Raw genomic sequence first — 71398 nt, 5'->3', positions numbered from 1 at the left:
TCCCACTCCCACGTTCTTTCTAGGAGGCTCTGCTGCCTAGAGAATTGTCCGCAAAATGATCCGGGCAGCAGAGCCACTGTGACTGCACAATCCCAGGTAAAGCGACTGACAATCTGACTCCAGGCACTGAATAACCATATCCGGATTGGATTGGGGAAGCAGCGTGGCTCAGTGGAAAGAGCCTGGGCTTCAGAGTCAGAGGTCATGGATTCGACTCCCAGCTCTGTCACTTGTCAGCTGTGTGACTGTGGGCAAGTCACTTAACTTCTCTTGTGCCTCAGTTACCTCATTTTAAAATGGGGATTAACTGTGAGCCTCATGTGGGGCAACGTGATTACCCTGTATCTACCCCAGCGCTTAGAACAGTGTTCTGCACATAGTAAATGCTTAACAAATACCAACATTATTAACATTATTCCAATCTCCTTGATTTTATTTGAAGGGAAATGGAGGTGATGGCAGGTCTACCAGCATTAGTTTCAGAATTGCCAACCGTTAGGCAGGCCAAATGATGAAATTCCATAGGGCCACCTAGTGAGAAGAAAAACACCTTCATGGCCAACATCCATCAAACCTTCTAAGAAATGTAATGCAGTCAGGGGTGTTCAGACTTCCCCACTTGGGACTGCATTATACTGGTCTTATCAGTGATGAGCTTGAGAATGGGAGCAGATGGCAGTGGCAGCAAAAACTCAGCAGCATGAGCATCCTTATATGAGAAACAGCCTGACCTAGTGGCAAGAGCCCGGGCTTGGGAGTCAGAGGTCGTGGGTTCTAATGTCCGCTCCGCCACTTGTCTGCTGTGTGACCTTGGGCAAGCCACTTAACTTCTCTGGGCTTCGGTTACCTCATCTGAAAAGTGGCAGTTAAGACTGTGAGCCCCACGTGGGACAACCTGATTACCTTGTATCTACCCTGGGGCTTAGAGCAGTGCTTGGCACATAATAGGCACTTAACAAATACCATCATTATTATAATAGAAGCCCTGAAGCAAAGGCAACCTACCATAATATAATATAAAATATAGTCACAGCAAAATTCTGTAAATTTTGGATACAGAGACTGTATCCAATCTGATTATCTTGTATAGTGGGACAGAGACTATAACCAATCTGATTATCTTGTATCCACCCCAGGTTTTAGCAAAGAGCTTGGCATAATAAGAGCTTACTAAATTCCATAAGAATAATAATCATTATTAGTAATAGTATTTATTATAAGATGCTCTTCTTCATTCCAAGATCTTTTGAGGTCTGAAAAGCAAAACTATGCGGAAGGGATGTCTGGAGCACATTTCTTTTAACCCTGAGCTGTTCCCTGGGGATGAGATTCCCCAGTCAGCAAGTCAATTTCTTGCCAAAACACAGTCCTTTTCTAGCTGCTGCTTCTAACCTGGAAGGACAAAGACAATGCCTTCAGGTTTTAAATTTCGAAAAATCTAGTATACCTGGATAAAAAACCTTCGGCAGGTGCACCCAAGGAGCAAGCTCTGAAGACAAAGGGATCTTAAACTTTGGCCCTGCCCCTGCCCCAGGCTCAGTCCCTCTGGGCTGTGGGCATGCAGGTGCTCTGAGCCACTGCTCAGTGAGAAGAAGGATGGATCTCTGCAGAGATGTGTGCTGGCCTGGCTAAAAGGGACAAACAGCCCAGGGCACTAAGTCACAAAAAGAAAACATGGGTTGCAATCTTGAAGGATAATCTCCCCAGACTGAAAAGTTGGTGTGAGATGGGCCTAGTAAACAGAAACGAGCCTCTGCTCCATTTTCTCCAATCTGAATATATCAGTGCTCCTGCTAGACTGGGGGTGGCCAACAAGGCCCAGCCCAAGATGGGGGTTAATCTTTTATGCCCATCCCTCCCAACTACCCATGGCTACAAGGCTGATGGGTTTCCTTTTCCGTCCACTAGGGACAAGACTGTAAGCTTGTTGTAGGCAGGGAATGCATTCTGTTATACTGTGGTATTGTACTCTCCCAAGAGTACAGTGCTCCTCATGTAGTAAGCACTCAATAGATAGGATTGACTGGCTGAATGAGGTCTAGCCTCTGGTAACCTGGACAGAGACTCCTCTGGGCCCCTGTTCCCACTCCCTGCCCCTACCCCTTGATTAGCTGTAACAAGCTTCACTGACACTCCCACACGCAGTAGAGATCAAAACACAGTTCTCAAAAGCCGGTGATCTCCCTGAAGCTAATAAGGGTCTTGGAAAAGGAGGATTTTCTTTCCAAAAGCTTTGAAATGCAAATCCACATCCATTATCTCTAGCCATCCTACTACCAGTTAGACTCATCCCAGCAGAAAGTACAAATGGGATCAGTAATAAAGGGAAATTAGATGGGTCTTTCTTAAAGCCTCTCAGGGGTAACAAAGCCTCATCATGTGTGAGGAAAGACAGACCCCTGGCCCTTAAAAGAGAAGCTACAAATGCTCTTTTAAGGAATCTTCAGTCATCACCTGAAGATGGGTCATTTGCCTAGGGAATATTCTGAGGTTTATAACCCCAAGAAGTTGTTCCAAAGGGCTGTAAGAATTTGGAAGCAAGCACCACTCAGATGCCCAGAAGGAAGGGTATTCTTCTCAAGGTGTTCCTATTCCTTGGGCTACATTTGTGCTCAAATTCAGCTGCTGCTGCTTCTGTCATGGCCCGCAGCTCTCACTTCCTGCTCGCTGTGGTAAGCAGGTTTGAAGATGACACTTCAACAGTGAGATTTTCATTAGTTTGGGTATTTGCAGTTGACAAGAACAATGTGTGATCAACAATCCCTTCCACAATGCATGCAGGAAAAGATTATCCCTTTCTACACTACAGCATTTGCTACCCACAGAGCCTGCTGCCATTTTTGTTTCTCTCTTATGGTGTCCCCATGACCTACAGCTCATCACACCATCTTCCTCCCAAGCCCCAAATTTAGAAATTTGGGCTGAGGGCCATGGAGGAAGGAGACTGGTTCCTCTAGACTGTAAGCTCACTGTGGGAAGGGAATGTGTCTGCTATATTATACTCTCCCAAGCACTTAGTACAGTGCTCTGCACAAAGTAAGTGTTCAGTATATGCAATTGATTGATATCAGCCATGAGTGTTGAATCACTGATCCAAATGAAGAGAAAAGAATGGTCATTTTATCAGCCCTGTTTTACACAAGGGGAAAATTCCATTCTTTGTACTTATGCCTGGAAATTCTGCAACTGGCATTGACTTTCAGACAAACATATTTCAGGATCAGCTCAAACAGTTACCCCGCTGAGGCTTCAAAATGATATTATAAGTACTAGATTAGCCAAATGCCTAGTGCTAACACTCTTAGCTCTTGGGCAGCAGGTACAGTCAGCAGATAAATATAAAAACCACTAAGAGAGTGGTTTTACAAAATAACACCCTTTCCGACCAAAAATGCACAAGCTATAATCAAGATAATGCACATACAGGTCCAACACACACACACACACACACACACACATAAAATTATTTCACAACATGATTTTCATTTGCCAGGTCCTGACCCCCTTCAGTCACAAGATCCTGCTCTAGAAACACAGAATGGATCCACCTCACAGTAAGCTGCAAAGCCAGAAGCCAGATTCTTGATATTAATGAAACTATTTCCTGCTCCTAGTGGCCCATAGTTTCCCATCATCGTTTTGGTTTGTCCACACTTTTAGCAGACAATGCAAATGATCCAATTTTTAAATGTTTCATTTTTCTTGCAGTGGGTCAAGTCCCCTAGAGAGCCAGCCACTGCAGAAGCACCCAGAGGTATCATTTGAGGCCACCGAACACAGAAGTGAGGCTTTCTCGCCTGGATACACAAGTGATTTTAATGTTAATGCCAATGCCGACAAGATCAAGCCAAGTACAAAAAAATATCTGGGTGACAGTTTATTAATCCACTCAAACTCAACCAGCAGCAACACTCTGCAAAGGCCAGGCTCATTAAGGAAATGGCCCTGTGCCCTGGAAATCATATGCTAAACATGCTAACGTGCTAAGTTAGGTGACCATGTATTTTGCAGCGATAATGCTCTACAGGATAATGAATGAGTCGATTGCACTGATAGGTGTGTTGTTGTGTTACTGCTTTTAAGAATTTGCTTTTAAACCAAGTTGGCTGTTTATGAAGTGTGGGTTAGACCTTCAGGACTGAATTGGGCTTAGCCTGCTGCAGCCTCATCTTTCAACTTAATAACATTAAGTGGCATTGAGATGCTTACTCCATGTAGAACAGATTGTAGGACCCCTCACAAGTGGGCTTGCCAGGTTAGGCAGTAGTAGTAATGGTGTTTTTTTAACATAAGTGCTGGGAAGCACAACAGAAGCACAAGATGTGCTCCCTGTCCACATGGAGCTTACACTCTATTGGGGTAGCACAGAAATATTCACAAACAGTGAAATCAGAATAAAATTGAATGTTCAGTCAAATGTTCAAATACGACTCAGGCATGGACCATAGCGGAATACAAAGTCCAGATGGGAATCTGGGTAATTGAGCCTGGGCAGACACAGTTATCTGCAATGCTTTGATTCATGACAGGTAGTGCTGGGATGGGAATGCCTTGCGGATGTTTTGTAAGTAGGATTTCCAGATGATTAGGAGGAGAAGGATAAACCCATTCATCAGATTAGCCTAATAATGCTGCTGCAATGTCATGGCCAGGCTCACTGATAGAGCTAGGCTGTTATTCACCATTATCCTTTTCATTCCTAATATTTTGATATTATAATGCTAATATCTCCATGTAATTTGGCCACTACCATCTATGATTAACATAAGACTGTCTACTAGCTCTAATGTACTATCCAAAGCATTAAGTACAGAGCTCTGCATGCAATAAGCACTCAAAAAATACTACTAATTGATAAAAAAAATCTTCTGCATATCGAGTACTGAATCAAGGCCAACTAGAATGATTAATATGGTTAACTAACACCTTCAGAACCATTAATTGACTTGCCACTTTTTAAGCTCCACATATATTTCAGCTCTTCTACTGGATAGAGTTATTTATCCTCTTTTTAGAAGTTATTGAAATATATATATTTACACTCAGTAGGTTTCTCTGTTTCACCAAAATATTATTAATAGGAGTAATAATAGTAATAATAAACTACAAGAGCTCCTTGAATAATTGCCATGATAGAGTACTTACACTTGCATATATTCATGGTGGAAAATTCATTTTCAGAATGAAATACACTTAAGACTTATTATGTTTGCTAAATTAGATCAGAGTCTTTGAAGAGGGTGGAGGGAGGGAGGAGGAATGAAGGGAAGGAGGGAGGGCAGGAGAAGGGGAGAGGAAATAAAGGATTGTAAAAATTGTAGTTTTCAATTTCAATATCTTTAACAGTGCCAAGTCCAGTCCACACAGCCGCTGCATATTTTCTCCCAGAAGGCTTGGAGGTTAACCGTGGCTTTCTTAACTACAATATTGAAGAAAAGTTTCCTTTTTTAAAGCAAAATCCTCCTTCCTTTGATAGTAGTAGAGAAGATGATTCAAGGGAGCAGGAGCTAAATACTATGTAATTATCACCGTAATTATCATCATGGCAATTGTTAACCACTTACTAGAGCCTTCAAACACAATACTAACCTCTAGAATAAATACAATCAATACCTGAATAAACAGGAATATTGAATTAATGAGGTTTAATGGTCCCAAAATGACTTGGCTCCATATGGCACCTAAAAGCCTCTCTCATTTTTATTCTCACACCTTTGTGAAGGAGTGGTCAGTATTGGAGTCCTCATTTAACAGATGAGAAAATCAAGGCGTAGTTAAGGGATCTGCCCATTTATAGAATTAGCAACTGAGCTACCACTGGATGACAAATGTCCTGACTCCTGGCTAGCAGATGCTTTCTTCTTCCTGCTATGAATACCTGTAGGCAGGGCAGCTCCTCCATAAAGGCAAACAAGGCCCCAGAAGTGCTCTTCATCCCAATCGCCCCTTTTCTCTTTCTGATTTCTGCTTTTCACTTCCTGGTCCCTTCCTCACTCCTGCTCAAAGGACCAGTTTTCTGCCAAAACATAAATATGACAGGGTTTAACTTTCTTCACTAGCCCCACTTCTTGCTCAGATAAAGGTCCTGGAGAAATCTAGGATATTGGTCTGTGTACTACCTCCCATTTGGAAGTTGTCCTTTAGGAACACTGCCATTGATCTTTAGGGGCTGGATCTTTGGGAATCAGACCATGAGTAAATCACACAGCTAAATGGCACCTAATGAAAGAGGATTCTGATCGGAGAGAAAGAACCTCTGCAACTAGGTGAAATTGGAAGTGTTTGGGGAGCATGTGAGAAAGGCAGGAAAATGACTCTTCAGCTGAATTGAGGGGCAGAAGGGAAAAGATCAGACTTATTACAAGTATAAAATGTCCAGAAGCCAGCTACAGTGCAATGGCCCTTATAAACACAAGCAGTTTGGACAATTAATTTTTGTGCAAAATCAAATATAAGAATACCCAAACCCACAGCTTTGAGGTGATATAAGGACCATGCTTGGCAGTTGGAGTGACATGAAGGCTGAGGTTGCCTTCCTCCACTACTTCACAAGAGCCCTCACCCTCCAGGCTTGAGAGAAACCCCAAGATGGTTTCTAATCACTGAAGCCCCTGCCATGAGGGATAGGCAGTGCCTCAGAAAGGGAAAAGCAAAAGAGAAAACAGAAAAAGGGGCATCACATGTGATTTCTGTAATGGAGAAGCAGCTAGGAAAACTGACAGACTTATCAGATGAAGACAACTTCCATTAGGACTGAGCATCCGCTTCTGGCCAGAGAGATGGCAGGGGGTGATTTATAGAGCTAAGAGGAGACGTAGAGCTGATTTTCATACACTTTGGCTATCCTGGCTGGCCTCTTTCCTCAAGAACCAACAGATTACATGGGTTTTCAAACTGGGTGGCGTGTAGGAATTCATAAATAATTAATGACCCCTCAATAATGACCTCTGTGAAGCAAAGACTGGGAGTTTTGCTTTCAGCCAGGCCTGTAGAAAAAGCTGCAGTCAAGCCAACTTAAGGCTGCGCTACTCACTGAGCTGACTTTGGGGCTGTGCTGGCTTCTGGTCCCAGTTACAGTCCATGGACTCCAGCGCAGGAAACCAAGTTCAGACAGGGATTACTGCCCTGATGCAAATCTTTAAACAAAAACACAAGAGAATTAAGATCGAGAGATGGCTTTTGCTTAGGGAAAGTCTTGGTCTCCTTGCGAGAGAACAGATCAATATTTAGGACTTATGTAGAGAAGCAGCATGGCCTAGGGGGAAAAGCATGGGCCTGGGTGTCAGAGGACCTGAGTTCTAATTCTGGCTCTGCCACTTGTCTGCTGTGTGACCCTGGGAAAGTCACTTAACTTCTCTGTGTCTCAGTTTCCTCATCTGTAAAAATAAGTATTAAATCCTACTCCCCCCACACCTAGACTGTGAGCCTCATGTGGGATAGGGACTGTATCCAAACTAATGACCTTGTACCTACTCCAGCACTTAGAACAGTACTAGTACATAGTAAGAGCTAAAGAATTATCATCATCATTACTTGGCCAAATTCTCTTTTCTGGCTCTCCCCTCCCCAGTCACTCATGTCAAAGATTCAGGCTTCGATCCCTAGGGCTCCGGTCTCTTTTATTGGCCAGCTGAGTGCAAAGGAATAAAAGGTATTCAGACCATAATGCATCATTTCCCAACTCGGTGAAGAATGAGCATGATGCCCTACAATCTTTAGGATAATGGAGAACTAAAGCCTATGGAATCTGAAGACTTGCAATTCTCTTCCCTGATTTTTTGTTGAGACTTTTGGGAGTTTTTTGGAGGCATTTGAGGCATGAGGTCATGTGCATCTCTCCCACTTCCCCACTCACAAGTGCACCAAGTCCCTCTCTCTGAATGGTGTCCAAGACTCCGCGCTCCATCTGATCTCACCACATGACAGCATCTGCAAATGAGATTTCTCCTTCAGAGGGGTATTAAGGAGCGAGGAGTCCCTGCTCTACAAATTTCTAGACTATTCCCTCTTCTCTGAGTGCGGGGTGAGTTACCTCTGTCACAGCCTCCAAGAGTGGGGCCCTGAATGACAGAAAAGGAAGAACGGGCCAAGGCAAAGAGGAGACAAAGAGAACACAAGACTGAGAACTCCCTGAAGTTCAGGGTCCATGACTAATTCCCCCTTGTGTATTCTTTCCCAACACTTATGATAGTGTTCTCCACACGGTAAGCACTTAATAAATACTAAGTAATAAGTACTATTAAGTACTATTATCACTGCTTCTACTATAGAGAGAAAGGGAGGGAGCAAGTCAGAGCCACAAAGAGAACAGAAGCTTACACACTCACACATATTCTTACCCAACCCAACTGCCTCAGTAGCTGTGACTGCTTCAGGTAGTCCTGCCACACAGCAATCAGCAGAAGAGAGTGGCAGCAGGAACAACAAAGCAGCAGTGAGGGGAAGCCTCATTGAGGGTTATTTGTTAAGGCACATAACTATGTGTTAAGCACTGGAGTAAATATAACATAATCAGATTGACACAGTCCCTATCCCATTAGGGGTTCACAGTCTAAGTGGGAGGGAATCTCTCCCACTGTAGACTGTGTCTAGGCAGTCTGTAGACTGTAAGCTCGTTGTGACAGGGAACAGGTCTCCTAACTCTTGATTTGCGCTCTCCCAAGCACTCAGTACAGGACTCTACATGTAGTAAGTGCTCAATACCATTGATGATGAGGGAGAATAGCTATTGAATCCCCATACTACAGATGAGGAAACTGAGGCACAGAAAAGTGACTTCCCCAAGGTCACACAGCAGGCAAGGGGCAGAGCTGGGATTACCAACCCAGGTCTCAGTACTCCCTGTCATGCCCTTTTTCCTTTCTGTTTCCCTTACTACCATCATGTTCCCTATTCCACACCAACTTCTGACGTCAGTTTCTCTACAACTGCAGGCTGCTCCCTCCAGGGCCCAGTAGAATCAACCTCAGAAGATGGAGCATTTCTTCCTCCTTTCTATAAATTATTTTGTGACAGTCTTCCTGGTTAGACTGTAAATTCCATGAGGGCAGGGACCACGTCTCTTGCTTTTCTGTTCTCTCCCAAATACCTAGTACAGTGCTCTGCATTCAGTAGGTGCTAAATAAATACTATCAGTTGATTTATTCATTCAATTGTAATTATTGAGCGCCTACTATTTGCAGAGTAACTGATCTTGCTGTTGGTCCTTTTCACTGCTTGTTAGCACTAACAACTCACACACGGAGGGAAATGAAAGGAGATAAAATTCTAACCTGGCCATTCAGGTTCATAGCAGCAAGTTTGGTGGGGAAATTGAAATTACTTGTTAAAGAGAGGCCTGGGGCTAGACATGCTCTCCCCGTCCATAATGCTCTCCCCGTCCATAATGATCATGAACAATCCTGAACAGTGTCACTCCTTGTGTGGTGTGGTCGGCCAGAGTGCTTCCAGCATTCCACTCTTCAACTAACCTCACCTCCATTTACTGGCTCTCTCTATACCCAATGTTATTACAAATATCTTCCAGATCTGAGCCTGATCATTATGTCTCAGTAAAGCTACTTTATCACATTTTTCTGTCGATGACCTTTGCTTTTCTTGGTGCTGTTTCCTGTGACATAAGAGAATTTTCCTCGCCAAAGACTTTTTTTTTCTTTTAACTTTTCAAAAAGCTGTTCCAAGACCCAAGGGCTCTCGGTTTTTTGACACAATTTTTCAGTGGTTTTAAAAGCTCTCGGTCTCCCGGAGGGGTAGAGAGGCCTACATTTTAGGGGTAAGGAGGACAAGCCCTCTGAAGAGTTGGGGGTGAGAGCAATGACCAGTGGAGAAGAGTCTTGCCTCTTTTCACCCTATAACAGGGTAGAGACCCATGATTAGAGAAGAGCCACTTTGTCTGGCAAGGCTTCCCCAGCGGTTAGTGTGAGTGATAGCCCACCATGTTGTTTCAAGCCCTTTCTTTCTAGCCAGTTTTCACTGTCCCAGTTAGGAATTGTTTCAATGTGGCCTAATGGAAACAGCCCAGGCCTGGGAGTCAAGGGATCTGAGTTTTAAACCCAGCTCCGCCGCTTACCTGATATGTAATCTTGGGCAAATCACTTAACTTTTCTGTGCCTCTCCTCATATGTAAAATGGGGATTAATCATCTGTTCTCTCTCCCCTTTAGCCTGTGGCTCACAGCCCACAGGCCTCCTATCCATGAGGGATAGGAACTGTGTCCATCCTGGTAATCCTGTACCTACCCCAGCACTTAGTATAGTGCTTGGTACATAGAAAGTGCTTAAGAAATACCATGATTATTACTATTAAGTGTCACTTCCCTTAATTCTATCCCATGGTTCCCAGTTACTCAGAGAGCCTTAGAGAGCAGGGACCATGGACCTTGTCTTTGCTGTGGTGGCCTGGGAAGGGGGAATCCAGGACTTGCATCTTAATCATTAAAGTCCTACTTCCAACACCTAAAACCCTCTCTCAGAGGCCCTCAGGAAGACGACATCTCTTTACCCTACAAGGTGTCTCCACTCACTCACATAGGGCATCTCTCATCTCATTCTCTCCTCTCCCCAATCAGCAGAGTAACAACTTTAGTTCCTCAATATCCACGTTACTCCCCTCCTTCTGAAGCATTTTTGGAATACAGGCTCGCATATCCTCCACCCCCCCCCTTCATATTCCCTCCTCACACTTACTCACTCTCACTCACACACACACACACACACACACACACACACACACTAGTCATTCACCCTTTACTCACACAACCTCGCTTTCAACCTGCTACACCCCAGCCACATCCGTCGGAAACACCTGTTTGCCCCAGCTGGCTCCAAGAAATTCCCAGTGGCATATGCTTTGATAAATAGGCTATATTAGAAGAAGAAAAAGAAGAGGAAGAAGAAAAAGAAGAATAAATCTATTACACAGCATAACTGGTATTTGGAATCAGTGTCCCCTGGTACAGTTCCATAACATTTTTCTACTGTTATTATTCAACAGAAATACTGATAAAAGTCAATGGGGCAGTGAAGACAAATAGTGAAAAGCAAACAGAGTATTCATGCATTCTACCATGGACTTGCTCCCAAAGATGTATGGGCATTCTACAGAATACTGAGCTTCATATGTGACCCAGAGGATTAGGGCTGCTATATTTTAGCAAATGCCTGGCCCTGGCTGGAATGTCAAAGAAAGACTAGAGGATTATATAAGGAGGAGACTTATATGCCCCTCGTGAGCCATAGGGAGGTCAGCAAATCACTTCATTCAGCTCTAAATCTATGAGGTGTGACATTTTGGCTGACATGGAGATCTCCCTTATTTTCCTTCTGATAGCAACACTGGACAGATTGCCGCTTGGATTGCTGTATATATTCAGGCTCTGACAGCTCGGTAGAATGACTTTCCCTGCTCAGAAAAGGGCATTTTCAACTCTGCCGTGCAGCCGGAGATTGGACAGTGCTTGCATTCAAGTCTCGTCCTGCAGGCTGGCCGCTCCTCATGCAAGAAGAGTATTCTCACCTTGTTTCCAGGGGGATGATGGAGAGAAGAAACTTGTTTTTCCATTGCCAGGAGGCTGGGGGACCCAGGCGACTAGTGTTTGGCTTTCAGTTCCAGAAAGCTTTCTTTGCCAAAGTTCAGACAACCAGAAAATGAACGATCCCTGTCTGGAAGTCATTCTGGGAAGCGAGCAAGGAGAGGAACGGGGGAAACGCTCAGGGGAGTCCATGCCGACATCAGCCCACAGAACCTTATGCGTCACCTCGACGAGGACCACAGGTCTTCAGCCTCTTGGGTTACTGTTCCAATATCCCAGCATAGCTAGACCTCTAGAGGTGGCAGTTTGCACCAGCCTACTGAACATTCAGATACAGAGAAGGAATTGTCCTATTAGAGGCCCTTACCAGTGCCTCTGCCCATCACTCGAGACCAAAAACCCCACAATGGACTGCTAACTCCCCAAGAAACACAATAGAAGCTGTGCTTTATCAATAATACTAATGGTGGTATTTATGAAGTGCTTCCTACATGTCAAGCACTGAACTAGGCGTCGGGGCAGATACAAGATAATTGGGCGGGACACAGGCTCTGTCCTCCATGGAACTCACATGTAGCTTAAGTGGAAGGGAGAAAAGGTATTTTATCCCCAATTTTACACATAAGGAAACTGAGGCACAGAGAAGTTAAGTGCCCAAAGTCCCACTGCAGGCAGATGCTGGAGATGGGGTTACAACCCAGGTCCTTTGACTCCCAGGCTTAAGCTCTTTCCATCAAACTCTTCCTGGCTGGCATGCAAAAGGAAACCCCTCTTTTATTGCTTTGGATGGTAAGATCCCCAGGGGCCTGGGAGAAAGGGAAGGGAGAGGGAGAGGAGACTGGTGAACAAATTATTCAAAACTGGAGGCTTAAAATAAGAGTTTGTAGCCTCTGTTGGTTCATCTAAGCCTTTTTGGAATGCAGGCCCAAGGAAAACAGACTTCTCATCTCCCAAAATCCTTAAATGCATTTGGGCTGGCAGCCTTTCAGGCATTCTCTTTGACAGAGATAGATTCATGAAAAGTGGCATATCTTGACCATGAGAGGAAAAATAAAGCTTTCATTTTAATGGCCCCAAAACTAAGTTAATTGACTGGTGTTCTGACCTCACTTCTCCTCCTCCTCCACTCTTCTCCCCTCCCCTTCCCTTCTTCCTATCACGCTGTTGTAGGGAATGCATCTTAGGGGGGAGAAGGAGCCTACGCCGGAGGCCACAAACAGACCAGGCTAGCAGGAATCCTCTTTTCTGGCCAAAGCTCAAAAAGGCTTTCTGGGGAGAGTTGTCTCTGGGACAATTAGAGGTGTACACTGGACGAAATTAAATGAGACAGGAGGGGTAGGAGTTAGGCAGAGGCCAAGGAGGAGGCTGCCAGCATTTGACTTTCAGAAGACCTCGGTCCAATGGTATTGCAAGAAACAGGACCTGGGCATGAGTGTGAACGGAGGAGCTGGTGGGTCAGAGGGCCAGGTCCCGGGGGACACAAACCAAGTGGTTGGGATAGAGAGGGGCAAACACCTGGTATGAAAACTTCTCTGTGCCTCAATTTCCTTATCTGTACAATGGGGATTCAATATCTATTTGCCCTCCTTCTTTGGCTGGGAGCCCCATGTGGGATGGGGACATTGTCTGACCTGATTATCTGGCATCTACCCCAGTGTTTGGCACACAGTAAGTGCATAAAAAATGCCACAGTTATTATTAGGATTGACTGTAGGATTGACCCCTTCCATCCCCAGGATTCTGAGAAAAAGATAGGGTAGGGAGCTTGCATGTGGAGTTTCAACAGGATAGCAAGTAGAGGAAGGGTTTCTTTTTTTAATAAGGCATTTGTTAAATGCTTACTATGTACTAGGTACTGTTTTAAGCACTGAAGTAGATACAAGTTACCCAGGTTGGACACAGTCTGTGTCCCATGTAGGACTCACTGTCTTAATCCCCTTTTGACAAATGAGGTACCTGAGGCACAGAGAAGTGAAATAACATGCCCAAGGTCACACACAGCAGACAAATGGAGGAGCTGGGATTAGAACCCAGGTCCGGGATCTGGGGGCTGGCTCACAGGTGCCTGTTGAACTGAAAAGCTGGGCTGAAAACACTATTCAGCAGTCAGTCTTTTCCTGCTGTATCATGTCACAACTCCTATAAATGGATTTCATTTTGGGGGAGGCAGGGAATGAACACGCATTTTCAGAGCTTTTTTTAAATGACCAGTCCTGTATCAAGAATGACTAGAGATACTAATGCCTAATAAGGCCTCACCACGATACTGGCCAAATAGCCTGGTGCTTGAGTTTATGGATTCCAGAGCAATTTATCCCTTCCTGATAACGTGAAAAGTCAGTTCTCGCACCTTCAACATTATTATGCTCTGGCTACAGCAGAGTGTGCAGTCAGCTGGCTAGCTTGACGATACAACTTTCTGAGGGTGGGATGGGGGAGGAGGTTGAAGTTATCCAAAGCCAGTCTCAAAGCCCCTGAATGCAGAGACAAGGACCCACATCCATAATAACAATATCTATGGTATTTGTTAAGTGTTGGGGTAGATACAAGATAATCAAGTCCCACACAGGGCTTACTATTATACTATATTATGTTGTACTCTCCCTAGTGCTTAGGACAGTGCTCTGCACATAGTAAACACTCAGTCAATACGATTGGCTAACTGACTAAATTAGGAGGGAGAACAGGTATTGAATCCCCATTTTGCAGATGAGAGACCTGAGGCACAGAGAAGTTAAGTGGCTTGCCCAAGACCACACAACAGACAAGCGGCAGAGCCAGGATTAGAACCCGAGTCCTCTGACTCCCAAGCCCATCATCTTTCCACCAGGACACACTGTTTCTACCATCTCCTCATTTTCCCTCATGATCCTCCTGTATTTATCTCTCCATTTCTTCCACTGATACCCCACACCCGATCGGAAGTGAGGCAGAGATGTCAAAAGGCCCAAATTCCAAAAGCATGGATGCAGCTGGAGCATGCCAGATCCCAGGATTTTAACTTGTTACCTCTCTATCCATTGAGATGCAGAAACTGTTTCCTGGTTTCCTCAACATTAACCCAACAGGAAATCCCCCTGACAAATCTTGAACTCTCTGCCCAAACCCAAGTCCTTGGGAGGGAGGGAGAAAGAAGGCTAAGGAGAGAAAAGGGGAGAAGGAAACTAAATAAGGACTCACTATACCCAATAAATAGGCACTTAATAAATCGTACTGATATTCTCGAGGATTTCTTCAGGAAACTTTCAATGAAAGATACGTGGGTAATTAGAAGTAATAGTATGAATTTAAATACTGTGTGCAGAGCATTGTACTAAGCACTGGGAAAAAGTACACAGGTGGGAATTAAACATAGTCCATGTCTCTCATGAGACCCACAATCTAATCAGAAAAATATTGGTAATCTGTTACACCTTTTTTTTCCCCAAAGCACTTTCCCATCAGTAATTCTGGAGTGTTTACCAACTCAGTTGTATTGTACTTTCCCAAGTGCTTCCCAAAAAGCAGCATAGCCTAGTGGAAAGAGCATGGGCCTGGGTTCTAATACTGGCTCTGCCAATTGCTTGCTGGGTGACCTTGGGCAAGTCACTTAACTTCTTTGTGCTTCAGTTTCCTCAACTGCAAAAATGCAGATTAAATACCTGTTCTCCCTCCTGTGAGCCCCATGCAGGCCAGGGACTGTGACCCACCTAATTAACTTGTACCTTCCCCAGAATTTAGAACAGTGTTTGACACACAGTAAGTGCTTAACAAATACCACAAAAAAGCACTTAGTACAGTGATCTGCATACAGTGAAAACTCAATAAATATCACTGATTTACTGATTGGTCCTGGTCCTCTTAGACCTATATGATCATTGACAAATAAGCCTCATGAAAAACTGAAAGGGTCCAATGATTTAGCACAGACTTTAAGAGTTAAGAAACTGCAAGGTGTTAAAGGCCATTTTTGCAGGGCCTCAGAAAGGAAATTACAAAACTCCTGCTGAGATTCTGTAACCTACTATTATAAATGGCCACTGAACCAGGAGATTAGAAGTTCGCCTAGATAACGCCCAGCTAAAAGAAGGGTTCCAGGGATGATCTTGAGAATTATAGACCAAGAGCCTTCATGCCTATACCTGGAAAATTGATAGAATCTATAATCGAATTTATGACCCGTGAATGCTCAGAAAAGCACTACCTGATAAGGGAAAGGCACTGTTTTCCTATAAATGAAATTCAGGCCTCACTAATCTGCTGAAGTACTCTGAAGGGGTCAAACTGTGAGGAAAGAAGGGAATCCATCGGCAGAATACAGCTAAGTGTTTCCAAAGTTCCTTCATGACAGAACGTTTTTTCCAATCCTTTGACTACACTGTTTTTTTGTTGTTTTTTTTAAAAGGCCTCTGGTACGAATCCAAGGACTGGAAAAAATGTTCTGTCAAAACAGAAGGAAGGACTAAATGATCACTTTTCTGGATTGGTTAATAGTAATTATTATTATTACGTGCTTCCTATGTGTCAAGCACTGTACTAAACACTGGGCTAGATAGAAGATAATTAGGTTGGTCACAGGCCCCGTCCCACATGGGAATTACAGTCAAAGCAGGAGGGAGAACATGTTTTAAGTTGTATGTAGCTTGTTGTGGGCTAGGTACAAATCTACCAACTCTGTTATATTGTACTCTCCCAAGAGCTTAGTACAGTATTCTGCATACAGTAAGCACTCCATAAATATGACTGATTGAATTCCCATTTTATGGATGAGGAAACTGAGGCACAGAGACTTTCATTCATTCAATCATATTTATTGAGCACGTATTGTGTGCAGAGCGCTTGGAAAGTACAATCAGCAACAAATAGAGACAATCTCTATCCAACAACAGGCTCACCGTCTTGAAAATAGTAAAGATGGTATTTGTTAAGCGCTTACTATATGCCAAGCAGTGTCCTAAGTGCTGGGGTAGATACAAGGTAATCAGGTTGTGACACGTGGGGCTCACAGTCTTCATCCCCATTTTCCAGATGAGGTAACTGAGGCTCAGAGAAGTTAAGTGACTTGCCCAAGGTCACCCAGCAGGCAAGTGGCAGAGCCAGGATTAGAACGCACGACCTCTGATTCCCAAGCCCAGGCTCTTTCCACTAAGCCACACTTTAAGTGACTTGCCCAAGTATGGCAGTGCCAGAGCTGGGATTAGAACCCAGGTCCTCTGATTCCCAGGCCCATGATCCTTCTACTTGGCCATGCTGAGGAGCGGGGAAACATGGACTGAACATTTTTGTAGAAACGTGATTCCAGCAGAAGAATGAAGTATGGACTGGAGTGGGATGTGGGGTCAAGGGAGGGATTTTTTAGGATAGAGGAGACTGGAGCATGTTTGAAAGCAGTAAAGAAGAAGCCATAGGAGAATGAACAGTTGAAGTGGTCAAGGAGGGAAGATGGGAGGGTGGCAGGATGAAAGCATAGGATCAAGAAGGATTTGGAAAATTCACGGATAAGAGGAGCATAATGGGACAGTAGAGAGAAAGATAGGACTATACAGGGAAATTACAAGTGTTAGACAGACCAGCTGTACCCTTGTGAACCGAAATAAGGAAGACTGTTTTTATACTGTTCCTCCAAGTAAACTATTGCCCTCTCAGAGAAAGAATACCTAGGGTGGATGGACTACTGATCTGACCCAGAAATGGCATTTCTCATGTTCTTCTTGGGAAACTTTAACCTTCATCTTCAGAAGAGGGATGGAAAGATGAAGTGAGGAATTGTCCAAGGTCATGGAGGAGTCAGTGAGTGAAGCCATATGTCCAGACTCCCAGACAATTGATCTATTCCCCAGACTAACCCTCCTGCCAATCCATCCACCCCAGCCAAACCATGCATCCCTCAGTCATCGCTGGCAAGAATCTCACCCTAACACAGCTTGGGGAAGAGTCGCTGCAAACGCTCCCAAATAGAAAAGCTGACGACCGCCAACTCTCCATTATCAGTGGACATGAGGGAAGGTTATGTTCGGAATAAATGAATCCCCCAACCTTCTTTTAATTAGTAATTTCAAGCACCTTCTCCCCAACCCCCAGCATACCTTTTATCAGAATTACTAAAAATGACACCGCGTTGGTTTGAGTTCCAACTCTTTGTCTCTAGACTGTAAGCTCAATGTTGTCAGGGAACTTGTCTACCAATTCTGCTGCATTGTACTCTCCCAAAGAGCTTAGGACAATGCTCTGCACACAGTAAGCACTTAATAAATACCACTGATTGACTGTATTTCTTCATTCCACCTTGGAGGTGGTGTTGAGCTGTGAAATAAGAGCAGGAATTGGAAGAGGAGAAACCAAAGGCCTGAATAATCTACAACCTGTATAATGAAGTATAAACTACTCTGCTCCTCGCAAAATTTACCTTGTCACAATTCAAGGGTACAGAACAATGTAATTGACTAATTCTGCTGCAGGCAACTAGATTTCCAAGGGAACATCAGAATCATACCTTGAGATATGCTTAAGTGCTGAAGATGGAGTATGGACAAAGGTACTAAGGTCAGTTGTCAGACTGATGAGAACAGAGAAAGAGGGAATTAATCTGGGAAGGCCTCCTGGAGCAGGTGTTTCCCCAGAAGGGCTTTGAAGATGAGGAATGCTGTGGCCTGGTGGATGTGAAGGGAGAGAAAGTTCCAAGCCGGAGGAAGAGCCTGAAATATGGGTCAAGCACCAGGGGGGAACGTGGCATGGTACAATCTCACCACTGTGGTCTGTCCTGGGGAATTTAGACATTCACTTAAATCCTGTTTCGAACCTTCCCTCCTCTAGGTCTCTCCCTACTCTTCTCCCCTCTTTCAGTGGAAAATATTTGTGTTAAACCCGCAGTAGGAAGGTTCTACAGCCCCAAGGACTTCGGGAAGTAGCATGGCCTAGCGGACCAAATATAGGACTAAGAGTCAGGACACTTGGGTTCTTATCCTGGTTCTTCCACTTGCCTGCTGTGTGACCCTGGGTAAGTCACTTTAACAGAAGTTACGTGTACAGTGGAGATTAGCTATCTGTTCCCCTTCATTTTACACTGTGAGACTCAGAGAAATAAAGGCCTGTGTTTGATCGGATTGCAATGTTTAAACAATCGTTTAAAAAACACCCCATTGCTTGGCACATAGTAGGCATTTACCAACAACCACAACCATTATGATGAGGAAGGTTTGCCAAGCTTCACCCAGTTATCATGCCTGCATCTGGCTGAGGCTAAACCTGGGGCTTTAATGGTGGGGGAAAAGTCTCACATCCCCTCGCCAAGTGGACCTTTCCATGCCCTTTCTCTTGAACCCATTAAGAAAAAGACCCCAGATCCAGGGTCTATGGCATTCTATCCCCTGGAGACCACATAAGTAACTTCATTCTTCCACACCCTCTAGATGCAGCCTTCTAGTGAAAGCTGGAGGGTCACTCTCTCCTCCAGAGAGAACTGCTGCGTCACTCCAGAATAGCCCAGAAGTCACGTCCCACCCAGCAATGCTTGAGTCCTGCAGCTTTTCCTTCCCACTTCACGCTTTCCTTTTTAATTGTGGGTTTATATCATTTGGTCTGCCTCCGGAGGCAGTGAACGTCCTTTTCTATCCGTTTCAGCAAAAAAAAATGTAGCATTTGCTTCACTAGGAGGCTTCAGGAACAAAATCACTGTCCAGATTACCGCTTTTCCTTTACTAAATACTGCTTTGTAGTTAATCTCCACCTAGCATGGCAGTCTAGCGCCACTTAGTGGCACGTAACACTCCAAAAGAAGCCAGAAACTTGTATTTTGTATTGTAATAATAATAATATTCAGTCAGTCGTTCATTCGTATTTATTGAGCCCTGACTTTGTGCAGAGCACTGAACTAAGCGCTTGGAAAGTACAATTCTGAAATAAAGAATAATGCTATTTGTTAAGTGCTTACTATGTCTGGCACTGTACTAAGCATTGTGGTAGATACAAGCAAATTGAGTTGGACACAGACCTTGTTCCATTTGGGGCTCACGGTCTTAATCCCCACTTTACAGGTGAGGGAATTGAGGCCCAGAGAAGTGAAGTGACTTGCCCAAGGTCACACAAGACCAGAATTAGAACATATGACCTTCTGACTCCCAGGCCCGTGCTCTATCCACTACACGATACTGCTTCTATCTAGGGATTATCTAGGCATTTTTCTAAGAGTACCTCCAATGACATCAAGACTCACACAAAAGCCCCACAGAATAAGGAGGAATTTTTACCACGATTTTTCAGAGGCATGAGGCTCGATCACAGGGGCCCAGATTCACAAAAGTGGACAGGGGAGTTCTCAGACAAAGCTCATTTACTCTTCCCAACCCTTGATGTAATACATTATTTAAAATATGGTAGCAGACCAAGCGAGTCCATCTACGGCCCAGCTGACCAAAACATAGCCTTGGGACCATTTATCTATCACTGGTCTTAAGTCCTTATTTACTTCCATTCAACCCAGACCCTCCAAAGCCTTTTAATATTGGTAAACTTTCAAACCTCTGGGATAATATAGAACTGAGAAATATTATTAGGTAACAGATCAAAGGGGGGGGGTACTTATTGATTTGTGTTTACTTTTTCTTTTGGGTAAAAATTGGGTTTAAACTTTAAAAATGTTAAGAATTCTGGGTATATTTTAGCTTTTCTTTTTAGAGTTCACATACAATAGCAGCCGCAAAGGAAGTTTTCTTTTGATAATATGCTCCTTTTCTGCATTTGCAAATGACATAGATGACTAAACCTCATGCCTTCCTGTGGGCAAACAGTTTAATTTGGAGAACTGGATTCTAGCCTCAATCTAGAATTAAACAATAGCCTCCCATCTTGGTTTGGAGGTAACAAGTCTCTACCGGAATGAGAAAAATGGTGGCACTCATAGAACAGTTTAACAAAATCTCCCCGTACCCTTCCCCCACCAGTTATCCCAGATAACTTCAGACTGTCTAGGGAGTGAGGAGAAAGGAAAACACTCCAGAAAAAGAAATATGCATGATTTTTTTTTTTAAGTGAATTGCCTTTTCCAATAGTGGACTGTCTTTCTCCTAAATCACACGGAGACTGAGAATAACTATGGAGGCCTGCCTTAAAGTCTCTTCCATAAGAAAAAGCCAGGTTATGGGACCACTTACACAGTCTCATTTCAGCTGTTCAGTAGTGGACCCTGCTAAACCAGATTTGATTAATTGCATCTCCCTAGGGTATTTGTCTTCCAATGAGATTAGCAGTCACTACAACAGGTTTCCAAGGAATAGACCCTAAAAGGTCAGAGCCATTTTTACTGAATTATTCCTGTTTAGGAGAGTATAACTTTAAGAGGGAAATAATTTAGTCCCTGCCACTTTCTCTTCTAGGATGGAGAAAATACTCTTTCTGAATCGATTTATTCAGTTATTTAAGATTCAAACAATTCATCCTTTTTCTTTTCTAAATTACCACTTTGTAGCTCTGTCTACAGATCCTTGCTTTTCTAATAAGCTCTTCTTTTAATGTGTGTGACCTTGGGCAAGTCACTTCACTTCTCTGTGCCACAGTTACCTCATCTGTAAAGTGGGGATTAAGACTGTGAGCCCCATGTGGGACAGGGGCTGTGTCCAACATGATTAGCTTGTATCTACCTCAGCACTTAGAACAGTGCTTGGCACATAGTAAACACTTAAATACCATCATCATATTTCCCTTACATTTAATGGTTTCTTTCTTTGAAGATGCATTTAGAATTTAATTATCCTTCAAGTCAATTTTGCAGCTACTATGAACCTTCAAATAAACTTTATATAGCATTATTTTTTCCCAAAGATTATAGCAATTAACTCACTTCATCTTCAAAACACCTCTGCTAGGGAGAGGCAGTTGCTATTATCCTAATTCTATAGATAAGAAAATCTGCACCCAGAGCAATTAAGTGACTTATTTAGGGTCATGGTAGGTTATTGGCAGAGCTGGAAATAAAACAAAGTCTCCTGACGCCTAGTCCCAAACTCATTCCATTACACCATACCAACTCCGCAAGAAACCTCTTCAAATCTATCTTCAATATTTACCCTACCTTCCTGGGTCAAGCCATATAGCTATATACTCCTTTGAATGAGCCCGTAGGCTAAATCTGTTTGGAAACCCCAAATCACCTTCATATTCCTCATGCTAACATGCTATGATATACCCTTGGCCAGTGACATGCAAAAAGTTTTAATTCCATTTCCACTGAATATTCAATAGTATTTATTAAGCAGAGCTCTGTACTAAGCACTTGGAATGTACAAATCAGTAACAGATAGAGACAGTCCTTGCCCTTTGACGGGCTTACAGTCTAATCGGGGGAGACGGACAGACAAGAACAATAGCAATAAATAGAATATGAGCTTTAGGACCCAATCTGGTTTGTTTCCATTCACTTTCATATTCCCTAACTTTGTTTTTATAACTACAAGCTTCTTCCTTGCCCACTGAAAATTATTCAAATGTACTGTTGACATTTTTAACCAATTACACCGCTGCTTCCTCTTGGTTTCTGAATTCCTTTTGCTACTGCATGCAACTCATACAGAATTCTTATATCCATTGCAGCAGAAAGATCTTTTTTTTTTCAAATTCAGGATATTCAGGGGGGTTATAATTCCTGACACATATTTTGCAGTTTAATGTTATTTCCAGGATCATCGTGTAGCCATTTCTTAAATTTGTTCCACCTCTTTCGCATTCTGTCTTCCTCCTTAGTCTACTGTTGCTTTCATTAATGTATACATCATGCACTAGCTTTACATGCTTAACATAGCTCAATCACTTTGCTTAATTTCAGTTTACTCACAAGTTTTTTCCAGCATTCCCACTTGCTTCCTTTTTTCCAATCACCATTTGAGCACAAAGGAAAGAATCTGCAAGAGTTCCAAAATTGTTACTTTAGTTTCAATTTAGCACTGTAAGAAATATTGTGAGATTTTCATTTTTAATTGATCTCTTAAATGAAATGTGAATATTTGAACAGTTTTTCTGTCCCTCAATGTAACTAGAAGTAATTAATCCCTGGTTTACAAATTTGAGCTACCTCTTTTCAGGATCTAATAATTACCACTGCTTGCACTACTGAAAAGAACTGCAACATTTAGAAGAACTGCTTTTAGATTTAGTTCATTAGCTCTCAGGAACAAGTCAAATGCCTGTATAAATTGTTTCCACCCAAGAGTGGCATTTACTGTCAGTGTTAAATTGTTGGGTGCTTTCAACTGTTACATGTCTAAATAAATTATTTTATTCCCTCATCAATTTGCAATCTGAATGTAATTCCCTTCTGCTTTTGTGTTATATATTTCCACAGAGGTAAACCAATCTCTGTATGTTTTATTAAGCAACAAATAGCTTCTTCACTTACTAGATTCAACTATTTATATATGAGCTTCTGGCATGCCCAGTTCCTCTGGCACTTTCTGCAGAAACAGAGGCTATGGAGAAATTGACCTTGCCAGATTTAGTCTTCCTAGAGCTTCCCCACTTAAAGATACACTTGCCTAACAATTTCCCTCCTCAGCTCTGACCTTCATTCTCAAAGCCTCAACCTGAACAAACGAAGTTTTTCTATCCACTATTCTGATTTCCTTCACAAAAGGGGGTGTAGGTGTCACTTACTCTGTACAGACTCAGCAAAGAATCTCCCCTCACAAGAGGCGGTACAGAAACCCAGGAGCCATTCCAATATCCCTTAAAAACCCACACAGACCCATTTAAGGGTTTGCTCATCTCTGGCCTCTCTACTGTGGAAGAAACTTTCATTTTCTGCCTGACCTTCCCCCAGACACTCCAGGCTGGGGGTACTCTCTGTCAGTGGGAAGATGACAGAAGACAGCTGGCTAAACAAAAATGGATTCATCTGTCTCGGTCTTGTTGAAAGCTTGCCCACTTGGGTTTAATAAGGTTAATTCTAATCTGTTGTCTTTCTGGAGGTGACAGAAACTGCCCTTTGAGAACATGACTCATGACACCTCTTTCACATCCTGAGAGGCGAATGACGATATTTTACATAGCCAGCTATGCAGGTGCTGAGAGACTAGCTAGCATACTGAAAATGTGCTTTAGGCCTCATAAATCCGCAGGAACTTTAAATGCCTCTCAAAAGTTTGAAAGACATTTCCAGAGTACAGAAAACATCCTTTTAGTATCCTCATAATGCATTACCCAACATACCGCCTTTGGAGAACGATTACCTCAACATTTTTCAGTGAGACTTTGCCCCCTAAAATTCCCCCATAGTTCATTTGGATATTTTCAAGAGTAAAAGATGCTCCTGGGATGAGGTGATCAGGAAGAGAACTGAAAATGTACAAGTATGAGAGGAAGGGGCTAAGAGATACCTTTCTTAAACCTCCAACACTGTATGTCTCTTCATGGAGATGGAACATCCATGAGCAGTCAGGAGACAGTTGTTGAAGCTTCTGGAGAAATCAAGGAATGCCTGGTGTTTATCTGGGTAGTCAGAAAACCAAAGCCCTCTGTCTCCTTATCGTCCCCATTAGTCCCACCACATCTCTCCACCCAATTTACATGCACTGAGTCCCTTTGATCTCTGCAAATTCTGCTGTATGGGCACTGAGGGAGGAACCAGGCAAGAGGGTCCCCAACTCTGAGTCTGATGGCGGTTCAAGCCGTGGCCAGACCAGGGCACAACCAGGTGGGGGTTCTGAAAGTCAGGTCTGGGCCAAAAGCTGCCCTCCCCCCTTTGGGATTGTCCAGGGGTCAGGTCAGTTGGAAACATCAGTGTGTGAGTCCAGAGTCTCAGGCCAATCAACACTTGGCCTGGGCCTTTGGTTTAGTGGATAGAGCACCGGCCTGGGCATCACAAGGATCTGGGTTCTAATCCTACCTCTGCTCCGCATCTGCTGTGTGACCTCGAGCAAGTCACTTCACTTCTCTGAGCCTCAGTTACCTCATCTGTCAAAACGGGGATTAAAAGTGGGAGCCCCACGTGGGACAGGGAATGTGTTCAACGTGACTGACTTGTATCTACTCCAGCACTTAGAACAGTGCTTGCCACATAGGGCTTAACAAGTGCCATAATTACTATTTTGTCCAATTGAACAGACTCACTAGACTGTAAACTCGCTGTGCACAGGGAAAGTGTCTACTAACTCTGTTGTACTCTCCTAAATGCTTAGTACAGTCCTCCGCACAAAGCAAGTGCTCAATAAATGCTACTATTTGTAAATGATGACTACTCCAGCCTAACCCTCCCCGACCTATTAGCTACATTTGATTGACACTGTAGACCACTCCCTTCTCCTGGGAACACTACTGGGGCAATTATTAGAGCAGTTCTCTCCAGCTTAATAATTGTAGTATTCGTTAAGCACTTACTAAGCGCCAAGCACTGTACTACGCGTTGGGGTAGATACAACGTAATTGGTTTGGCCGCAGTCCCTGTCCTATGTACGGCTCATCGTCTTAATTCCCATTTTCCAGATGAGGTAACTGAGGCCCAGAAAAGTGAAGTGACTTACCCAAGCTCACACCGCAGACAGGCGGCAGGGGCGGCATTAGCACCCAGGTCCTTCTGGCTCCCAGGCCCGTGCTCTAACCATTAGGCGGGACTGCTTCCCTGGTTTATTTTGTTAATGAAATGTACATCGCCTTGATTCTATTTAGTTGCCATTGTTCTTACGAGATGTTCTTCCCCTTGACTCTATTTATTGCCATTGTTCTCGTCTGTCTCCCCCGATTAGACTGTAAGCCCGTCAAAGGGCAGGGACTGTATCTGTTGCCGTCTTGTTCATTCCAAGCGCTTAGTACAGTGCTCTGCACATAGTAAGCGCTCAATAAATACTATTGAATGGTTCTCTTCTTACTGGTTCTCTTCTCTTCTTACCTCAGGCCTGGTTCATCGTAGGGTCTGGGTCATCCGCTCCTTCCACTGCCTCTCACCCCCTAACTGTGGGGGTCACCCATGCCTCACTGACTGTTCGCTCATCATGGGCAGGGAACGTATCTTCCAACTCTATTGCACTGTATTCTCCCAATCGCTTACTACAGTGCTCTGCACCTTGCGCTCAATAAATACCACTGATAATCATGACGATCCGCTCCCGTGGCTTCAACTAAAACTGTAATTGTTGCCGAATTGTACTTTCCCAAGCGCTTAGCACAGTGCTCTGCACACAGTAAGGGCTCAATAAATACGCCAGAATGACTGAATGAACCCCTTAGCCATTACCCATCCCCTCACGCTGGGACGGAGAATCCCCCGAGAGATCCTGCGTTACCTGAAAATTGAAGGCCTGGCCCAGCCCGTGACAAAATCCAAGAGTGTGAGGTTGTTCCCAGGACTGAATCCAAGTCCCAAAGGAAGCAGAAAGGGAGAAGGGAGGGGAAGGAAGGTGGCACGTGTATTTGTGCACCTGTTTGATTGCATAGGTGCAAGAAATCTAATTACTCTTCAGCCTTCCCCAAAATTTGTTATAGTCTTCCTTTAATTTCAAAATGGATTTGGTAATACAGTCTAATTCCCGACTTCCTAAATTAAAAACGACCAAACAAAACATAACAACAACAACAAAACCCGTTGGCATAAAGGCAGAATTAAACCGAAAGGCAGGAAGAGGCAGGGGGTAGATCATTATCACTATATTATATGAAGCTTAGCGATAGGTGGCTCCATAGCTCAGTGGTTAGAGCACTGGTCTTGTAAACCAGGGGTCGCGAGTTCGATCCTCGCTGGGGCCTTAGCGTCTTATTTTTTTTAAAAATATATAAATAAAACTCTAAAGATGATTTCTAAATAGGGGAACAATTTTTTCCGATCCGTAGGGACGAAGAAATGTGATCTTTTCACAGGTGGGGAGAGGGAGCCGTTGGAATTTCGTCTTATTTTTTTAAAAAATATATAAATAAAACTCTAAAGATGATTTCTAAATAGGGGAACAATTTTTTCCGATACGTAGGGACGAAGAAATGTGATCTTTTCACAGGTGGGGAGAGGGAGCCGTTGGAATTTGCGGCTCGGCCGAGAAGGGAAACCAAGTCCGGGAAGAGGATATTTGAAGAGTCTTTTTGTCAATAAATAATTTGCAAAAGGTGGAGAGGAGGGAGAGTGAACTACAGTAAAATGCAATTCCGCTGAGCTCCCCTTCGACTACCTTTAATAATAAATAATAAAATGACTGCGCGAGATCTCACTGCCTTTGCAGCAGGGAGAAGCCCGGCCGGGCATTCATTCATTCATTCAATCGTAATAATAATAATAATAGTAATAATAGTAGTTGTTAAGCGCTTACTATGTGCCAAGCATTATTCTAAGTAATAATAATAATGGTATTTGTTAAGCGCTTACTATGTGCCGAGCACTGTTTTAAGTAAAAACAATAATAATAATAATAATGGTATTTGCTAAGCGCTTACTATGTGCCGAGCACTGTTTTAAGTAAAAACAATAATAATAATAATAATGGTATTTGCTAAGCGCTTACTATGTGCCAAGCACTGTTCTAAGTAATAATAATAATGGTATTTGCTAAGTGCTTACTATGTGTCAAGCACTGTTCTAATAATAATAATAATGGTATTTGTTAAGCACTTACTATGTGCCAAGCACTGTTCTAAATAATAATAATAATGGCATTTTTTAAGTGCTTACTATGTGCCAAGCACTGTTCTAATAATAATAATAATAATGGTATTTGTTAAGCACTTACTGTGTGCCAAGCACTGTTCTAAGTAATAATAATAACGGTATTTGTTAAGCACTTACTATGTGCCAATCACTGTTCTAAGTAATAATAATAATAAAAATAATGGTATTTGTTAAGTGCTTACTATGTTCCAAGCACTGTTCTAAGTAATAATTATAATAACGGTATTTGTTAAGCGCTTACTATGTGCCAATCACTGTTCTAAGTAATAATAATAATAAAAATAATGGTATTTGTTAAGCGCTTAATATGTTCCAAGCACTGTTCTAAGTAATACTTATAATGGTATTTGTTAAGCGCTTACTATGTGCCAAGCACTGTTCTAAGTAATAATAATAATGGAATTTGTTAAGCCCTTACTACGTTCTAAGCGCTGGGGTGGATACAAGGTAATGAGGTTGTCCCACGTGTGGCTCACAGCCTTCATCCCCATTTCACAGACAAGGCAACTGAGGCACAGCAGTGAAATGACTCACCCAAGGTCACCCAGCAGACAAGGGGCCTAGTGGGCATTAGAACCCACGTCCCACTCCTTCCATTAGGCCACACTGCTGTGCTGACTGTGCTCATAGCACTGTACTGAGCGCTTGGGGAAGTACAGTACAGCACTAAAGAGTGACGATCCCTTCCCACAGTGAGCTCACAGGCTAGGGGAGGGAGAGAGACATCCGTCCAATAAACAGACATCGATATAAATAAATAAAATGACAGATATATGTAGAAGGGATGTGGGGAGAACAAGGGGAGCATGTCAATGCACCCAGAATGACGGACTCCAGTCTGTGTTTGTGTCTGCCCAAGGCCTCTCCAGGCGACCATATGCGGGTCCAGTGCCACGTGGAGCTCGTGCTCTGGTTTTAGGGTGGGCACTTGGCGCCCAACGACTTGGGCATCTGGGCATGAGCAATAGTTCTCCCGCGTGGATCCCCCTCCTACTCTCCCGAGTTTGAACGAGCCGGAGGGTAAAGGCTCCGGAAGCCTGACTCCCCTGCCCCCAGATTCAATTGTATTTATTGAGCGCTCACTGTGTGCCAAGCACTGTACTAAGGCTTGTGTCAATCCCCTCACATGCTTACTGTGTGTAGAGCACCGTACTAGACGCTTGTACCAATCCCCTCACACGCTTCCAATCCTTTGAAGACCACCACATCCAGGACATATGATCTTCTGGACGTTTGCCCTGTGGCAACTACCAGCCCTGACAAAGGCCACCCTATCATTGGAAATCAAGATGAGAAAATAGTAATAATAATGAAATTTTTAAGCACTTACTATGTGCCACTGTACAAAGCGCTGGGGTAAAACTAGAGGCTTTCAATCAATCTGTGGTAGTTATTGAGCTAACTCTGGCCTCACCCCTAGTTGATGTGGGTCATTTAAATGTCTTTCACTTCTCTGCACTTCAATTTCCCCATCTGTAAAATGCAACTCATTTGTGCTCTTGACCCAAATCACTTAGTGGTTGTGAAGGTTATGGGGCACACTAAGCTCTTGGGAACAGTGAACTGTAAAAATAGCAAGTTATGCTAGATCATGAGAGCATACCTTTTGCCTCTGTGCCTCAGTTTCTTAGCCTGTGAAATGGGAAGAATAAATAAACCACCAGACCCTAACAAAGTTAGGAGTGCAGAGGGAGCAAGGTCAGGTATAGAGACAGACTTCCCGCAGCCCTGCCCTCCCCATCTTGACTGTGGGCTCCATTCAAGGAACGGAGGGAACTAAAGGTGCAGCATAAGTCCTGTTTGGAGCTTTGAGTGAGGTGAGTTTCCTCGATTCAAACAACTGAAGAGACCAAATGTGTGAGCTTTGAACAATGCTGATTTATTTGGGGTGGTGGTTGATTTGGAAAAAAAAAAAAATGAAACTGTGACGCCATGTGGTTATAGTACATAGCACTTCGTTCCCAGACAGAGCCTCGTGGGCCTTGGTTCTGCCAGCATACTGTGTGACAAAGTTTATTAACAACTCAGATGGATTCATGGGAAAAAGAACTACATCAAGCCTCCATTTCAGCCCCACCTACCCTGCATGATCCCCCGGGGCTGGCCCCATTTCTGAAAAGCAGGAATAGCATTCAGCTGGAGTTTCCCGGTGGGACCCAGTTCTCTTCAGCCCTTCCTTCTGGTTGGCCACCTTGGCTCAGGGAACATTGAAGACAGACAGCATCTCTGGCTTTTCTCTGCTGTGGGGGCCTCTTGGTTGGGCTAGCCCCACGGGCTCTGGGGCTCTTGGGTCTCTTCCCTCGAGGACCAGGGGCCACCCTGGGAGACCATTTTTTGGGCAACGAAGGCCAAGTGCCTAAGGTGGGTGGCGCCTTCTTGCTAGGTCTTTTCTTCGGGGAGAGTTTCCCGGTACTTTCGAGGGCCACATGCTTCTTGGAGGAGCCTTTCCGAGCAGAATGCACATGCCTAGTGGGAACTGAGGAAGCTGAGGTTGCATTAGATGATTTCTTAAGAGCTGCTTCTGCCTTCTCTCGAAGCAGTCCCAGAATGGTTTCTAGGAAACAATCATTTACTTTTTGAAAAGGTACATCCTGAGAAAGCAGAAAGAATAGAAATGCCGTAATCGACAACTGGCAAAAAGACTCCTCTTTCCCATGGATGAGAGAGAAGGGGTTGTACGCTAGAGGAATATGCAAGAGTGGAGGCACAGATAGACATGATGGGGAACTGGGGATACAGAGGGAGAATTTGGGGGTGAGGGGAGACTCTGAAGGGTAGGGTTGTTTGCCCAGAAAGTGACCCTTTCAAACTTACATGTGCAGTAAAAGTTATGTTATCCTACCCCTTACAAAGGGCCAGCATGAGGGGAAGGTAAAGCAGGCGGCTGCCGAAATCCTCACTTTAAAGGGGCCACTGTTCCCGAGACCCAACCTGTCTCGCCCCGTCACAGCCCCTGCAAGGATCTCCCAGACTCTCTCCCCGCAGCCCTGGGCAAGCTGCCCTTACATGGCCTCAGGCCTTGTGGTAGATGTGTGACGTTGGGCTAGTCACTTAGCTTCTCTGGGCCTGTTTCCTTTTCTGTAAAATGGGAAATCAAAACCTGTTCTCCCTCCTTCTTAGACCATGAGCTCCATGTGGGAAAGGAACAGGGTCTGCTTTAGCAGAGTGCTTGGCACATAGTAAGTACTTAACAAACACCACAATTATAATTATTATGGAATTTAAAGAGTGGCACTCCATGCCCCTTCCATAGTTCTGTTTCTTAACGCACCCTCCACCCAGGCCTGAGCCCAGGGTTGTATCAGACCCTAGGACCAATCGTTTCCAGGCTTGGACCTGGGAGAGGAAGTTTGAGAAATGGACTAGCCTTCCGTTCTTCAAACCTCTCCCTGTTATGCTTTTTTTCCCCCCAAATATCTGAAGTTTGTTTCCTTAAGGTATTCTGTGCAAGCAGATCTGTATTCAGTACTGCATGCTGACTTTGTAGAGCAGGCCAATCGAAGATGGTACAGGGTGTCTGTCTCATGTCGATGAAAGGGAGGGTAGCAGGGCCCAGTCCTCACAACACAGGATGCCGCAGAGATGAGCTGGCTTCCAGGGGAACCGGCATGGCCATTCTGAGATGGACCAAGTCGTCCTCGGAGGAGTGTCAGCCGGGGTCCGCCCACTCCCTGGTTTGTATCGCCAGATGCAGACCCCCAAAACGTGAAACCCAGGAGACTTACTGGCGAGTGGTGTGAATGGGATCCGCTTACTCTTGACTTTGACGGGCAACGGCCTGTGTTTGCACTTGCCTGGAGGTGCTCGCCTAGAAAACCCAGATGGGGAGTGTGAGAACGTGTGACTGGAAAGTCAGGGCTTAAGTGTCCTCACACCCAAAATCCTGTTTCCTGCCACCTCCTCCTCCTCTTTCCCCCACCCCCGACTATTCCTACATCCCAACCCCCAACAAAGATTGTTAGAGTTGTTTCACCATTTCAGGAGCTTTGGCAAAGGGGTTTACAGTTGGTTTGGGAGATTATGTTTCACGCTGCCCGGTGACAGCAAGTCTATCCTTATTCAGCCAGAGACGACACTAAGGCCCAGAGAAGGGACTTTGAGAGACAAAGCTGGCATAAAGGCTGATAGTCCTAGGCTCCCTCACTGAGATCCAGTGCCCTAAACAGAGCCAGAAATAAGTGTGCAAGCAAAGTGGTGGGGGAAAGAGTATTGGGACCCAAGGGCCTGAGAGCGGAACATCTTCACCTTCATTAGTATTTATTGAGCACCTGTGTGCAGACCACTGTACTAGGTGTTTGGGAACCTCCCACAGAAGTAAAAGATGTAGTCCCTGTCTGCCAGGCATTAACGGTCAAATGGGGAGGGCAAATGGACAGAAATGCCAGACATTCAATAGGTAAAAGAGCATACATAAGTGATAAACACAAAAGTAGATAAGTCCATTTTTTCTAAAATGGTTAACAAATATACATATGAGCGGCAGGAGGTGGTTAGGATGACATGACCAGGAGAGTGGGTTTTAATCCAAGGAGGCTTCTTGGAGGAGGTATTTAAGGAGGATTTTGAAGGTGCGAATGGATGTACCTTGGTAGATTTAACTTGGTAGATTTGAGGAAGAAGGGAATAACTTGACCTTGCAGGAGAAAAGGCCCTCAAGGAGAAAAGGGAGGTAACCTTGGTTCCAAAGAAAAAAGCTGCCTTGGGGGGGGGGGGGGGGGCGCATGGCATGTGGGATTGAACAAGACCCCGGGGATCCCAGATCTGCATTTTTTTTCAAGGACTCCAGAAGCCAATGATTCCCAAGGGCCTGGGTAGGGTTGGCATAAAGCTGGACTGAGCAGGGTTCGAAGAGTGTGGCAGCCAGTGGCATATTTCAAACCAAACCAGAAATGGTCAGAATAAATTCATGACTATCAAGTCCAACAACACAGACTATTTCCTCTTGGGCACCACTGTTGCGTGGGGACTGGGGCTGGATCAGGCCAGTCCTACTGTGGATAACCTATGGATCACTGTCCATTTCCCCAGCTCCTTGGGTCTGGGAGCCTGCTCTGGGCCCAGGGATTTCAAGCCACGCTGAACCTAAATCCCGTGGAGAGAACTAGGAGGCTGACAGTCTGTCTCCATGAGAAGGAGCTATCTGGCTGAGAAGCAGTGTGGCCTAACGGGAGAGCGCGGGACTGGGAGTAAGAAGAAATTGTGTTCTATTCTCAGCTCTGCCACTTATCTGCTGTGTGATCTTGGGCAAATCACTTCACTTCCCTGTGCTTCAACTGCCTCAACTGTAAAATGGGGAGTAAGTGTGAGCCCCATGTGGAACATGGACGGGGTCCAAATTGATTAGCTTATACCTACCACAGCACTTAGTACAGTGCCTGCTATATAGTAAGCGATTAACAAATACCATTTTTAAAAATACCATTTAAAAAAAACAAATACAAAAAACCTGCTGGGTCACCTGCTCGATTCCCATGAGGTATCAAATGCAGATTAATTCCTGCCCTGTTGGGGTGAGGAGGCTGGTTAATAGCATAGGAGACAACACAAGTTGTTAGAGCCTGGTTGTTCCTTAGCAATCCCTGGCCCCAACTATGACAGTGGGATGTCCTAAAACAGAGCTGAAAGATGCTGCTTTCTTCTGAGCCAGCCATTGACAGCTGCCCAGCCATGTGGCCTTCCATGAACTACTCGGAAAACATAAACCTGAGTCCCACTGTTGCCAAACAGAAGCCGGTGAGTAAGGCTCCAAGCCCAGCCAGCCCTAAAGGAAGCCTTTTGGGGGGACCCAGGCCACTGTCCTCCAATTCACTGAGGGCCTCCCCAGGCAGCCCAATAGAAGAAAACACTCCCTTTTCAAAAGGTTCAACACTCAAAGCCACCTGCCATGAGAGACAATTGCAAATTAAACAGTCCCTGGGGAAACATCTTGGTCCTTCCTCTCCAGACAGATCCTCAAATGTCAGGCCACAGTAGAAAATGTGACTCTCGCTTTCCCATACTCTCAGTGGTCATGCCGACACGGGCCAGGCCTAAAGATACTGACTGCCCACCAGCATTCCCTCCTTAATTTTGGGGAGGGTGGTGTTGAGGTGAAGATTTTGATTCTCAATGAAGAATCAGAGTAAATCCTGGGGACCAGATCCCTCACAATTTCATCCATGGAGATGAGGAAGGATTCAGACACCCACGAGAAATGAAAACACGTACCTTGCAGGATCAACAAATTTGTAGATCGATCCGTGGGGAGTGTAGGCACTTGGATAAGATGTGGACAAAAAATACAGCTCCCCTAAGAATCCAGGGACAGAGGAGAGATCAGGATTTCACCTAAAAATAATCAGCATCCTTCGAGCAAGTGACAACTTTTTACAACAACTAGACTTCACACTTCTTACCTCTCTAACATACCCTCATAGCCACAGCAGGTAAGTGACATGAGTGAAGGGTTTGCATACCTCTAAGGTTCTTTTCCTAGCTGAAACGAGAGGTTTTAGGTGAAATCACCCTCCCTCTCTGGTTGGAGCAAGACTAGACCCCTAAACTGTAATCTCCTGTGTGCAAAGAAAATGTGTTTGGCTTCTATTGGCCTTTCCCAAGCGCTTACTACAGTGCTCCACACATGGCACTCCATAAACATCAATTCTGCTAACATTCGATTCCCAGGCCAAGTCATGCCTGCCTAGCCCACGCCACCTCTGAGTCTGCAGGGTCTGTGTCTGAGCTTCTTTCGCTATGTCTCTAAATTGTATTCATTAATTTGTGATGCTTCTTTGGGATCAGTATGAGTGCTCTGGATTGTCTTTTCCTCTTTGATGCCTTTAAAAAAAAATATGCTATTTGTTAAGCACTTATAGTAGGCCAGACACTGTACTAAGTACTGGGGTAGATACAAGCTAATCAGGGTAGGCAGAATCCATGTCCTATATGGGTCTCACAGTTTTAATCCCCATTTTATAGATGAGAACTGAGGCACAGAGAAGTTAAGTGACTTGCCCAAGACCTCACAGCAGACAAGTGGTGGAGCTAGGATAAGAACCCAGGTCTTCCTGACTCTCAGGCCCAAGCACTATCCACAAGACTATGCTGCTTCACCACCATCACCCCCGTATTCTCCCTTTTCCTTGATTCCTTCCTCCTTCCCTTTTCTGCCTCCCTCCCCTTCACTTCCTCTTTGCCTTTCTACTTTTTCTCCTACCCAACTTTAACAACTCCCCTCTCCTCTCAGGATCTGATTAACTCTTCTGTTTCCCCCACCTTACTTCCTCACTCCTCTTTCCACTCCAGAAATACTAACAAAAATGCCCCCAAAACAGCAGAATGTGAAGGTTTGACGATGCATGTGAAAAACCCTCCTCCAGCCCCCCTTATTTTTTGGAGACTTTGGAGAGTTAAATGAGTCCAGCCCCCAGAATGCCACAATGCACTGGTGGCAGCCAGGTCAGTGCCGTTCAGATTTGGGTTTGGTAACTGGATGATTTATTTCCTTCCTTCCTGTGGTGGGCCTAGGATTTTTAGACAGCTATTTCCCCAAATCCGGTCTCAACTCTCCCCTGGGTGGAAATCGCCAGGGCCCACCCTGGCTTTGTAAACACTTCTCTGTATCCTCTCCACGAATCCCCAGCCTAAGAGGCATCAGTTTCTTTGCCAGATATGCTCCCCAATCTTCAAAGACAGCTTTCTCCTTCTTGGGATGACAGTGTGCAAGTACCACAGGCCACAGTCACCTAACCACAGTGCGGCTGTCCTGCAAGCTGCTGCCCAGGACACACTGGTGCCGGGATACACAGGCAAGCTCTTGTTCCTGCTTGGTCCAGAACGAGCAGAGTCCCCAGAGTGGTCAAGACGGCCTTTTATCATCCCCCTTGCTCCACCTCAGGACTCATCAGGCAGCCAAAACTCTTCAGGTGGTGTATGCTATTTGGAACGTGGAGTAACCTTGTTCTCTTCCCAGTACTTACATTTCCAAAACATCCCCTTACATCATAAGGTGTTCAATTTAACTAACCCCCTTCAGGCTTCATATGTTAACTGAGAGTACAGAACCCGAAAATTTGTTGAGTGCCTTTTCTGCGTGGGTTGGACTCCTTTTAACATTTGCCCCCTTGTTTATGATGTCAGGAACTAGGGTCCTAATGGTGGCTCAGCCACTTCAATCAATGATATTTACTTGGCCCTTACTGTGTGTGTGCAGAGCATTGCCTTGGGCAAGTCCTTTCACAGCTCTGAGCCTCAGTTTCCTCACATAAAATGGGGATGAAATATTCTCCCTCCATTAAACTGTGAGCCCCATTTAGAATAGGGACTGTATGTAACCTATTTTTCTTGTATCTACCCCACTGCTTAGTTCAGTGCTTGGCACAGAGTGATAAACTATCACAATTATTTTTATCATTATTTAGGGAAGAGACACCAAAATATATAGGTGGTTCTAATTAGCCCTTCCCTGTCACCCATTCCCAGATCTTCAACTTTGTGGAACGCCCTCCCTCCTCACCTCCGCCAAATCGATTCTCTTTCCCTCTTCAAAACCCTACTTAAAAATCACCTCCTCCAAGAGGCGTTCCCAGACTGAGCTCCTCGTCCCCCTCTACTCCCTCTGCCATCCCCCCTTTACCTCTCCGCAGCTAAAGCCTCATTTTCCCCTTTTCCCTCTGCTCCTCCACCTCTCCCTTCCCATCCCCACAGCACTGTACTTGTCCGCTCAACTGTATATATTTTCGTTACCCTATTTATTTTGTTAATGAATTGTACATCGCCTTGATTCTATTTAGTTGCCATTGTTTTTACGAGATGTTCTTCCCCTTGAAGTTGTTTAGTGCCATTGTTCTTGTCTGTCCGTCTCCCCCGATTAGACTGTAAGCCCGTCAAACGGCAGGGACCGTCTCTATCTGTTGCCGACTTGTTCATCCCAAGCGCTTAGTACAGTGCTCTGCACATAGTAAGTGCTCAATAAATACTATTGAATGAATGAATGAATGAACTTTGAAGAGGCAGAGACTATGGAATCCTAGGACTAGAAGGAAACGCAAGAGGTCAATCTCGCCCATCCTCCTGCCTCCGGGCAAGACCTAACCTAAATCATCTCAGATAGCTATATATGAAAATATCCAGAAAATCACCTTCCAAAGTGCTCTGGTCACAGGGCTCCTCAGTAAATACTATTGACTGATTCCAGAAAGTCCTTCCTCTGACAGACATTTTAAGTCTCTCAGTCCCAACCTGTGCAGGGTATAATGCAGTGTTTTGCACTAAGGAGGAAATGTTAATACTGTATTTAAACATTGTAAGTGGTGATCACTACCGGGGTTCCTTCAGAACACCTTGCTGACACTATTCACTACTACTGTTGTTTCTCTCCCATGTCCCCAAAGGAAGACCATGCCTATCCCCAACTCGGGACCTCAAGGCCCCAGTGGTTTATTCTGACCGACTGCCTGCCTGAATGGCCATGGCCAGATCTGGGAATGGAGAACGCTGAGGACCTTGGGCAATGTTGAAGCTTAACTGGATGGGGAGAGGGCAGCAAACGGTGAATACACACTAAATTACCATCCACAGAGAGGGTCCCTGTACTCCCTAACTCACTGGTGCACAGCTCGGGTGAACCAATAGCAGCTGCTTCTGATAATTACCTGCTTCATCTTCGGCAAAGGAGATGATAAATTTGCTGTAAGTGCTGATTAGCCCTGGGAAGGCACAAGCCTGAGTGTTTCCGATGCAGATATCTTGTTTCTTCCATCTATTCGTCCTCCCATCTTCCTGCAAAGCCATAAGTCGACTAGATGAAAAGTAAAACCTTATGTTTTAGGATTCCATAAATCCTCTGAAAGGAACAGAGACCCCTTGAATCCTATAACTAGGATGGCAGGGACCTCTTCCTAGATTCTTCTTAGGTTCAAACAAAACTTTTTTCCTCATGCCATCTCAGTGTATGCCCCTGATTACAGGAGCTCTGGGAAAGGCCAAAACAGGGACCTTAGAATGTGAATGCTGGACTGTTTTAAGTCCCTGACTGACAAGACTCAGTTTCCCCACCCCCAACCCCCAAAGGTAACTGTCCAAGGGAGGAAACCAGAAAAGGAAATGCTGAGCTCTCCTTACCCACTCATGAAGTCCCCGAAGATGTAAAGGCCATTAAGGTTAGGGGACTCACAGCCCCTGTAGACATATCCGCCAGTAACTGACTTCCCTATGGCATGATCATACGCATAGATTGGCAACACATCATCTGTGCGGAGAAAGGGAGAGCATGTCATTGGAGGTCTGGAAGGGCAGAGCATCCCATCATGGTGCCTAATTCAACGGGAAAGTCTTCTGCTTGAGTGTGTTTTTGTCAGGTGCAGAAAGCTCTGGTTCTTCATTCGATCATATTTACTGAGCACTTATGTGCAGAGCACCAATGCAGTGTGTATAGCCTGGCCCACAGCTTCCCATTTCTGACATCATCAGGAAAAGAGACAGCTGGAAAGTCCCCATCAGATGAGGCAGAGGCCTGGGAATTAGAGGACCTGAGTTTATCTTCCCGGCCGAACTTTCCAGGTGCTCAGTTTGCTTTATCAGGTCAAACAAAACTGCTTGTGACTCCCACCTCAATGGGCTTTTTCTGCTCAGGTCTAGGAGAGAGAAATAGATGGGCCCACCATACTGCTTACCTAAAGAGGCATTATGGCAGAGCTTTTTGTCGTAGCACTCGAACCCCTCCTTGGCCCTCCATCCGTAGTTCCCTCCTTTAACGATGAGGTCGACTTCTTCGAACCGGTTCTGGCCCACATCACCACAGAATATCCTGCCTCTGCCTCGGTGGGTGGCTGGGTCCCCACGGTCCACGGCACATCTCCACATGTTCCTGACTCCATATGCGTAGATGGCAGGATGAGCCCCCGGTTCGGAGACGAAGGGGTTATCTGGGGGGATCCGGTAGTGCTGGCCGTAGGTGTAGGCCCTGGTCACGTCTATCCGTAAAACCTTCCCCAGCAGGGAGCTCCTGAAATAAAGCCAAAAACAGGCCCAGTGTGAGCACGACTGAGAAGGAATCATAACTACTGTATTGACCCAGTTCACAGGGAGACATATGCTGGGTTCCCCCAGACAGCTCTGGTTTGTCTTTAACAATGAGACTAAGTGTCCTTCTAGCCCACAGATATGCCCCAAACCTCGTTCCCTCTCCACGTTTTTCCCAGAGCCGTTGACAAGGTGAAAACGGGACTGATATGAGTCTCATCTCCTCACTCTGCTCCCGTCCAATCTCTGCTGTTGACACCCGAGGTATGAAAAGCAGCTAAATGGTCAAAAAGGCGGCAGTAGGAAAGAGTAGGGAAAAGGATAATGGCGAACTTACTGGGGTCCTGGGCTGAGCAAGGAGGAGAGCAGGGTTCACTAAATTGGCTGAGGGCTGACCGGCAGTTCACTGTTTCTCCCTGGAGTTGGGAGACTGTCAAGGCCACAGAGGGTTGCCACCCCTCCTCCCTACGCCTAAAACTGGGTTTAGGCCTGAGCTACTAGGGCCCCAGTTGTGCTCCCAACACAATGGAACTGAGGCCACCAGGGCAGGGCCACAGCCCCTTGTCTTAACCCTTCTAGGTACTGGACATATTAAAGCAGCATATAATGACTATATTGATTAGGTACTTAAAATACCAAGTATTATGAAAGCATTGGGATAGAACCAAGTTAATCAGATTGGACAGAGTCCCTGTCCCACAAGGGACTCACAGTCCGAGAGGGAGGAGAACAGGTCATTTATCCCCATTTTTCAGATGGGGAAGAGAGAGGTTAAGTGACTTCCCCAATGTCATCCAGCAGGTGAGTGGGGCAGCCAGGATTAGAACAAGTCTCCCCACTCCCCATCCTGGGCTCTTTCCAATAGGCCATGATGATGGGATTTACAGGGAAGCAAATGCCTGAGCCTTTATTATGATGATTATGGTGATAATTATACACGAGAAATCAACTGGACCTCTACCCAATGCAAAAAAACAAAAACCAAAAAAACCCACAGAAAAACAAAACCACCATCTCTCTCTTCTCAAGGACTCAGCTGATGACTCTAATAATAATAACTGTGGTATTGCTAAGCAATTACTATGTGCCAAACGGTGTACTAAGCCCTGGGGTGGATAGAGTATATGCAGATTGGACCCAGTCCCCGTCCCATACAAGGGTCACAGTCTAAGTAGGAGGGAGAACAGATATTTAATTCCCATTGCATAGATGAGGAAATTGAAACCCAGCAAACCTAAGTGACTTTCCCAAGTCATAGGCCCAGGCTGTTTCCACAGGACCCTGCTGCTCCTTTGTAATACTGACTTTCATGTGCCATCCTATCAGTCACTCTTCCTCCCTCGAGAGGCCACATACAAGGCCTCTCCTAATATGGAGAGGCCATGGGGTTAAGTTTTTGTTCTTTGATTTTTTTTTTTATGGTATTTAAGTGCTTACTTATGTGCCAGGCATCTACTAAGCAGTGGAGCATATGAAAGACAATCAGGTTGGACACAGTCCATGTCCCACAGGGGGCTCACAGCTTTAATCCCCATTTTACAGATGAGGTAGCTAAAACACAGAGAAGTTGAGTGACTTGCCCAAGGTCACCCAGCAGGAAAGTGGCAGAGCCAGGGTTACAGCTCAGGTCTTCTAATTCCCAGACCGGGCTCTTTCTACTACGCCACATTCCTTCCCATGGAGCAATAGTATTTAGAACAGGAATTTTGAACCCTAATCTAGCTCCCCTTCCCCTTGCCTCCTGGCCATCAGAGGAACTCATGGTCACAAATGACTCTGGGAAAAGAGCTTTGGCCTCAAGCCTCCTGTATATGAAATCTCTGTTCAGCTGCAGCTCAGACATACCTACAAGCCCCCACCCGGACACAGACACCCAGCCTCCAGCTTACTTGTTCTGAGCATTCCCAAACTTGCCAAAGGGGTCCCCAGCTTGCCCGCCATCCCCAGTGAATATATACATATAACCATCCAGGCCGAAAAGGAGTTGCCCACCGTTGTGATTGGCAGCCGGTTCGTCCAGCTCCAGGATGATCCTACAAGACAGAAACAAGACACGCTGCAACTCAGAGTCTTGATGCCTCACAGAAATGGTCAGTTCTCAAGTTGCCTATAATCTTCCCCCTGCTATGAAGGGTCAATCAAGTTCATCCCATTGACTGATTGTATAACTCAGGAAGCACTTTCTGTGTGCTGAGCATTCTGCCAAGGTTCTGATTCAGATAAACAATTAGAGTTTTCCCACTTCACTCTGCAAGGTAGGGATACGTGCTTGATGGGGATGAGCAGGGTATAGTATGGTAATGGTCATTCCAGTAATTTCAGGGTCCAGGGTGTCCTGCTAAAACAACCTTTTTTCTTTAAGCAGGTGGGATCGCTACATCTCTGTGCCCAGAGGGTTCTTTCCAATCCTACCTTTCTAAAAGACATGGGAGAGGGTGGGAGGCAGAAAAGGGAGGAGGGGAAGGAGCCATCTCTTACCAACTCTTAGGCCCCACACTCTGCAAACCAGCAGAATGTGGACAAGACTTGAAAGCCATGGAGCAATGGAGAATCTCCGGAAGCTCCTTGAGCCAGTGAGGGACATCACTGAGCATCTTGGATAGTCAGCAAAGTGTGCTTTGTAAATGCAACAAGCTAGAGGCTCTGAATCTCTCCCGGGAGCTCTTTCAGCTCACCAGTGAAGACTAAGTCTCACTCATGCTCACAGAGAGGAGGGAGTTTCAACTCCCAAAGAAGCTCTCTCACCTTTCAGAGTTTGGGTCGGCCTTGTTGGCATCAGCTCGAGAAGCCTTCATCTCACTGATGTGGATCTTCTCCACCTTCTTCTTGTCCAGACAGGAGTAATAGATGTAGAACTTGCGGTTTCGGCGGAAGTCGGGGTGGAAAGCCAGCCCCAGGAAGCCCCTCTCGTCGCCAATCCACGGGGTGGTCAAGACCAGGCTCTTGAGATCCAGGAAGGGCTCCTCCAGCCGACTCCAGTTGGGCAGGTAGACCCAGACCACCCCAACCTGCTCAGCCACAAAGAGACGGTGGGTGCCGTCGCCAGCATGCACCATGGCCACCGGGTTCCTCAGCCAGTTGGCCACCTCGGTCAGGCAGAGCTGCAAGCAGCCCCGCGGGTCCTCCCCCACTGCGCCCAAGTTACGATTGAGCTGGGTGTTCCTGAGCACGTTGGGGAAGCAGTAGTCCCGGTCAGGGAGGCTGAGGAGGTGGCAGAAGTGGGCACCACCCCTGTCGCAGGACTCCCTAAGGCGCCGGTCACTGGTCAAGAGGGAGATGGCAGAGCGGCAGTCATGGTGGAAAGCAGAGCAGTAGTCAGAACAGAGGCCCGGAAGGTTCCGGAGGGGTGTCTGAGGGTTCTCGGCATCATAGAGGTGGGCCGCGAAGGGGGAGCATTCCTAGAGAGAAGCAGGGAGACTATCAGGAAGGGAATTCCCTAGGGCCAGACTGACACTGAGGGACCAGTAGAGAGCCATGTGGACTATAAGCTAATCTTAGAACAGGATGGTCAAACTGTGGCTCTTGAGCCAATTACAAATTTACAATTCCCCCAGAGTCAACAAGTGGTCCCCAAATGGGTGCACTGGTGCTCTGGGCGTGGCTCAGTGGAAAGAGCCTGGGCTTCGGAGTCAGAGGTCATGGGTTCGACTCCCGGCTCTGCCACTTGTCAGCTGTGTGACTGTGGGCAAGTCATTTCACTTCGCTGTGCCTCAGTTACCTCATCTGTAAAATGGGGATTAACTGTGAGCCTCACGTGGAACAACCTGATTACCCTCTATCTACCCCAGCGCTTAGAACGGTGCTCTGCACATTGTAAGTGCTTAACAAATACCAACATTATTATCAGATAATGGCTCTTGGATGGGTTCCTCCCCACAACCGCGATATGTGGCCCTGGACATTATTCACCTCTTACTGACCACCCAGAGAGTAAATTTTAAATGATAAAATTTAGAAAATGGGGTGTTGGCAATAAAAAAAGAAGTCAGGAGCTTTGGCAATAGCAACTAGAAGTAGAGATGATGGCACTCTTCACAAGGACGGGGGTCCCCCTGTTTCATGAGAGCTACCTCTTCCCCAGTCACCGCAGCCTTTTTTTTTTTTTAACTGGACCCATCAACAATGTAAGATGTCCTAAATGGTTCTTCAGCCAGAAATTTTTACCACTTTTACAACTGGCCTAAAATGCATCCCCCAACTTCTGACGGTTTCATCCCCTTCTCACAGTAAGAAATAGCTAAACCACTATCTTCTGCATGGACACATAAAGTGCTCAGGGCTTAACGCTGACCCAGGCTAAACAAGGCAGTAGTAAAGTGTTTTGAACATCAATCAGGCAATGGTATTTACTGAGCTCTTACTATATGCAGAGCACTGTACTAAGCGCTTGGCAGAGTCAATGCAACAGAATCAGCAGACACGTTCCCTGCCGATAACAAGCTATCTGTGTATACTCCTATCAGTCAGAAATTGTTTCTGAACGTGAGTTTCTTGAGTGAGGAAACTGTTTTATCTGTTCTCTGAGGCATTCAACACTCCCAGCTCATTTCTCCCCAAGAAGCACAGGCTTGTTAATATACCTCCCGACTAGTGGAGGGGAGGTGTACGGATGAGGCAGTGCTACAGGGGAATCATTTCTGTTGCATATTCCCCATATCCACACTCCCCCCTCCTCAGGACACACTCCCTTCTTGAGCTGGGAAGCTCAGGAAGCAGCAGGCAAATGCCCCCCGTCAGGGTTGTCTACCTAGTGGTCTACCTGAGCCACTCTCTTCTACGCAGAGGGAGTGACAGCCTCGTTGCTATCACTAATGTTGGGATTATCATAGAAATAATGGTATTTATTGAACGCCTAATCAGTGCGAGTGCTGGGTACATACAACAGAAGCAGTGTTGTCTAGGGGATAGAGCACAGGCCTGGGAGTCAGAAGGATCTGGGTTCTCATCTCAGCTCTGCCACCTGCCTGCAGTGAGACCTTGGGCTAGTCACTTAAACTCTGTGCAATGCAGATTAAGATTGAGAGTCCCATTTGGGACATATACTGGGTCCAACCTAACTATTTTATATACCCGACTATCTTATATCTCTCCAGGATTTAATACAGTGCCTGGAACATAGTAAGCGCTTAAATACCAAAAAGAAATTAAAAAACAAACAAAAACAGATGCATGAGAGATATTCCAGTATTTACAGTAAAAACAACACAGGCAACTAGCCAGGGACATTATGATCACATATTGTTGAGGTTAAAGACTTGTAATTATGTGACAGGCAATCAGAAGCCTGAATTAGAGCAAGTTTATTATTTATTCCTATTTCCTTTACTACTATATAGTGTTATGACTAATGATACTATATTTCTGCAGAGTCTGATTAAAATGCATTGCACCCAATGGGTGTTCAAGAAATTGTTACTACTACTCTATTGGAGCTGTATTTATAAAGAAAAGCCCGTTAATATTAACCCCATTAACAGTAATATAGGATCAGAAGAAACAGCTACAGAACAAAATGAAGTCTTGTGGCGAACCAACATGAATTCTTTCAATGGTTTTCGAGGTATTTGTAGACAGGTTTTGCATAAGGCCAACAAATAGTAATGTTAGAAGTATGAAAAGCCCCTAACAGAAAATAATTAAAATAATATTTTGCTGCCTCATTCCAGCCACCTCTCATAATAAGTGTCCAAAGGCTGGTGAACTTAGGGGCTTGAAAAGCCTAATGTTCCTCTGGAAATGATCAACCTTTCCTGGATTTTCACATTTGAAAGCAAAAATCTTGGGCTTCAAGGCTATCCAAATAGCAGCTTCTTCGGGTTACTGAAGTAAATGCTGCAAACATGCTGCCTCTCAGTAGCTGAGCACGTTCTTGATTTAAAATGCTACTCCTGAAAATTGCCAGCCTGTCGGTTTTCTCTGTCTTGGCGATGACCAGTCCACTAGACTGAAAGTTATTTGAGGGCAGGTACCCCATCTTTTGCTACTTGTCATACTTACCCAAGCATTTAGTGCAGTACTCAGCACACGGTACACTCCAGTACATAGAAACTCCAAGGGACTCCTAAAGACCCCAAGGAAACTGGTGGGTCTGCTCTAGGGCTGACCCCATAGTACACGTTTGTTTGGGTTCAGTTCATTCCAAGAACCCCAAAGACAACAGCTGTACATCCTGCTCTCTGAAACTTCTAAGACTCCCAGAAAGTCAGCATCTTACTAGCCCCGGGGACACATTTAGGTTGAGAACCCAGCTAAGAGAAGTTGGTGCTTCTGTGCAGTGCGGATTTTGGCTTCATTAAGGGTGTGAGGGAGGATGGAACCTGCGTGACTCACGCCAACATGCAACCAGCCAGAGATTTCTGTTGAGCCCCCTGGTAGAGAAGCAGGACCCCTCCACCTCTAGGTTCAGAGCACTGCAAGCAGACCCAGGAGAGAACTTCAGAGGAAGCAGCATCTCCACACTATAAGAGGGAAAAAACCAGAAAACTACAGCCTTTCCAACTCCTGAGTAACCTATTATGGGCAGGGAATGTGTCTGTTATATTGTACTCTCCCAAGTGTTTAGTACAGTGCTCTGCACACCAAGAGCACTCAATAAATATGACTGACCGACTGAGAAACTTCCAGGAAGAACATCCTACTTGGAGGCCCTGAGGCTGGATCTTACCCACCTCTACTTAAAAGGCAGGGAGCTCAGAGGGAACTGCTAACTACAGCCTCAAGGGAAGACTTCCCTGATGACTCACCCTGCCGACCTCCCAAGCAGCAGACCTCAGAGCTGGGAAATAATAGTAATAATGATGATGGTGTTTGTTAAGCACTTACTATGGGCTAAGCACTGTTCTAAGCGGTGGGGTAGATACAACGTAATCAGGATGTCCCACTTGGGGCTCACAGCCTTAATCCCCATTTTACAGATGAGGTAATGGAAGCCCAGAGAAGGGAAGTGACTTGCCCAAGGTCACACAGCAGACAGATGCACAGCTGGGAACCCACGTCCTCTGACTCCCAAGCCACGAGGCCATGATGCTTCTCCTCCTGGTCCTGCTGCCTCCGTCTCAGCACCTTGGCTGCCAGGATGGGGGGTCAACGGCTGGAGCCTGTAGACCGCCCCCCACCCCTGCCTGCCCTGCTTACCTGGCAGAGGATGTCCTTGATATAGCCCCCGCAGAGCCTGGAACCCTGCAGGTCAAAGGAATCCATGATTTCCTTGTAGCGAGCAGCAATGCGCTGATCCTTGGTCGGGCTGCAGCAGCCAAAGGTCTGGTAGTCAGAGCAGAACCGCAGGTGCACGGAGGGCCGGAATGGAGGCCCGTAGTCCAGGCACTGGGGGTGGCCCTGCAGCAAGGTGGCCTGGCCTAGCAAGAGCAAGAAGCAGAGGCAGAGACACGAGGAGGTGGAGGAGGTAGAGAGCCAGGAACTTGGGCTCCCTCGAGGAGCCAGCTCCCTCGGCATCCTGGCACGAGGAATGCTCCCGCTGCTGTGAGCGCAGGCTCTCTTCCCGGTTCTCTCCTCCCTCCCCTCTTTCCTCCTCCTCTTCCTTCCCCTCCCTTTTCTCTCTCTCTAGTTCTTGCTAGAGTCCTTCCAGCCTCCAGATGGGCGACTAGGGAATCTTCCCTCTCTTCACCCCACAGATCTCCTGGAAGAACTCCAGAGGGAGCAGGGATTGGAACAGCCCCTAGGCAGCAGTCAGGTGCCAGCCAAATCAAAAATGGATGGATTCTCCCTGGTTCCAATGCTCTGGAATCAGTGAAGTCATCAATGAGCAAAGATGAAACAGAAATAGGAGAGCATGAGATAGAAGCCACACACTCACTTCTAGGATGTGAGAGTGAGAACCTGGGTTAAAGGAAACATACTCTATAGTGCTCGCTGGGTCCAGCACTATTGCTAACACACCTGCTTCTTGTGACACCACACGGCGCTGTATCCAGGGTGTTGCCGGAAGAATTTTCCCTAATTCTGCTGCCTCATGTCCTACCCAAAACACTGAATGTATCTAAAATTTCCCTGTAGCTCTGCAAAGGTCTGTGATGTTGAGAAAATAAACAAGGGAATGAGTCTATTTGTTCTGAGCCAGCCACACACCTTCACACTGAGCCAATAGTTTCTTTCCAGACCAGAGTCCCAGGTTGAAGGGCTTTATGAGACATCTGAATCAGAATACAACAGGCTGGAACACCCTCACACCTCAAGTGTTCCTGCCGTGCTAATCATATTAGCATTAATCACACAGGGTCCAGGGTTGCCTCTGCATCCTTCTCATTCTTGGATCCTTCAGGAGAAATCTAGGGGGGACAGAAGCACCCTAGCCCAGCCCCGAGCTGGCAAGAGCCATATCCAAAGTGTAAGCTCAGGCAAGGTGGGGAGCTATCTTTTCTCCTGCCAACTTTTTCATAGCTTTAGTCAGAACCTGGAATTTTCCTTTGGCCAAATACTGTCCCTTGTAAAGCTGGTGAGTGGTATGAATTCTGCCTGCAGGTGTGTTTCAAGAGATTTCCCCACACGCATATGCACTCACACCACCTCCTCATGCACTTTAGGGTTTCAATAGAAGCATTATGGACTCATCTACACAACCACAATTTTATAGTGCGCACTGGTGGCTCTGCTGGACTTCTAAGTGTATTCCAGCTGGGTGGGCAGTTGCAGTACTCTCATTTTGGGGTGGAACGACATACCCCCCAACCCCCAGCACTTGTCCTATTCTCCTAAAGGAGGCCCATACCCAGCCCCTATGGAAGTGCCAGGTGTCCCTCAGCAACCTCTCTTGTTCCTTCTGCCCCAAAATGGGCAGCCTACTGGAGGAGCCAGCACCAACACTGACAAGCATTCACAACTCATTTCCAGAGAAGTTACATCTTAATAAATTACTTACATTTATTGCAAAAAAAGTCAAAGGCAAAATATTTACAAATGACACTGAGAATAGTTGGGCTTCAGTTATGCTGGGTTAGCAATAGTATTTTTCCCCTCCTAAGGGAAGCTGGTTTTAAAAATAAATTAATAAATAGAAAAATAATTTAGCAAGAATCTCTAACATTAGGGTCCTGCTGTGTTTACGATGCTGTGCTGCTGCACTAATTTCTTCATTTTCTTAACCTTCATTTCAGCTTTACCTCCTCGGTTAGAAATGTAAGTGAAATATTTGCAACCTAAAACAAAAAGCAAAAATAATGATTACATCATCACAACAAAGGATGTCATCTAATCAAAGGACCACCTAATTTGTATAGAAGTAGCGTGACTTAGTGGATAGATCCCAGGCCTAGGAGTCAGATGGACCTGGGTTCTAATTCTGGCTCTGCTACATATCTATGTGACCTTGGGCAAGTCGCTTAACTTCTCTGGGCCTCAGTTACCTCATCTATAAAATGGGGATTAAGAGTGTGAGCCCCATGTGGGACAGGGACTGTGTCCAACCTGATTAATCTGTATCTACCCCAGTGCTTAGAACAGTACTTGGCACATAGTAAGCACATGAGTATCAGAATTATTATATAAACATTTTAGTACTTTTCACAGCCCTGTAAAGCCAAGGCATTTTTATGTTCATCTCCTCATCCACACCAGCCAAACAACTTTTCAGGAAGCACTGTTTAATGTATTAGAGGTCTGTTGCCCCCGCCCCGCATCTCAATAAAACCAAAAGTGACTTGCGAAGGTGACCTCCCCCACCTTCAAGACAAAGATTTTTCACTGTCATGCTGGTTGAGGGGATCATATGAAATGGATATAACTCCATTAAAAAACTGAGTAAGATCACTGGCTCCCTTCACAAAGAATTCATTCACGAATGGTCATTTACACAACAAATATTGCCATTAAGATAAGGTTACTCCAGAGTCCAGTCAATCTTTCATGAGTGTTAGTAGAAGATCTATTTAAGCAAGATGGTTTGCAAAAATAACCTTTACACTATCTCGTCACAAACCAAGGGTCAACTGGATGGAAGTTAACAGCGCCTGGCTCATATTTAACAAATACCAAAATTATTTTTTTTTTTAAAAAGTATCTAAAGAATTTCTGTAATACATTGCAACTCACAGAGACTTTTCTCCTACCCTGCACTGAATTTTGCTCTTGATGTCTAAGAAAGTGCATACTAATTCAGCATAAATTGTGTAGGGCAATATTTATTCGACTTGATTCTCCCTCTTGCATTCAAAGGGAATGCAAGTTCAGCTTTGAGAAACTGTCTGGCCCCAGGGTGTTGTAAGCAAACATGCGAATCACCACCACAACCCAATTTTTGACACATCTGTCTTTACCACCCAATGTGCCCATTTATCATGTCTTTTAGAACAATGGGGATATTGGGCTCTGTTCATTTCCAAATCACCACTCCAAGCCACCCTGCTGTGACCACATTTTATTAATTGAGAAAATGGTTTCTTCCCTTTTCTTGCTGAATTGTGCAAGGTTGGGGTGAGGCTTGTCTAATTTTAGTGTTTAAATATTTTCTAATCCCTGAATAAAAAGAAGTCAGTTCTGTCATACGTGAGTTTTCACTATATGTGTTGGCTAGAAGGTCGAAAGAGAATTAGGGAACGTTTAACAGCCAACATAAAAGTCTGTTTGGATTCAGCCCACTGTGGTGTCAAAAGACACTGCACACAACCTCAGAACAAGTATGTACTAGTGAGTTGAGTACTCCTTAATGTGGGGTTCTGCAAAAAAGTGCAGCCCTTGTGTTACTGGAGAACTCCGTGAATTCTGACTTAAAACATTTTATCGTAAAGCAATTGACGGTATTATTCCTTTTACAGACTCTTAATATTTAAGAAACAACAAGCAGTTCAATTATTTCAATGAGAAACTGGCTTAAAGAATTTCCTGCAGCCTCTAGAGCTGCAGAGTGACTCATTTGCTGGTAGCAACCCGATGTTAAAAGCCTAGGAAACTAAAGCAGGTTCCCAATATGCAAAGTTGTTTTGCAAATGTCTGGAAAGTGGTAGTAATGGAAGAGCTGACTCCTTCAAAAAGGACAATACTGACAAATAAAAGATATTCAATCCAATGATCCCCATCCACTTTATACACCGAAAATTCACCTAAAGAACAACTTCATCCACTCTTATATGTTCCCACTTATACTGGATCCCAAGAAAAATCACAAACCTTCAAAGAGCAAATGGATTCTTTTTTATGTTTTACATAGAAAAAACTTAACATTATAATAGAGAATTCTTAATTGGAAGCAGCATGGCTGGTGACAAGAGCACAGGCTTGGGAGTCAGAGGGCGTGGGTTCTAATCCCATCTTTTCCACTTGTCTGCTGTGTGACCTTGGGCAAGTCACTTACCTTCTCTGTGCTTTATTTACCTCATCTGTAAAATGGGGATTAAGACTGTGAGCCACCAAGTGGGACAACCTGATTAACTTGTATCTACCCCAGTGCTTAGAACAGTGCATGGCACATAGTAAGCACTTAACATTAGTTAAGTAGTATATTAGTTGGTAAAAAAAAATACGCTTTACAAACAAAATACAATTTGTTACTTGGCCTGGAAAAGTCAGTTTACTGACAGAACCTTGCACCACCCATCATCGCTCCTGTACTTGGATTTGCTCCCTTTATAATAATTATTATTATTATGGTATCTGTTAAGCATTTACAGTGTGCCAGGCACATAGCCCTGGAGAGGATACAAGCAAATCGAGTTGTCACCATCCCCGTCACATTCGGGACTCACAGTCTCAATCCCCATTTGATAGATGAGGTAACTGAGGCACAGAGAAGAGAAGCGACTTGCTCAGTGTCACCCAGCAGACAAGTGGTGGAGCCAGAATTAGACCCCATGACCTTCTGACTCCCAGGGCCATGCTCTATCCACTAGGCTATGCTGCTTTATTCATCCCTTCCTCAATCCCACAGCATTTAAGTACACATCCATAATTTATTTAATGTCTGGTGTCCCCAGACTGTAAGGCTCATGGTGGGCAGGGAATGTGTCTAACAACTCTGTTACACTGTATTATTATTATTATTATTGTATTTGCTAAGCGCTTACTATGTGCAGAGCACTGTTCTAAGCGCTGGGGTGGATACAGGGTAATCAGATTGTCCCATGTGGGGCTCACATTTTTTAATCCCCATTTTTACAGATGAGGTAACAGGCAGAGAGAAGTTAAGTGACTGGTCTAAGATCACACAGCAGACAAGTTGGCGGATCCGGGATTAGAACCCACGACCTCTGACTCCCGAACCCGGGCTCTTTCCACTAAGCCACGCAGCTTCTGGCTAGAGCACCAGCCTGGGAGTCAATTTGTTGTAACACTGTACAATCCCAGGCACTTAGTAGAGTGCTCTGCACACAGTTAAGCGTTCAACAAATACCACTGATTGATTAGAAGGAACATGAGAATTCTACAGTGCCCACAAAACTTGGGTGAAGAACAGGAGAAGCTGCTCCAACCCTCCTCCCCACCCCGCAATTACTTTTCCTGCTGCTTCCCCAGCTTGCTGGTCAGAAGAAGATAGATTCCAGTGACCAGGGAGTAGTGATGGGATTAAGAGCCCAGCCTGCCTCTCTGCCGGGCTGTCCCCAGGCCGGAAGATGGAGAGGGTGCTTCTGTGCATCTCCGGAACATATATTCTTAGTAACGCTGTCCAATAAGTAGACTTTACTGAGTCTATACATCCCAGAAACCTTTGGGGCAGGGATACCCAATCAAAAGTACTAACCAATATGTATTTCACTATGTTAGATTGGGTTCCTATATTGGGCTCACCACAGGGCACCTATTCCATAACTGGACGACTCTCAGATGGAAACTTTTGCTGATGTAAGTTTTGTAAGAGCCTACATAGTCTCTAAAGGCCTCCACTAAGATGGCCTCTTAAGGACATATTTGTTTACACAGTGGATTTATTCATTGTTCCAGAGGAAGAGATATTATCCCCTCCAATCTAGAACAGATACATATATAGATTATTGCAGTGATACCAATAATTTTCATTCATCTTCACTGGAGGAGTTACAAACTCACAAAATTCCCAACCTGGATAGATTATAGGTCCCCTAGATCAATGGATGACATTCGATTGAAGGCATGAAAATTAAACACTCTTCCACTTGGAAATTCTTAATATTCAGCCAGAGCTAACCCAAAGGGAGAGAACAAGTAGAATCCCCTGCCCCCAGAGATGCTGTCCTCAGCCCTCCCATCTGACAGCTTTGCTGGGGCAGAGAACGCACATTCACCCAAATCCTTTACACCTCTACCAATCCTACTGAGAAGCAGCTGTGTTTACTGGCCCAGGGTACAGTGGAACAACCTACTAGTTTATTTAAACTCAAACATATGGGCTACTGAACAATCGTAATATGGGAGCTATACAAACACACTAAAAAGTTTATTTCAGCCCCTTACACTCTTGGAGAGGCAGAATTAATGTTAATAGACAATAAAGATGAAAATAAAAGCACGTACCTTTTCCCAACAGGAGTCCTGCCACAAAAGCTTTCTTATAGGCCAGGGTCTTATTTTTCTTCCAATTTCTTTTCACCAGAAAGTAGCTGAAGTGAAAGGTGGGCCACCAGTCTTTCCTGGCATTCCATTCCTCCTCAACCCAGTCAAGATGCTTCCTAGGACAAAAGAGTCAGAGAGGAGGGACTTGAATTGGAATAATTGACAGCCATAAAGGCATAAGTATCTTCGATATGTTGGAATTCTTACTCCTTTATTTTGCTTTTGGAAATATTAGTTGGAAAGAAATTCACTCTACAACCTCAGTTTAGCCTCCAAGAGGACATGCTGGCAGAGACTACGACGTGAATGAAGTATCTAACGCTTCACAAAAGGTGTTAAAAGGAAGCTTTAACACCCAGAGTTTGCAAGCTTCATTCTCTGTCTCTATCCACATAGAGGGGCACCCCAGGTTCAGCCACCTCATAATTTATTCATTTTGGGCATATGATGCTAACTTCACACCATACATTCTCCCCTTTTCTAATTTATGTCCAATCACTGCAAAAATCCAATTGTCACGCCCTCTCACCCCTCACCCTACTCTATCCCCACTGGCTTTCCTGCCTCCCCTTCCTGCACTCCAAGTTGCTGGCTCTTTAGTCACCCCGTAGCTCCAGTGTGTTTCTTAACTAGCCACACTGACAGCCGTGGCTGTGAGCACAATTCCCATCACCATTCCCACCCCCAGCTCCATCCCAATATGGTAACTGACCAGTGAATTTAAAAAAAAAATCCTCTCGTGCAGATAACCAAAATCTCAAAAGCAATGTCACAGTTTGGGACACTGGAAAAAAATATACCAGTGTTTATATAAAGATTAAACCATTGGAATCTTCCTTCTCCCTTCCTCTAAATATCTTTTTGACTGCGGGGGTCTGAGTGCGGGAAGGGTATGGGCTTGGGAGTTAGATGACCTAGATTGTAATCCCAGCTCTGCCACTAGCCTTCTGGGTCACTTTGGACTTCGCCTCTCTGGGATTCAATTTTTTTATAAAATGGGAAAAATACCATCTGCTCTTCCATGGGGATGGATGTTGAGGACAAAAATGAGATTAGGAACATTAAAGTACGCTGGAAAAATGAAAGCATTCTAACAAGTTACGGTATTCTCAAATGAGTTCAGAAGCTCAGAACCAATGCTCCTAAATCCAGGGGCACCAGTCCTGCCCTATGTTTTGCTTTACGAGCAGAGAACAGTCACTGCCTCTCCTTCTAGACCGAGTTACTGAAAACACAAGCCGACTGGACCGATTTATCGCTAGAAGAACCCATTTACAAATATACCATGGAAATCCCTAGTCTCCCAATAAAAGGAAAAAAAATCCTCCTGTTTATGGATTCAGAGGGCCTAGGTTGGAAACTCCAAAAAACAAGCCAATATGAACATCGTTAAAAGAAGCAAATAAGAACATCGTGTTTAAATCAACATCTTGGTTTTCCTAGGCTCTCTCCTGGGACCTAGCTGAAAACCCAGGATACTGATCCAGCAGCACGCTATGTCTCACACTTACCTCTTCAGGGTTTGTTTCAAATGTCTTGCTAAAAACTTCCAGGCAATTACATTCTCTGTGCACCCAGCATAATCCAGGACTCCGAATATAACCTCCAGCCCTAATTTATGGTGTTCTTCTTTCTCTGCAATGATCAGGGATGCTAAAATCAATTACAGCATTCAAAAACCCAGGACTCAAAAATGACCACATGGGTCATTGCTAGCTACTAAATGTCCTGGCCTTTAGGCTCTTTCCCATGCTTTGCCTGGTTGTTCAAAAAAAGCTGTTCAATACCTCCTAAACACCAACTGACTGATTGCTGAGTCCCTGCAGACTGACCTTATTTTCAGCAACTAAACATCGATTCCCATAGACTAGGATATGTTCCATTGAGGAATAAGAGGTATTGACTGGTTGCCTCCCTATCCACCCACCCCAGAGTGAGGCTTCCGATCGATCGGGAACTTCATCAGCTCCCAAGGGACCCCTGACCATCCCCTCTGATGCCTGCAGGGCAGAGCAGCCCACAGGATCCCTGAGAGGCAGGGGTTAAGAAAGATTCCTGGCCAGATAGAGTGAAGTCTTAACTCTGTGTTTTTTTTTTTAAAGTTAACTGATTCTTCAAGACACTTGGTCTTTCGGTATTTTTGATTCTCATTCTGCAGCGGGCTGCTGTGTTCATCCAAGACACTGTGAGTGGAACTGCCCTCGCCTGGCCATCTCTCTGTGAGATGTATGAATACTATGGCACATTGGCATCGAGGGCCTGCCAAGCCTCTGGACCTCAAACTGGGCCAACACTCAGAGCCCGGCTTCTTGGGGAAGAAGAGGTTGGGCAGGGGATAGGAGTGAACGAGACAGGAGAGGAGAAGGGCGAGAAAGGGGAAAGGGACGGCCAGTAGTGAAGATTAGGTTCTGCAGGGAAAAACTGCCTCCTCACCCACCTAGACAAATCCCAGTAAAGTGGGGTTCCCCCATTGTCTGGGCCTGGCACCCAGGGACACCACTGAGTGAATCACTGCTCCATGGGTACAATGTTCTGTAAGTGCTCAATAAATATGATTGATTGGTCAGGCCCCAATTTACCCCTAGGGCAAGGTGGGTGCTTTTTCCCACTGGGCTGAGCCCCAGTGGGGATAGATGTGGGGGGCAACCTGGTAAACTGAAGCTTTCACCAAGAGGTATAAGTATTCCCAGAGGCATTTCAATGGACTGAAGAAAGTACAGCCACTGCAGCAGAGAAGCAGCATGGCTCAGTGGAAAGAGCACGGGCTTGGGAGTCAGAGGTCATGGGTTCTAATCTCAGCTCTGCCACTTATCAGCTGTGTGACTTTGGGCAAGTCACTTAACTTCTCTGCGCCTCAGTTACCTCATCTGTAAAATGGGGATTAAGACTGTGAGCCTCATGTGGGACAACCTGATTATCTTGTATCAGCCCCTGCACTTAGAACAGTGCTTTGCACATAGAAAGCTCTTAACAAATACCATAATTATTATTACTATTAGAAAGAGGCTCTGCCACTGCTGAGGTGAACAAGTGAGAACTCTTGAGGAGCCCCACAAAGAGCGGTATCCAGGACGGGCAATTAGAGAAACTGCTCCAGTGGCAACTGCCCCCCAAGCTGGCTCCCTGCAGTTGGGCCCCCAAAGGAAAAGGGCAAGAAGCCTGAATTATGAACTCCAGGGAGTGAGCAGCCCAGATTGCAGCATTTTCTAGACTGCAAACTCCTGGAGGACAGAGATTGGGTTGACCAACGCTACTGTACCCTCCCAAGTTCTTATTACAGTGTCTTGCACAAAGTAAGTGTTCAATAAATACTACTGATGGACTGATTTCTAACCTGCTACAACTGCTGCTGCTCCAGTGAGTAGTCACACACTTGTGTGGGTGTGTGTGCACGTGTGTGTGATTGGAGCAGGGTTATATCGATCAATCAGTGGTATTTATTGGGCTTTTCCTCTATGCACAACACTGAACGAAGCGCTGAAAGGCCATAAAGGAGGAGTGAGAGGAGGCACTTCAGATGAAACTTTGCACCCCGGCGCAAAAGCAGAAAATGCTTTATAAATTGTAAAATAACTAGGCAGCCACTTCCTCTGCCCCTGGCCTGACCCCATGCACTCATATAGCAGCAATCAGACCAACAGCCTGCAGCTTTATTTCACCAGGGAAAGGAGATGTGGGACTGACACTACTTACTTGACTTTCGAAGTAATGTATGAAACTCTAACATCAGTTTATGAGATGGAACAATCTGGTGCAAAATCTGGAAGACAAAAGAGTTCTGTGTAATTGAGACACGCGAACACCATTTCCAGAACTTGAGCCTACAGCAATGAAAGCTCTCGTTGTCTAAGAAGTGTTCTCAGAAAACAAACGAAAGTGGGTGGTGTGTTCGTTTCCGCTTGTTCCTTCATTATCACTCCCAAAGGGAAAGCGGACGTATTTCTGGAGCTCGAAATTGGGGCGTCCCAGAAGGCAAAGACATACTCCAAGAATAGCGGGGTGGGGAGTGAGTGGGGAGAATGGCAGAAAAGAGAGATGGACACAAACACACGTTAGTGTATCTAATTTCCCAATTAAGTGAATTTTTGGTTTCTCACTTAAGCTTGTAAAAAGGATTCATTTAACAGCACTAATGCCGATACCAGAGGTTCTGATTTCAAATGAATGGAAATTTAAAACAGTTACATTTGCCACAGGGAGGATGAAATCTTAATCAAGAAAGTTAACTGTTTAAAGACTCAATTGAGTACTAAATCTACTCCTTCAGAAAAACTGGACTTACAAGACAGAGTTTCATTCGCTTTTTGGTTTCTGGTGCCACCACGTGGCTACAAAAGCCACATCCTTGGAGAACAGAAAGTAACTGCAACCCAGGGATGATCACCAGAGCCCCACTGTGGTGAGCACCGTACTAACCACTTGGGAGGGTACAAGAGGAGTAAAAGATATAATCCCTGGCCTCAAGGATCTAACAGTTTTATGGGGAGGCAGTTATATAACTATTTTTGTGGAAAAAGAGGATGGAGAGATGCACAGTAAAGAAATAAGGGCCTGTATAGTAGAATTTGAGGGAAGGGAACTCCACAAACAAAAAGGAGGGCATGAGCAGTGGACTGGTACCGGGAGAAGTAACAGCGAGGAATGGTGAGAGGGTTGACTTGAGAGGAGCGAAGAGAGCAAAATGGGGAGGTGGTGGGTGAAGAGGGCAAATAAGGGGGCGGAAAGCACTGGTAGAAAGCAGCGTGGCTCAGTGGAAAGTGCACGGGCTTTGGAGTCAGGGCTCATGAGTTCGAATCCCAGCTCTGCCACTTGTCAGCTGTGTGACTGTGGGCAAGTCACTTAACTTCTCTGTGCCTCAGTTCCCTCATCTGTAAAATGGGGATTAAGACTGTGAGCCCCACGTGGGACGACCTGATTCCCCTGTGTCTACCCCAGCGCTTAGAACAGTGCTCGGCACATAGTAAGCGCTTAACAAATACCAATATTATTATTATTATATTATTAGAAAGGCTTGTTGCAGAAGCAATTGGTAGCCACTTGCTAGCCTTTGAAGTAGGGGAGCGATAAGGGATGGATAACATTTAAAGAGAGTGATCCTGGCTGCAGGGTGTAGTAAAAGCCATAAGAGATATGTAGTAAGAGATGAGAGAGCCGTTGGAGGCAGAGAGTCCAATGAGGACCCTGAAACAATAACCTAACCAGGAAATTCTAAATGACTGAACCTAGCAGTGGGTGCATGTTGGGGTGGAAATGAAGAGGTGGATCAGAGAATTATTGTAGATAGTGAACTAGAACCGGTTGAGGGCTTCTGGGACAGAGGGGACAGTGGTGTCGTCAACATAGATGAAGTAGTTAGGAGAAAGAGTGGGTTGAGGAAGAAAAATGAGCTCTGTTTAAGACGCTCGGTTTAAGGTCTGGGCGAAACTTCCAGGTGGATATATCCTGAGGAAGATTTGGGAGTCATCCATTTAGAGGTGGTGGCTGAAGCTGTGCACGAAGATGAGCTCCCTGAGGGACGACGGATGTGGGGGGAAACAGAGGACGGTGATGTCGGTGGTGTGGGCTTTAAATCGTGACACGGTTGGAGATGGAGTGAATGAGATGGTGTGAAAACGACATGGAGGGTGGGGAGGCATGGGATTAGAGGATGGCGGAAGGGCAGAATGAAATTGAAAATTTAACCAAAGAAAACTAGAATAATCGCCTGTTCTAGAGGAAAGCAAGCATTTGCACTTTGAACAGCTTGACTGTGGCTGTGACTCCTTTGTCCTGCTGCCATACTCCATATCAGCCCAGGGGAATGAGGTACCTGTGTTTCCTGGAACTCATCAACTCTACCCAAGCTGTGGCAGAAGACACTCTACCTTAAGAACACTGATCAGTTTCTCCTCTGGCGCCTGTTGTCTCTTCAGGAACTCGTACAAATACACGTGGGCATTTGGATTACACGGAAATTTGTCGTCATATGCGTAGTTGGTGAGTACCTGCTGGGCTCCATCATTATCCTCATAGAATTCCAACATCTGTGGGGGAAAAAAATCTGAGTATTCAAAAACTTCAAGATGGCTTCATGGTTGCTGCTGCACTAAACATTACAATCTGCTACCCTATTTTCCTCCAAAGAGTGTGGCAGGCACCAGGAAGGTCGGCTGATAAAACACTGCATACCCACCAATTTAGGCAGGAGCTGGAAAAGCTGTTTGCTTCCTACAGGCTTCTATAAACTGTCTCATCTATTCAACCCCGAATTGTCCGGTTAATGCAAAGCTGATGATAATGGAGGGCAAAGACCAAAGGCTGCAACTGGGTGGCTTTGTCCTAGGTAGCATCCCAAAGTAATCATGTCTTCAACCAATTAGTGGTATTTATTAAGTGCTTACTGGGTGCAAAGCACTGTATTAAACGGTGGGAGAGAACAATACAACAGAATTGGGAGATGTGTTCCCTGTCTACCAAGGAGTTTGTGGACCTCACCCTCAATGCCACCAGACAGTCGGCATTAAACCAAACTCTGAATGCCACCCATTTTGGCAAAGTGCAAAATTCCCTGTAAAAGCTGTAAAAATTCCCATTCCCACTTCCCTGGGTGTGCGCACACGCTCCAAACGGCAGCAGACCCTGAATAGCCATCCTCAAGCTGCATAGTCCCTCTGCAGCTGCAGTGTGGAGTGACCATTTCACCCTCTACAGCCTCTAAATACCAAGAAGAATCCCACAATTTAAGTTTCCATGTCCAAGAAGAGATTACATGCCTTGAATCTCCTCAAGACACATAGCTATGCTGAGATTCAGCCAGGCCCCTTTTCCCAACAATTTGGGGATAAAACAACATTACTTAATAGACAAATTAGACCATTTTCAATTTTGCTTTGTTAAACTTCCTTAAAATGGAAGAACTTTAGCCTTCCATTTTTTATGGCATACTTTGGTAATTGTTTTCTAAATGCTACAAATTTAACCAAATCTTGATGGGGGGGAAAAACTTCATTGGGTCTTTTAGCTAACATCAGTAATTATTGATTACTTGACAATTATAATCATGCCACTTTTGTTTGAAGGAATTCATAAGAGATAACTGATCTTCTATAAATTTATGGGCTTTATCAAGCTATTAAGTAGGAAAAACAGGGAATCTTGCAGTAAACAAAAATGATACAGGCACAATAAGCAAACACCAGACAAAATACTTTTACTAACGCCACAGACTTTTTCAACCTAAGAATGTTTAGAATGGCTGTTTTATGTGAGTTTACAACTAAAACAAAAAGCAAAAACAAAAACATAAACTCAAAACAAAATGATCTTTACCTCCACATAACTCTTTACAAAAGGGTCCCAAATACCAGGAATTTTAATTATCTCGTGAAGATTTAATGATGACAGCCTAAAGTAGCTGTGCATGTCCTGGGTTACTGCATCGGAAGTAAAGTGTTTCCCATCTGCACAAAGAGAGATTAAGGATGTTGCCAGTCAATAAACAGCAAGTTTGGAAAGAATTCAGGTTAAAGTGTGCAACCCAAATAATGGAAGCATTTGCAGGCTTTACCAGTTCATAACCTCCCCCTGGAGCAGTGAATCTGCATTACGGGAGTGCTTGTCTGAAAAGGGCAGGCCGAGCCAATGCCCTGAATCATGAGGACACATGACCACTTTCCTTGCCAACCTCTGACCCACCTTGTCATAAACAGAACCCTACATCATTTTTCTAAACAAAAATGTTCAGCTAACATCTCCCCACTCCTCAAAAACCTCCAAGGGTTGCCCTTCCACCTCTGCAAACAGAAACCAACCCCTTCAAAGCATGTAATCAGCTTGCCCCCTCCAATCTTACCTCACTGATTTCCTACTACAACTCAGACCACAGGCTTTGCTCCTTCAATGACAACATACTCACTGAACCTTGATCCTATCTATCTTGCTGCCGACCCCTTGCCCACATCTCTGCTCTGGCCTAGAACTCCCTCCCACTTCATATCCAATAGACCATCACTCTGTCTTCAAAGTCTTACTGAAAAATCACATTTCCTCCAAGACGTCTTCCTCAACTAATTCTTTATTTCTCCTACTCCCTCTCTCTTCTGCGTCGCCTATGCACTTGAATCTGTACCTTTTAAGCACTTGATATTCACCCCATCCTCAGCACTTGTGTTCATATCTATCATTTAAAGTCTGTCTCCCCTTCTAGACTGAATGCTCCCTGTGGGCAGGGACTGTGTCTACTAACTCTGTTCCACTACACTCTCCCAAACACTTAGTACAGTGCTCTGCACACACTAAGTGCTCAAAAATGCTGCTGTTTGATTGATTGGCTTCTGCAGTTGCCTTGGACTCTACCAGGCTACGGTCAATTTACCAAGTGTCCTGTCGACACTTGATATTCTCCCCACCCCTAACCCCATATGTACTTATGTACATATCTTTAAATTATATATTATAAATCTCTCCCCCTCTAGACTGTAAGCTCATTAAGGGCCGGGATCATGTCTGCTAATTCTGTTGCACTGTACTCTCCCAAGTTTGCATTATACTCTCCCGAGTGCTTGGTACAGTGCTCTGCACAGAGTAAGAGCTCAATAAATAACACTGACGGATGACCACCCTCCATTGGAGGCTTTGAGCAACAGAGAAAGGAGGTGATGCCTGGGTCCTCTGAGTATGGATTTGTAATGGTCAGCACAGTAGACTCATTCCTCAGAGGAGCTGTCAGTGGTTAACAGGTAGTGGAAGCAACTGGCAGTTGATACCCTTAATATAACTGTCGGTTTCTTTTCCCGATAGCTTCTCCTCTAAGCCAGTAGGCTGCACTGCAGCCCAGCACAGGACTCTGGGTGCCTCAGCACAACCAAATTTAGAGTCAGTCCTGTGATGAAATCTCAATTTTTTTAATATAACTTGGAAGGGTAATAAGGCAGTGGAGAAGGTCTGATTCTCAAGTCCCCATGTTACGGGGAACGTGTACTATAATTGGTGTTCCAGAGCCAAGAGAAAAGCAAGATGCCCCAATTCTATAGGAGATGAAACCAAAAAAACCCTTTTTCTACAGTGACTTGAGTGCAATCTGCATGGAGGCGAAGGAAAAGAGTAGATAACCTCCCATGGTCCCTTTCCACTCCAGGAGTCTACAAATGTGCCTGATAGAAAAGAAAGTCTGGTATAAGAACTGGGCTAAATCCATCCGGGAATTCCCAGGATCCCAGGCCATCGAAGCCCCAGTATATGGAATTTCTATGGATTGGAGGCATTCTGTGTGGCACCTGTAGGGACAGAGTGTGGTACTTCAGCTCCTGCTTTTCCCTAAAGAAAAAGGCAAAGTGCCTCTTAACAAATGCCCAAATTCACTCTGGGAAACCCCAACCTTGCCCGATACTCACCGAGCGTCGATAAGGTAACCCTCTTTTTAGACCAAGTATAGTAGTCCAGAAGTCCCCTGTAGGCCTGAATGAGTTTTATTAACTTTTCTTGAGACGATGACTTTTCACCATACCTCCAGCTCTCAGCAAGAGTTAGGTTTCTGTGGGCATCCTCAATCATTCCATTACACATAAGATAAAAAGCATGTTGTAAGGATATCTGCAAGTGAAAACCAGCCTTCAGTGCTACTAGTCATTAGGGATCTCGATCTTCAACTGTTACAGTCAGGAATTCATGTCTAACATTTGAAATGTGTATACTTTAAATACTTCACACCGTTTAAATGAAATTATCCGATCAATTATACTCTTCACTGTTGTGGAAAGGTTCACTGCTTTCCACGAACCTTCCAGACAAATGGCTGGGAATGGGTGAAAGGGTAAAGAAAGTGGCAGGAAAGTAGCGTGGCTCAGTGGAAAGAGCCCGGGCTTTGGAGTCAGAGGTCATGGGTTCAAATCCCGGCTCTGCCACCTGTCAGCTGTGTGACTGTGGGCAAGTCACTTCACTTCTCTGTGCCTCAGTTACCTCATCTGTAAAATGGGGATTAAGACTGTGAGCCCCACGTGGGACAGCCTGATTCCCCTGTGTCTACCCCAGCGCTTAGAACAGTGCTCTGCACATAGTAAGCGCTTAACAAATACCATCATCATCATCATCATTAATGGAGGGGGGGAACTGATCTCTCGCTGGGAACCAATCCATTTTTGACATTGTTCCCATGAGAAAACCGGTTCTGACATATTTCCACTTAAAGACAATTTGCAGGAACCCACTGTGTGAACCCCTGTGCTCTTTCCACTAGGCCATGCTACTTCCCAGTAGTCTGGTAAGTGGATATAACCAAAGAATTCACTGTTCTCTTTGTGGAAAAACTTGGGATCCAAGAGTGGGCAGAAAACATGGACAAAAAGTAAAGCACCTAAGAATTCAACAAGAATGGTTCTGCCTGGGAGAATTTTTGGAATAGAACTACTCTTCCTGCTTTCCATGGGGGCCTCATACTCCACAACCATTCCCTTTCATCACTCTTATCTTATTTCTGAGATAAATATGTGCTTCAAACCAGAGCCCATGTCCTCACCTTTAAATAATTCCTGATACCAATATTTTTCATCCGGTCAGCAAAGGTACTGAAAATTTCTATACTGCTCTCGGGATGATGATATAAAATTTCACTTCCCAGTTTCCAAATAATCTGTCAGTGGAAATTTAGAGTGGAAAGAGAAACAGAGGAATAATTATCAGTAAGAAATACTATGCCCCAAACTAATCTCCCAACAAGACCCGTATTGCTATAGCTTGCACGTCATTTTACAGTCTTCATAAGCTACTTAAATATTAAGCCACAGAAAATAAAATTATTCTGGCAATATCCTGCCAAATCAGGTGCATCTGTTGCTCAAGGAAGAATATACAAAGTTGATATTTAGTACATGTTGAGATTGAAGATAAAAATTTATTTTCAGGATTTTTCAGATTTGGAAAAACGACAAGACTAATCAATCAGACAGTCTACCTCTCAACCAACCTTCACCCTAGAGCCTGAATGAGCCCAGGTCTATAAATCCAGAACCTAAAAGGCTTCCAGAACCCAGGCCTCCAGGCACACGTCCTGCAAACTACTCAATGTACAGCCATTTCCGGGCAACCGGTCATGCAAAAGCCCCAGGACCCTAAAGTTTCTCAGCACTAAGCCAGAAAAAGGATGTTAAGTATGGTATGGGAGTCCATACTTAATACCCTCGGCTCGGGCCACCTCTCAGGCTGCAGAATTTTGAAATAGAAATCTTGAAAATATACATGCTTACTCCTCACACTGTACTAAGTTTGGACAATGAAAGTCGGCGGGCCCATTTTATTTCTCCTTGGTCAACCCATGGATCCAACGCCATGAGGGTTAGGAATGCAAATACAGATTGGGAAACACGAATCCCCTTTAAAACACCTTTTGTTGAATACTTTTAAAATCCCACAGAGGCATTTTAAATAATACAGTCTGGTAACATAACCCCTGCCAACTGGAAGAGAATGTAAAGGAATTCTCCATGATCCCTTGACTTTTCCTTAACAGAGCCTTCCTGGTTGGCTCATTTACCTCAGGTGCAACCTGCCGTTGGGAGGAAGTTGTGTCCTCCAGCGTCTGAAAATAATACTGCATGAATTCTGCAGCTTTTTGCCACTGGTGCTTCAAAATAGCTTCCTGGATGTAATTTAAACATGTATTTGTAGAAAGAGCAAAATCCTTCTTTTGACCTTCATTCACTGCATAAATAAAACAAAGAAGGAAGCACGAGATTAAGAAAATTGTTTCAGCCATAAACTGGCAAGTAGAAAGCAGAGAGCCCTAAAACCTTACACCTGTTATTCTAACATTTATTATTCAATTTATTCAATAGTATTTATTGAGCATCTGGGTACCAAAACAATGTCTTTCCTCAACTCCTCTGTCCCCAGGGAGCTCACAACCAAAGAATACGGGGAAGAGTTGAAGGCAGATATATAATAACCAAAAAATAACATGAAAAAACAAGAACGATACATGTGATAAAAGTTGCAAAAGGTTGCAACTAAAGGAGCAGAGTTCAGGTTTCTTGGTCACTGATCAGGTAGGGCTGTTCAGAGTCCCAAAAGTCAACAACCACAGCTCTGCCGCTGCTGCAGGAGTAGCTCCTGATCTGGTGTCTCGGAATTCTGCTGATGGAGAAGCCGGGAATCTCATGCAGTCCCTGCATCTTCCCCCCGCAGTAATGCTGGAACCAAAGCAGGATGGAAGCCCCAGAAGGCATGGGGGGGCTGCAGCCTGTCGGGTGGATTTGAGTAGGCCACTGGGCTGAAATGCTAAGGGTAAAGCCCAGGCCTCACACTGCCATGTGCTTAGTATACGCAGGGCTAGAATAAGCACTGGGGTGGTTATATTCCAGAGTTGTGTGCATACAATATTCTTAAGCATGGTTGGTTATTCTCTGACATTCAGTTCAAGTCAGTACAGACTCACATGAGCACTGGTGAGAGTTGTGGCCTGTTAGTTAACTATGCTGAATTCCTGTTAGTTTGGGGGGCTTATTTTCCTTAATGCACATTTTAAAAAACGCACCAACCACTGACCTTAATCCAGAATAGCAAAACACTGGGGTAAGCAAAAAATTCCGGCAGCCTCAGAAACACATGGAAGTGTCCTAATCACAGGGATGTCATTCCCACATTCTCTGAAAATGTCTTTGGTGTTCCATTTTTTTTTTAATACTATTAGTGAAAATATGGGAAAGCAATGTTCAGATTCCCTTCAAAGTACCAATATTTTTAAAACTACAGAACTGATCAACAACTTGACAACAAACCCATCGAAATCCAAGACAAATATAGCCATTCTATCCTATTTCAAAATGAAACAATCCTGTTACTACTCTAAATCAGATGAATAGAGGAAGCTCCAGTAACCCTCTAGACTGTAAACTGCTTGTGGATTGTGTCTTACTGACACAGTTGTACTTTCTTCTCCAATGTGGTTAGTGTGCATTTCTCTGCACCCAGTAAGCACTCAATAAGTTTCACTGATTGAGGAATCCAGTTTATGAAATCAGAGCAAATAAGGACTAAAATGAATTTGATTTTTAGAAAACAACACATTGTTAAAAAAGAAATTCTGGCTACATATAGCCAGAAAATCCCAAGTTGCACTATAACAGCTATAATGACTTTCTCTAGACTTCTAATTGATCAGTGCAATTCCTTCTGTGTCCTTACTAAAGAATCTAAAAGGTGGCAGGATTGAGATATTCATATTGGGTCATCTCACTTACCGGCATTTTCTAACTGCTTAGGGACTGTTGGTAAACATATTCCCACATGGGATTTTGTTGATGTTTCTCCTTGAACTTTTCCTGTCATGGACTTCATAAATTCTTCACTGAAACTATCCATATTTATTCAAGTGCTGGGTGTCCTGTTGGAACAATTGTGTAATTGTGCAAATTAACATTTAATCCCTCTAGAGTGCCCATAAAGTACATGAAACCCATTCTGAACATGCATTCCTGGAAAACATGGTGTAGTGTTTCTTACTGCTGAGAGGTGTGTGGGAAGGGCAGTGAGTAAAGGAAGCAAATCACCAACTAGAATCAATTAGCATCAACATGGGAAAAGTGGGAGTGACTGGGGTAATTCCCTGGCCTCCTGAATTTGGGAAATGGAAGGACAGCAAAGGTGCCCATTCTGCTCTTGGATCCTGAGGGCCTCGGGGGCAGGGATGGTATCCAATCTGATTATCTCGTCTCTACTCCGGTCCATCCTTGTCCTAGTAAAAAGAGCATAGGACTGGAAGTCAGGAGATCTGGGTTCTATGCCCAGCTCCACCACTTACCTGCTGTGTGACCATGGACACAACTTCTGTGTCTCAGTTTCTCATCTGTAAAATGGGAATATCTGTCTCCCTCCCTTCCCTGTGATCTCTATGTGTTTGATCTGATTGTATCTACCCTCCTGCTCTTAGTACAGCGCCTGGCACATAAGCACTTAAATATGACAGGTATTATTATCCCAGGACTTCACATAGTGCTTGGCACACAGGAAGTGCTTATTAAATACCATTACTCTAGCTCAGTGCAGCCACTTACCAGAGTCACTTAGTAAAGCAGTGTGGTCTAGTGAAGTCAAGTGACCTAGTTTCTAATCCCCTTCCTACACTTGCCCGTGTTATCACTTTGGGTGATAACTTCTCTGTGTTTCTCTTGGGTGATAAATTCGCTTAACTTCTCTGTGTTTAACTTTCCTCAACTACAAAATGGAGATTAAACTCTTGTTCTCAACTTCCCCTGGGATTGTACACCCCTTGGGGGCCAGGGACTGTGTCCAACCTGATTATCTTGAATCTATCCCCAGTACTTAGTAGGTAGTCACATTTAGCAAATTTCAGTTAGTACTGTTAGCTGTCTCAGCTGGGCTTAGTGAAAAAGATAAAGGATGCTGGGCTTTGGGGATAGGGTGATGCGGAATGGGCGACGGACAGTCCCCCCACTGCCTATACACTCTACTACTAATAATAATAGTTATAGTATGTTAAACACTTACTACATGTCAAACATTGTTCTAAGCGCTGGAGGAGATATAAGCTAATTAGGTTGGACACAGTCCATGTTCCATGTGGGGCTCACAACATTAAGCCCCATTTTACAGGTTAGATAACTCAGGCATAGAGAAGTAAAGTGACTTGCCCAGGTCACACAACCAACACGTGGCAAAGGCGGGATTAGAACTCTCTTCCCCTCTTCAAAGCCCTTTTGAGAGCTCACCTCCTCCAGGAGGCCTTGCCAGACTGAGCCCCCCTTTCCCTCTGCTCCTTCTCCTTCCCCTCCCCTCAGCATTGTGCTCATTTGTATATATTATTTATTACCCTATTTGTTTTGTTAATGAGGTATATATTTCCTTGATTCTACTTATCTTGATGACGTTGTCTTGTTTTGGTTTTGTTCTGTTTTGCTTTGCTGTCTCCCCCATTTAGACTGTGAGCCCGTCATTGGACTCTATCTGTTGCCGAACTGTACATTCCAAGCGCTTAGTACAGTGCTCTGCACATAGTAAGCACTCAATGAATACTATTGAATGAATAAATGAAAGAATCCAGGTTTTAGCCCCCAGGTCGGCGGGTAATCTGAGGGGTGCAAAGGCTCAGAGCAGCAGGCCAGCTCCAGCCCAGTCCCCTCTGAGCCGATGTCACAGCCCACCATTCCCGGCATGCTCCAGGGCGGCAGGGGCAATGGTTCTCTGACATTAACGAGACCAAAGTAGGCCCGGGCCCCAAACCCAAGGCTCTTCGGTGAAATCCCCGGGAAAAGGACCAAGTGGAAGACCATGTACTTAAACCGGCCGGCAGCTGGTCATCCCCGAAAGAACACTGAAGCAGCATGGCCTAGTGGAGGGAGTACGCACCTGGGAGTCAGAAGATCTGGGTTCTAATCCCACCTCTGCCACTTGTCTGCTGTGTGACTGCCACTTGGGCAACTCACTTAACTCCTCTGTGCCCCCGTTACCTCATCTGTAAAATGGAGATTAAAGCTGTGAGTTCCCATTTGGGACATGGACTGCATCCAGCCTGCATCTGCCCCAGGTTTTAGTACAATGCGGATCACAAACGCCTAATACCACTTTTAAAAAAAAAAACTATTAAAAAAACTGGGAGCTAATGGAGCAGCCGTCAGAGTCGCTCCTTCAGCGTAGTTGAGGCCTTGAACACTGCCCTGGCTCTAAGGTCGCTTGCTTGTGCCACTGTCTATATATTTTGTTCCAGCTTCTTCCTTTAGGCTGTGCTAAACGCTGCGTTACCGCAGGGTGAGAATGGTGGCAGCTCCTCCTCCCTTCCCCATTGCCCCTTCTCCCTCCCTCTACTCTACCCCCTTCCCTTCCCCACAGCACTTGTGCCTATTTGTACATATTTACTACTCTATTAAATTCCAAGTGCTTAGTACAGTGCTCTGCACATTGTAAGCGCTCACTACTACTAAATGAATGTGTATATCTATGATTCTATTTATCTATTTCGATGCTATTGATGCCTCTCTACTTGTTTTGTTGTGTCTCCCCCTTTTAGACTGTGAGCCCATTGATGGGCAGGGATGATCTCTATCTGTTGCCGCATTGGACATTCCAAGCGCTTAGTACAGTGCTCTGCACATAGTAAGTGCTCAATAAATACTATTAAATGAATGATGTGGGTATATCTATGATTCTATTTATCTAGATGCTATTAATGCCTCTCTACTTGTTTTGTCTGTCTTCCCCCTTTAGACTGTAGGCTCGTTGATGGGCAGTGATCGTCTGTATCTGTTGCTACATTGGACATTCCAATTCGCTGCTTAGAGTAGCAGTGTGACTCAGTGGAAAGAGCCCGGGCTTGGGAGTCAGAGGTCATGGGTTCGAATCCCAGCTCTGCCACTTGTCAGCTGTGTGACTCTGGGCAAGTCACTTCACTTCTCTGGGCCTCAGTGACCTCATCTGTCAAATGAGGATTAACTGTGAGCCTTACATGGGGCAACCTGATTACCCTGTATCTACCCCAGTGCTTAGAACAGTGCTCTGCACATAATAAGCGTTTAACAAATTCCACTTCACTTCTCTGGGCCTCAGTGACCTCAACTGTCAAATGGGGATTAACTGTGAGCCTCACGTGGGGCAACCTGATGACCCTGTATCTACCTCAGCGGTTAGAACAGTGCTCTGCACATAATAAGCATTTAACAAATTCCACTTCACTTCTCTGGGCCTCATTGACCTCATCTGTCAAATGGGGATTAACTGTGGGACACCCTTTTGACCCTGCATCCACCCCAGTACTTAGAACAGTGCTCTGCACATAAGCATTTAACAAATTATTATTCCAAGCGCTTAGAACAATGCCCTGCACATAGTAAGCGCTTAACAAATGCCAACATTATTCCAAGCGCTTAGAACAGTGCTCTGCACATACTAAGCGCTTAACAAATACCAACATTATTCCAAGCGCTTAGTACAGTGCTCTGCACCCAGTAAGCGCTCAATAAATACGATTGTATGAAAGGCTGAAGGCATGGAGAGGCCTCTGGTGCCCATGCGACCCACCCAGAGAAGCACCAACCTGCTGCCCAGGTGGCCTTCTTCATTCATTCACTCAATAGTATTTATTGAGCGCTTACTAGGTGCAGAGCACTGTACTAAGCGCTTGGAATGGACAAATCGGTAACAGATAAAGACAGTCCTTGCCCTTTGAGGGGCTTACAGTCTCTTCACTCATCAGCAGAGGAGGAAATGCACACATTAACATCCCCTCCAACTCCCTCCCGGCCAGACCATCACGCTAGAAATCAGGATAAGGAAAAACAGGGTCTCCTTCCTCCCTGTCTGCTGCAACCCAAGCTTACAGGACTCACCGCCCGCCACCTCGGAGCCAGGCCGGGGAAGGCTGGGCGCTCTGCGCAGGCGCGGCCCGGGCCGAAGTCACGTGTCTCCGTCCGCGGAGGCCGCGGGCGCCATCTTTGTTGAGGGCAACCCGGCCCCGGAAGTCCTTAAATCGGAAAGCCACGTCCCTAAGGGGCCCGGTGGGAATCGTAGGCGATTTTCCCAGCTGAGAAAAGGAATAATAATAATATTAATAATTGTATTCGTTAAGCTATTACGATGTGCCAGGCGCTAGTAGTAAGCGTTGGGGTGGATACAAATGGGTCAGGGGAAAGAGCACAAGGCTTGGGAGTCAGAGGTCATGGGTTCGTATCCTGGCTCTGCCACGTGTCAGCTGTGTGACTGTGGACAAGTCACTTCACTTCTCTGGGCCTCAGTTCCCTCATCTGTAAAATGGGCATTTAGATTGTGAGCCTCACGTGGGACAACCTGATGACCCTGTATCTCCCCCAGCGCTTAGAACAGTGCTCTGCACATAGTAAGCGCTTAACAAATACCAACATTATTGTTGTGAGTGTTGTTGTCCAGGTCCTCCTGCTGTCCTGGAACGCCCTCCCTCCTCACCTCCGCCAAACTAATGCTCTTCCCCTCTTCAAAGTCCTACTGAGAGCTACCTCCTCCAAGAGGCCTTCCCAGATTGACCTTCCCCTTTTCCCTCTGCTCCCTCTGCCCCCCTTCCCCTCCCCTCAGCTAAGTCCCCTTTCCCTCTGCTCCTCCCCCTCTCCCTTCCCCTCAGCACTGTGCTCATTTGTATATATTTTTATTACCCTGTTTATTTTGTTAATGAGGTCACCATCCCCTTGATTCTATTTATCGTGTTGATGTTGTCTTGTTTCTGTCCGTCTGTCTCCCCCCGATTAGACTGTGAGCCCGTCACTGGGCAGGAATGGTCTCTATCTGTTGCCGAATTATATATTCCAAGCGCTTAATACAGTGCTCTGAACGTAGTAAACGCTCAATAAATACTACTGAATGAATGAATACAAGCAAATCAGGTTGGACACAGTCCCTGGCCCACAGAGGACTCAGTCTTAATCCACACTTTATAGATGAGGTAACTGAGGCCCAGAGAATAATAATTATGCTATTTATTAAGCGCTTACTTGGTGACAAGCACTGTTCTAAGCGTTGGGGTAAATACAAGGTAATCAGGTTGTCCCCCATGGGGCTCATAGTGTCAATCCCCATTTAATAAGATGAGATAATTGAGGCCCAGTTAAGTGACTGGTCCAAGGTCACACAGAGGGTTCCCACGACCTCTGACTCCCAAGCCCGTGCTCTTGCCACCAGGCCACGCTGCTCCTCAAGTGAAGTGACTTGCCCAAGGCCACAGAGCAGACAAGTGGCAGACCCGGGATTAGAACCCAGGTAAAACGCTACAAAAGGATGGGGTGACTCTGGCCCTTGGACGCCAACCACGGCAGCCTTCCGTCCTTTCCTAAGTGTCCGTGCCCTGCTACCTTATGGCCTTCGGGCCCGAGCGTGAACGGAGCGCTGCCCTATGGAACAGCACACCATGGGGATACATCAGGTTACCCACTCAATTCCTTGCGTCTCCCTTAGTCAATATCCTGCTTTCCAAAAAGGCTTCCCAAATCAGGGATCGCTAGTAGTAAGGAAATGTATTGAGCACCCTCTGAGGGCAGAGCGCTGCTCTGAGCTCTTGGTAAAATACAGCAATAATAATTATGGTATTTCATTTAATCAATCATATTAATTGAGCGCTTACTGTGTGTAGAGCACTGTACTAAGTGCTTGGAAAGTACAATACAGCAATAGAGAGAAAATCCCTGCCCACAACGGGCTCACAGTCTGGGGGGGGCGGGGAGCCAGGCATTGATACAAGTAAACAGGCATCAGTATAAATAAATAGAATTATAGGTATATACATATATACATAAGTGCTTTGGGGTGGGGGAGGGTTATTAAGCACTTGCTATGTGCCAAGTACTGGGACATAAAATATTTACAAAAATGGTAATCAGAATAAATCGATTTGATTGTACAATAGAGCGAAGCAGCATGGCATAGTGGGTAGAGCACGGGCCTGTGAGTCAGTCATGGGTTCTAATTCTAGCTCCACCACTTGTCTGCTGTGAAACCTTGGGCAAGTCACTTTACTTCTCTGTGCCTCAATTACTCCTCTGTAAAATGAGGATTGAGACCGTGAGCCCCACATGGGACAGGGACTGTAACCAACCTGATTTGCTTGTGTCCACCCCAGCGCTTAGTACAGTGCCTGGCACATAGTGTTGTAGGAGAAAATGGGAAGCCAGTCACAGAAGGGTTTTGGGGGGTATAAGGAAGAGGGAGGTGAGTGTTGGAATTAAGAAAACGATATGTGTGGTATCATCATTGATTTTTATTGATTGCTTACTATGTGCAAAGTACTGCACTAAACTCTTGAAAGAGTGCAATGCAACAGACTTAAGTAGATACATTCCCTG

General features: G+C 45.0%; 2 protein-coding genes and 1 non-coding gene across 4 annotated transcripts; 1 reads left to right on the top strand and 2 right to left on the bottom strand.

Annotated features, from left to right (window-relative positions):
* The first annotated feature begins 26160 nt into the window (after nucleotides 1–26160).
* Nucleotides 26161–26233, top strand: TRNAT-UGU. The gene has a single exon. It is a non-coding gene; the product is annotated as a tRNA-Thr (tRNA).
* A 2765-nt stretch (nucleotides 26234–28998) lies between these two features.
* On the bottom strand, nucleotides 28999–45679 carry HHIPL2 (HHIP like 2). Its single transcript, XM_007672470.2, has 9 exons — nucleotides 45276–45679; nucleotides 40887–41539; nucleotides 40031–40174; nucleotides 37793–38124; nucleotides 37242–37368; nucleotides 36773–36918; nucleotides 33348–33429; nucleotides 30866–30948; nucleotides 28999–29694 (listed from the first exon to the last, which is right to left on the bottom strand). Exons 1-9 carry the CDS (start codon nucleotides 45591–45593, stop codon nucleotides 29273–29275), a joined length of 2307 nt encoding a protein of 768 aa, XP_007670660.2. The 5' UTR covers nucleotides 45594–45679; the 3' UTR covers nucleotides 28999–29272.
* Nucleotides 45680–46993: 1314 nt separating this feature from the next.
* TAF1A (TATA-box binding protein associated factor, RNA polymerase I subunit A) lies at nucleotides 46994–69010 on the bottom strand. Of its 2 annotated transcripts, none has more exons than XM_029047649.2 (11): nucleotides 68924–69010; nucleotides 64826–64968; nucleotides 63121–63287; nucleotides 62107–62220; nucleotides 60986–61184; nucleotides 58923–59053; nucleotides 57479–57637; nucleotides 55308–55374; nucleotides 53126–53249; nucleotides 51576–51730; nucleotides 46994–47293 (listed from the first exon to the last, which is right to left on the bottom strand). In XM_029047649.2, the coding sequence occupies exons 2-11, from the start codon at nucleotides 64944–64946 to the stop codon at nucleotides 47181–47183; spliced, it is 1350 nt and encodes a 449-aa protein (XP_028903482.1). In that variant the 5' UTR covers nucleotides 64947–64968; nucleotides 68924–69010; the 3' UTR covers nucleotides 46994–47180. The 2 variants fall into 2 exon arrangements, with proteins under 2 accessions (XP_028903482.1, XP_028903481.1); XM_029047648.2 differs by lacking the exon at nucleotides 68924–69010 and adding an exon at nucleotides 66951–66993.
* Nucleotides 69011–71398: the final 2388 nt, after the last annotated feature.

This window comes from Ornithorhynchus anatinus, chromosome 19, assembly GCF_004115215.2.
Source record: "Ornithorhynchus anatinus isolate Pmale09 chromosome 19, mOrnAna1.pri.v4, whole genome shotgun sequence".
Taxonomy (NCBI): Eukaryota; Metazoa; Chordata; class Mammalia; order Monotremata; family Ornithorhynchidae; genus Ornithorhynchus; species Ornithorhynchus anatinus.
Note: the sequence above shows the minus strand (reverse complement) of the source record. Positions and strands in the feature narration are given on the sequence as shown.

Bases quoted from the DNA above. Each gene is read 5' to 3' on its own strand.
- HHIPL2 (XM_007672470.2), bottom strand. From the start codon at position 45,593: ATGCCGAGGGAGCTGGCTCCTCGAGGGAGCCCAAGTTCCTGGCTCTCT. The intron at 30,949-33,347 runs GTACGTGTTTTC...TGGGTTTTCTAG, and splicing joins AAATTTGTTGATCCTGCAAG to GCGAGCACCTCCAGGCAAGT. The intron at 29,695-30,865 runs GTAAGTCTCCTG...ATTGTTTCCTAG, and splicing joins CCCATTCACACCACTCGCCA to AAACCATTCTGGGACTGCTT.
- TAF1A (XM_029047649.2), bottom strand. From the start codon at position 64,946: ATGGATAGTTTCAGTGAAGAATTTATGAAGTCCATGACAGGAAAAGTT. The intron at 63,288-64,825 runs GTAAGTGAGATG...TTATTTATGCAG, and splicing joins TAAGCAGTTAGAAAATGCCG to TGAATGAAGGTCAAAAGAAG. The intron at 62,221-63,120 runs GTAAATGAGCCA...TTCCACTGACAG, and splicing joins AACGGCAGGTTGCACCTGAG to ATTATTTGGAAACTGGGAAG.